A 72,089-nucleotide genomic window follows, 5' to 3' on the forward strand; every position below is an offset into this window, starting at 1 on the left:
AAATGGTTTGACCAGATACAGTGCTATTTTACAGTAAACAAATTGACAAGACTTTCAGCAGGCTTATATGGAAGGATATTCAACAAGCACAACACTTACACAAATGACTGATGATTGGCTGAGAGAAATTGATGATAAAAATATTGTTGGTGCTGTTTTGTTAGACTTCAGTGCAGCTTTTGACATTATCAATCAGTCTGCTGCTGGAAAAAATGTGTTATGGCTTTACACCCCCTTCTATACTGTGGATAAAGAGTTACCCGTCTAAAATAATACAGAGGGTGTTATTTAATGGAAGTCTCTCCAACATAATCCAGGTAGAATCAGGACTCTTTACTAACGACATGCCACTGCCTTTGGGGAAAGCCAGTGTGTCTATGTATGCTGATGACTCAACACTATACACGTCAGCTACTACAGCGACTGAAATGACTACAACACTTAAAGAGCTGCAGTTCATTTTGGAATGGGTGGCAAGGAATACGTTTGTCCAAATTTTTCAAATCTAAAAGCATTGCATTTGGGACAAATCGTTCACTAAACCCTAAACCTCAACTAAATCTTAGCAGCAGTTAATGGGGATCCATAATAAATACAAATACAAATTGTGGTTAACTGAACAATTGACATAATTTTGCCAAAACTTGAAGGACCATCAGCACCAAGAGCCAAACGCTGAGCCAACAGGGTGCACTTTGTGTCATCAAATAACTTTGTGAAAAGTTAGCGCTTCTTCTTCAAAGTTGAATTGGCGGAATACATCCAAAAAAGGTGTTTCGCTGCCACCTACTAAAAATAAATCATTATTTGCAGAATAAAATAACTAAAGTCAATATACTCCTTCAGTCAAATGTACTCAGATCCCTACACAGGTTCTGGGGCCTGAGAGGAGAAAGCATTGTCAAACAGTATTCCCTGCCGTGTGTCAGCAGTGAAATCCTGGATATCCAAGAACGTTTTACCTGCTTTCACAATGATTTCCAGTTTCTTCAAAAAAAATGTGTTAGCTTGTCCTGTACAATTAATCACTTTTGCAATAAACGCAACAAAATCAACCTTCACAATGAAGTGTTTCAGGATCTCTCAACTGACTGACATCCACATACTGTTGGGCATCACCCACTGCCATAGCTTCATCATCTCTACTCGCTGCTTCAACCATTTTCACTGCCTCTGCATAGGAGAGCTTCTCAACAGCCCTGATCCTTCCTACTTTGACCTCCTTCACCCTAACAGAACACTCAAGGAACTCTGCAACAATATTGAGTTTGCAAACACTTGAGAAGTGGGCAAATGGTTTACATTTATGACATTGAAGTGGCTTTTGTACATAAGTTTGCACTGCATATCTAATATAGTCCTGCTATACATGGGTCGGGAGAAATTCATCATCAAACATAAATAACACAGAAAGGCTGTCCTCCTTTCCATTCACAGTGCAGGTTAAGCGATGTGAATAAACTATTCCTGGCATGTTCATCTTAAACCATGAAGCCTCAATATCCATCGAGACACCAGATATGACACCTTTTATCGGTGCCCTACTCCGATAATCATAGCATTCCACTTCACGCGTCGATCATTTGTGCATCCAGTGCTTTCTCTTTTTCTCCTTTTGACACACATGAAATCAACACCATACCACTCCTGGTCACTTTGACTCTACTTCTCCCAATGCATCCTTCACATTCTTTGTGACTACAAACGGGTTTCCCACCAAAAACATCCTTGCTCCTGAATCGCACTCCAACAAGGAATGAGGCACTATTATACCGAAGCTTATCTTGATCTTGATCTTGTTACAGTATTCCACTAATTTCCTTGATCTATACTCGCGCCAACAGAATCAAGCATCGCTTCTGCTTCCTCCATTGCTCTCAAACCAAAGTTACAGCTTCTTCTTTAGGTTTTATGGCAAAAAAGTCAGTGCTTCAGCAATAAAACCTTCCATAGAGATAGCAATTAGTTCTGATTATTAATCAACTAATCAGAATTTTTGGAGATAATGATTTGACCAATCAGGTGTAGTCTTCCGGCAGGTGCATATGGGACCGATTAGAACGGGGATGATGTCACTTTCCATAAGGCAAAAATATTTTTTACCACATGGAAAATATTTTTCCTAAATTTGTGAAATAAAAATGATCAATGATGTAGCACAAAAGTAGTCAACTTTGTCAAAGGCCAATAAACAATTGTGCAGGTAAAGTTATGTGATCACAATTTGCCCTAGTTGAACTACTCGAATGTTTGCTGTAAAAAAAATATATATATATATATATATATATATATATTTTTTTTTCCTCTTTCATTTGAACACTGTGACTAAGTTGTTGAGAATGGAATTGTTGATTCTGGGTTGAGAAGTTACAGAGAGCCAGGTTCCAACCTTATGAAGATTACTCTTTATTTGAATTCCGGCAACACCGCCTTAGTGTTGTTTCTTAATATGCTTGGCTGTATCTGCTGGGTTCACATACTTTTGGTTGATTTGCAGTACATCCTCAGGGCCAAATGCCTGTATAAACACAGGGACAGAAACAACAAGAGAATACACTATTTCAATTTAGTTGATTTTCTTCAAAAAGAAAAACGCATATGTTAAATCGTAAATGTTTTCATCATCGAAGACACCTAAACAGAGCTGAATGTTGGATATTTGTGCCGCATAATATTATGGCAGTAAGACTCTTGTAATAGCACACCTTCCACAAAAAAACTAAACACTTGTTGCTCTGGTCTAGGCCAGGGACCCTCTGACAGAGCAATGCTGTTCTAGAGACAATTTCAAAGACATACCACAAGATGGCAGCACATTACAAGTTCTCACATCTCCAGCCAGGTAGCTACACTGATTTTCATTGGATATGCATTTGTACCATTTTCTTATAATCCAATATTCTTGCTCCCTATACAGTAGAAGGCCTGTGAGACGCTAAATTATTCAGACAAATTTCAAGATTCACATGTGCACAATGTGATAAGTTTATTCAAATTTAAAAACAGTATATTTTGGAAACATACCATACACGAATACAAAACATGGGCACACATCGAGAGGGTAAAAAGGCTTCCCCATCTTAGATAATGCAGTTGGTTTTCAATTGACTTTCATATAGTAGTGTTCTGTTGCATTCTCAGTTTCAATTTACCTACTGAAAAGGGACAGGTGTGTGTAAATTGATGATAATGATTTGATGTAAACAATGATGACACATCTATGACTATTCAAAATGTTGGACACAACTAGATTGCCTCTTGCTCCATAGATACACTACATGAACCAAAAGTATGTGGAGACCTGCTCGTCGAACATCTCATTCCAAAATCATGTTCATTAATATCGAGTTGGTCCCCCCTTTTCTGCTACAACAGCCTCCACTCTTCTGGGAAGGCTTTCCACTAGATGTTGGAACATTGCTGCAGGGACTTGCTTCCATTCAGCCACAAGAGCATTAGTGAGGTCGGGCACTGATGTTGGGCGATTAGGCCTGGCTCGCACTCGGCATTCCAAGTCATCCCAAAGCTGATCAATGGGGTTGAGGTCAGGGCTCTGCGAAGGCCAGTCAAGTTCTTCCACACCGATCTCAACAAACCATTTCTGTATGGACCTTGCTTTGTGCACAGGCGCATTGTCATGCTGAAACAGGAAAGGGCCTTCCCCAAACTGCAGCCACAAAGTTGGAAGCACAGAATCTTCTACAATGTCATTGTATGCTGTAGCGTTAAGATTTCCCTTCACTGGATCTAAAGGGCCTAGCCCGAACCAAGAAAAACAGCCCCAGACCATTATTCCTCCTCCACCAAACTTTATAGTTGACACTATGCATTCGGGCAGGTAGCGTTATTCTGGCATCCGCCAAACCCAGATTCGACTGTCGGACTGCCAGATGATAAAGCGTGAATCATCACTCCAGAGAACGCGTTTCCATTGCTCCAGAATTGAATAGCGGCGAGCGTTACACCACCCCAGCCAACGCTTGGCATTGCACATGGTGATCTTAGGCTTGTGTGAGGCTGCTCGGCCATGGAAACCCATTTCATGAAGCTCCCAACAAACAGTTATTTGACTGATGTTGCTTCCAGAGGTAGTTTGGAACTCGGTAGTGTGTTGAAACAGAGGACAGGCAATTTTTACTTCAGCACTTTGCGTTCCCGTTCTGTGAGCTTGTGTGGCCTAACACGTCGTGGCTGAGCCGTTGTTGCTCCTAGAAATTTGACGAACTGACTTGTTAGAAAGGTGGTAGCCTATGACGATGCCATGTTGAAAGTCACTGAGCTCTTCAGTAAGGCCATTCTACTGCCAATGTTTGTCTATGGCGATTGCACGACTGTGTGCCCGATTTTATTCACCTGTCAACAACGGGTGTGGCTGAAATTGCCGAATACACTAATTTGAAGGGATGTCCACATACTTTTGTATATATAGTGTATGATAATAGAGTGGTGAAGAACTAAGGTTTGGGAGACTTGACTTAGGACACTTTTGGCTTTCAGAGGAGCAAGACAGGAGGCTGATAGTCGATGCAGAGATAGGAAATGTAATGTTCAGTTGGTTGGTCTGCTACATACAGTATTATTGATGTTGCATGTAACTTTGTAACTATGCTCCATGCATTCTAACTACGTTCCACTCCAAATATCTTAGGAACATTTGGGAAGGAGGGAGGGGTAGTTCTGTTAAGGAGACTCTCACTCCGCCATTTTGGATGATTTCACAGTTCTCCTGCGTCGTGAGTCTTCCCTCCTCCCTCTCCTTCGCTTGCTACCTCCACTTTGGATCCCTTCTTTCCCATGTCACCCTTCCAAACCTCCTGTAGACATTCTGAGGGAGAGAGAGAGAGGGGGAAACCCAGGTAAGTGTTTACCTCTATGTGAACACGTGTATGTAGTGTTTGCCACTATTCAAGTGTCTTGAGTGAGTGTGTGCTTTAGGTATACGTTTGCAAGTGTGTATGCTACAGTGTGCGTGTCCTACCTTGCTCGGAGGTCTTGAGGATGTGTGTCTCACACAGGAAGCGTTCCAGTCTCTCCTCCTGATGGTGGAAGTACCAGTCCTCCACAACCTCCTCATACTGCTCTAGCATCGTCTCACACTGAAACAACCCGACACCCACTTATTGTCATGAACACGCACGACACTCTGCCTGTAAAGCTGCATGTTGATGTGTAAACACACACGGGTATGTACCTGTTTCTTCATGTCGGACACCTCCACTGAGGGTTCGTCCCAGAGTTCATAGGGCAGCCCCAACTCCACCTTCACCCCCTTATGGACCAGGTTCTTCAGAGTGGCCATGGTCTGACTGGTACCCTAAAACACACAAAGGTGATTAGTTGACTCAGGTGTGTTAGTACTGGGCTGGAACAAAATCCTGCATGCCACGTGGGTCCACAGGACCAGGATTGAAGGAACACTGTTCTAAAGCATGACCATTGGTTAAACTGCGAAGATGGAGAGGTGTGAGGACCTTGGCGTATCGGAGGCTGCCAGGTCTCTCAGCATGGACGCTGTACTGTAGGATCCCCTCACAGATGTTATCCACTGCCTCCGTCAGACGGGTCTCACTGAAAACAGTTATTTCAAAAAAATCACAACTACAAAATGAGTGGTCAAATCACTTCAGTCTATGACAAGAGAGCAGACAGAGCTCAATGAGAGGCTTGCCTCTCCTTCTCCATAACACAAAGTGGCTTCCTCTCCATTTATCCTTCCCTTCGTCGATCTTAAAAAGGCCGGTTGACCCATCCTGTTTATCACATCAACACGGTTGAAGGAGAGGAGGGACACTTTAAAGTACTCGTCCTGGGGTTACTTACGAGGTATTGTATTTGATCTTGCGTCTGCGTTTACCCGTGTCCAGCACTGCTCCTAGCTCCAGAACCTCCTTGGACCGACCAGTCTTCTCCAAGGCTGCTTGGAGCTCCACCGTCAGGAACTTACACACTGTAGGGTTTAGACAGACGGATGTTGTTCAAATGCATGTTGATTTAGATTTATAAACACGTCCCATGTAAGTAAGAAAATGCATTCACAGACACTGAATCTCCCTAGTTAGTTATCTAGCTAGCTAAGTATACAAAACAAAGCTAACGCTGTGCAAGACATCGTAACAATCCATTTGTAACTACTGTAGCTAACCTTCGCATCGATTGGGCAGTCTTTCGTCCTCGGCTGATATAGCGAAGCTGCACACCCAAAAAAAGCACAAGAGAAAAAGTTCCATTGCAACTTTTCGCCAACTTGTTTCCCTAAATCCGTTTACAGAAGCCACATCGGCATTTTTCCGAGACTCACAGCACGTCAATGGCAAGGCGCATGCGCAGTGTAGTAGTTGAAGCTACCCAAAAAGGTATTCACTTAACACAGCCAGAAAGTAATACATATGGATAAACCCCGCTATTTCTACAGTTTATTTTCATACAATCTTATTTTAGCCCTAACTTTAACAACACTGATAACCGTATGACTAAACTTAAATTAAGGCCAAAAAGCGATTATTTGTTTTCATACAATTTTACGATGCAGCTCATTGTGACTTTGTGGCTGTGTTATCTAGTGGAAAACACACAAAAAGGGAAAGGCGGATCGTGCGAATCCGATTAAGGAAATCTAGTCGAGCGTTGAAACATTCAAACTCAAGGTGGGGAAAGATATTTAGAGTGGACATTTGTAAAATGTAAACAATACAAAAAAAGATGACCGTGCATGTATTTTATCTCATAGGGATTGTATTAAGTGAGTTCAGAGCTTTGGCGTCTCAAGCCCCCACTCCCCAGTTAGCAATGAGCATTCTGGCCAGAGGATAGAGTGCTGTGCCTTTTCAGCCGATTTATCACGCCGCTGCAGTGCTCCTGAAGTTCATGTGCCGTTTTCCTCGCACAGCCTTTGCTTGTCAGTGCTATAATTCAGAGCTAGGGCCTACTATTTATTGACCCCCATGATGAAATCTGGAGGGGCCTGTGGATCTGTCTTCATCAGTTCGTTTGCACATTAGTCACACAGGATATCTCAGACAGCAATGGCTTGATTTTGACGAAAGGTGGGTAAATAATGCATCTTGCCATTAAGATCTGGCATTTACTAAATTACACTGATTGGCCAGATGGTGGCGCTGTAACAAGAGATTGAAAATGCGAACTTTGAAATGCCACGCCCCACATCCCGTTTGACCTAAAGTCATGAAATTCGGTACATAGGTCCCTCTCCTCACAAGGAATACATTTGCCTAGGGACCCATTAGGCCTGTCATGGTGGATCTGCCATTTAGAATTTTGTGAAAAACATTACTCTGTCACCGAATGACTGATCTGCACAAAACTTGATATGTGGCATCGATGGACAAAGGTCTCTCAACAATATTTTCCAGACAAGTACCGAAAACAACATTGACCAATAAACATTCATGTGGGCGTGGTCTGGCACATATTTGTATTGTACCGAAATTTGGTACACATTTTGCAAACACTGTCAAGACTCAACAGATGCAAGAACATTTTGACCTCACAGTGGCACTATAACGGGCACATGTTTATATCTCTTGATCTGTTTGACTCACAGCGATGAAATTTGGCACACATGCTCAGGGACACGAGTCTAGCTAATCCATGCGATATCTCAGACACCACTGGCCCGATTTTGACAAAACTTGGGTGAATGATGCATCTTGCCATAGAGATTCCAGCATTTACATAATACACTGATTGGCCCAGGGGGGGCTCTATAGTACTCAACTGTACGTACTTTAGTCACACGCAACATCTCAGACACCACTGGCCCCATTCTGATGAAACGTAGGTGAATGATACATCTTGCCATAGAGATCTGTAATTTACAAAATTACACTGACTGGCCCAAGGGGGGCGCTGCATCATTTGTGGTGGACAACATGTTTACTGTTGCCGTGTTTATAAATAGTATTTATAAATAGGCAGTGTTTATATGATCAATTTTGACACAGCAGGATTTGTAGGGTTCATATCATTGCGGTGGTATTCTTGTTGACAGTGTTGGGTACGAGAGAGGAATATACTTCGGCTAGGTAGAGAGGGAGAAGAAGTTCATGTATGAAGAAGTGAATAGATTAATAATCAAAGGTGGGGTTTATAAATAGATGACTGATGTAATGTGATTCCGAGGAGCAGATACAGTAATATTTCATCCAATGCTTCAATGCCATCCAACTCTAAATCTCTCCTAAATGGTGCCCTTGTCACAAAATGACCTGGATGTTCAGGAAACAACAAACATATACAGTATCTCAAATATTTGATAGACAAGTGGTAGATATAAGTTATGTTCATTGGCATCACATCCATAGTCATATCTACAACTTGCTCTTATGAGCATACGTTTCCAGTCTGCAGTAGTATCTAGACAAAAGTGATGGCGCCAGAGGGTAGGGCTGCCGTCTTATCGGCTCTCAACCAATCATGCTATTTTGTTTGTTTTTTCGCGTTCTTCGCAACTTGTTTTGTACATAATGTTGCTGCTACCGTCTCTTATGTCCGAAAGAGCTTCTGGACATCAGCACTGGAATTGCTCACCTCAAATTGGACGAGGAGTTCTTCAATGAGTCGGCCGCGGGGATATACTGCAGACACCCGACAAGGCCCCGATCCCCGTGATTTGCTGGAGAAGGAAACAAAGATTTCGAGGCTGTAACGGCTGTCTACGGAAGAAGTGGACCAAAATGCGGCGGAGTTAGGGTTCGTCATTTTTAATGTTACGAACACCATACAATTCACAAAACAACAAAACTGACAGCCAACACAGTCCTGTCAGGTGCAACAACAGTGACAAGAACAATTACCCACACCACACAACGGAAACGTAGGCAACTTATGTGTGACTCCCAATCAACCACAACCCTCTACAGCTGTGCTTGATTGGAAGTCACACGGCCAAATTAAATGAAACAATAAAACACTCACTCCCTTCTGCCACGTCCTGACCAGTAGAGGGTGTAGTTGGGTCAGGACGTGGCAGAAGGGAGTGAGTGTTTTATTGTTTCATTTAATTTGGCCGTGTGACTTCCAATCAAGCACAGCTGTAGAGGGTTGTGGTGACAGTACCCCCCCCTCAAGGTGCAGACCCCGGGATGCACCTAAAAAAAGGAAAACACAAAAAAAATCCCCAACAAAAAGGAACACCTAAACAATAAGGGAGGGAAGGGAGGGTGGCTGCCGTCACCGACGGCACTGTGCTACACCCTCCCTCCCCAACCCACCTATCCTGGAGGTGGCTCAGGTGCAGGACGTGGACCTCGCTCCACCTTCGGCGTCGCCCACTCTGTTGGCGCCGATCGCTGCGCCGGGCAGACGGGCCACTCGGGCTGACCCTGGCAGACGGACCACTCGGGCTGGGCCGGAAGGCATGCGGGCCACTCGGGCTGGGCCGGAAGGCATGCGGGCCACTCGGGCTGGGCCGGAGGGCATGCGGGCCACTCGGGCTGGGCCGGAGGGCATGCGGGCCACTCGGGCTGGGCCGGAGGGCATGCGGGCCACTCGGGCTGGGCCGGAGGGCAGGAGGGCCACTCGGGCTGGGCCGGAGGGCAGGAGGGCCACTCGGGCTGATCCTGACAGGCCGGGCACCCTGGCAGATCAGGGCAGGCGGGCACCTCTGGCAGAACAGGGCAGTCCGGCCACTCTGGCAGAACAGGGCAGGCGGGCACCTCTGGCAGAACAGGGCAGTCCGGCCACTCTGGCAGAACAGGGCAGTCCGGCCACTCTGGCAGAACAGGGCAGTCCGGCCACTCTGGCAGAACAGGGCAGTCCGGCCACTCTGGCAGAACAGGGCAGTCCGGCCACTCTGGCAGAACAGGGCAGTCCGGCCACTCTGGCAGAACAGGGCAGTCCGGCCACTCTGGCAGAACAGGGCAGTCCGGCCACTCTGGCAGAACAGGGCAGTCCGGCCACTCTGGCAGAACAGGGCAGTCCGGCCACTCTGGCAGAACAGGGCAGTCCGGCCACTCTGGCAGAACAGGGCAGCCCGGCCACTCTGGCAGAACAGGGCAGCCCGGCCACTCTGGCAGAACAGGGCAGCCCGGCCACTCTGGCAGAACAGGGCAGCCCGGCCACTCTGGCAGAACAGGGCAGCCCGGCCACTCTGGCAGAACAGGGCAGCCCGGCCACTCTGGCAGAACAGGGCAGCCCGGCCACTCTGGCAGAACAGGGCAGCCCGGCCACTCTGGCAGAACAGGGCAGCCCGGCCACTCTGGCAGAACAGGGCAGCCCGGCCACTCTGGCAGAACAGGGCAGCCCGGCCACTCTGGCAGAACAGGGCAGTCCGGCCACTCTGGATTCACCAGGCTGGGGAGACATAACGGAGGCCTGGCTCTGGGCGCAGGCCCTGGACTCACCAGTCTGGGAAGGCCCGCTGGAGGCCTGGTTTGAGGAGGTGGCACAGGAGAGACCAGGGTGGAGAGACCCAATGGAGGACCGGTCCGTGGAGGAGACACGGGCTTGACCAGGATAGGGGGACCCACTGGAGGACTGGTCTGTGGAGGAGACACGGGTTTGACCAGGATAGGGAGACCCACTGGAGGACTGGTCCGTGGAGGAGACACGGGCTTGACCAGGATAGGGAGACCCACTGGAGTACTGGTCCGTGGAGGAGGCACGGGCTTGACCAGGATGGGAAGACATGCAGGAGGCTTGGTTCTGGGCGTAGGTACAGGATGTGCAGGGCTGGGAAGACATGCAGGAGGCCTGTTTCTGGGCGCAGGCACAGTCTTTACCAGACAACCAGCACGCACCTCAGGACGAGTATGGAGAGCTGCCTCAGGTGACATCATACCCACGACACGCTCATTAGGGCGAATGCCGTACTTTATGCACCACACTAGCAGCTCTCTCATCTCTCTCCTAATTTTCCCATTAACCCCGTCACAGTCTCTGTCTCATATCCCTCGCTCACCTCCAATGTCATCCCGACTGGCTCTGGTTCCGACCTCAGCTCCACCGACTGTCCCATGTGCCCCCCCCCAAAAAAAATATTGGGGCTGCCTCTCGCGCTCGTTGCGCTCTCTCTCCTCGTAGTATCGCCTCTCCGCTCTCGCCGCTTCAATCTCCCACTGCGGGAGGCGATAATCCCCAGCCTGAGTCCATGGTCCCTCTCCGTCCAGGATCTGTTCCCACGTCCATTTGTCCATAACGCAGTAGTCCTGCTGCTCCTTCCTCTTCCGCCGCTTGGTCCTGGTTTGGTGGGTAATTCTGTAACGGCTGTCTATGGAAGAAGTGGACCAAAATGCGGCGGAGTTAGGGTTCGTCATTTTTAATGTTACGAACACCATACAATTCACAAAACAACAAAACTGACAGCCAACACAGTCCTGTCAGGTGCAACAACAGTGACAAGAACAATTACCCACACCACACAACGGAAATGTAGGCAACTTATGTGTGACTCCCAATCAACCACAACCCTCTACAGCTGTGCTTGATTGGAAGTCACACGGCCAAATTAAATGAAACAATAAAACACTCACTCCCTTCTGCCACGTCCTGACCCAACTACACCCTCTACTGTTCAGGACGTGACAGAGGCAAAACAATCTGGGTGCCTTGCAACGTTCAGGTGAAGAGTGGCTAATCTTCCCTTGCCTTCCATTCTGTTAGCTAACGTTCAATCACTGGAAAATAAATGGGATGAACTGAAAGCACGTATATCCTACCAACGGGACATTAAAAACTGTAATATCTCATGATAAACTGTAGACCACACTATCTACCTAGAGAGTTTTCATCTGTATTTTTGGTAGTTGTCTACATACCATCACAGAGCGAAGTTGGCACTAAAACCGCACTCAAAGAGCTGTATTCCGCCATTAGCTAACAGAAAAATGGTCACCCAGAGGAGGCGCTCCTGGTGGCCGGTGACTTTAATGCAGGGGAAAAAAATCAACATTTCTATCAGCATGTTAAATGTGTAACCAAAGGGAAAAACATTCTAGACCACCTTTACTCCACACACAGAGACGTGTACAAAGCTCTCCCTCGCCCTAGATTTGGCAAATCTGACCATAACTCTATCCTCCTGATTCCTGCTTACAAGCAAAAATTTTAGCAGGAAGCACCAATGACACGGGCTATAAAAAAGTGGTCAGATGAAGCAGATGCTAAACTACAGGACTGTTTTGCAAGCACAGACGGGAATATGCTCCGGGATTAGTCACTGGCTTTATCAATAAGTGCATCGAGGATGTCGTCCCCACAGTGACTGTACGTACATACCCCAACCAGAAGTCATGGATTACAGGTAACATTCGCACCGAGCTAAAGGGCAGAGCTGCCACTTTCAAGGAGCGGGATTCTAACCCAGAAGCTTATAAGAAATCTGGCTATGCCCTCCAACGAACCATCAAACAGGCAAAGCATCAATACAGGACTAAGATCAAATCGTACTACACGGGCTCCGACGCTCTTTCGGATGTGGCAGGGCTTGCAAACTATTACAGACTACAAAGGGAAGCACAACCGAGAGCTGCCCAGTGACACGAGCCTACCAGACGAGCTAAATAACTTCTATGCTCACTTCGAGGCTGTCACGACTTCCTCCGAAGTCGGTCCCTCTCCTTGTTCGGGCGACGTTCGGCGGTCGACATCACCGGTCTTCTAGCCATCGCCGATCCACCTTTCATTTTCCATTTGTTTTGTCTTGTCTTCCCACACACCTGGTTTCAATTCCATCATTACATGTTGTGTATTTAACCCTCTGTTCCCCCCATGTCCTTGTCCGGAATTGTTTGTTGTAAGTGCTTGTGCACGTTATGCTGGTGGTTGACGGGTTTTGTACCCATTGATTTATTGTTCTGTTAAAGGTTGTTTTTATTATTAAACTGCGCTGTTGTAAATCAGTTTTTGCTCTCCTGCGCCTGACTTCTCTACCGCCAGTACGCACCCTTTACCCTGAAACATGCATTAGAGCATCAGCTGTTCCGGATGACTGTGTGATCATGCTCTCCGCAGCCGATGTGAGTAAGACCTTTAAACAGGTCAACATTCACAAGGCCGCTGGGCCAGACGGAATACCAGGATGTGTACTCCAAGCATGCGCTGACCAACTGGCAAGTGTCGTTACTGACATTTTCAAACTCTCCCTGTCAGTGTCCTTAATACTAACATGTTTTAAGCAGAGCACCATAGTCCCTGTGCCCAAGAACACTAAAGTAACCTGCCTAAATGACTACCGACCCATAGCACTCACATCTGTAGCCATGAAATGCTTTGAAAGGCTGGTCATGGCTCACATCAACACCATTATCCCAGAAACCCTAGACCCACTCCAATTTGCATACCACACCAACAGATCCACAGATGATGCAATCTCTATTGCACTCCACACTTCCCTTTCCCACCTGGACAAAAGAAACACCTATATGAGAATGCCATTCATTGACTACAGCTCAGCGTTCAACACCATAGTGCCCTCAAATCTCATCACTAAGCTAAGGACCCCTGGGACTAACACCTCCCTCTGCAACTGGATCCTGAACTTCCTGACAGGCCGCCCCCAGGTGGTAAGGGTAGGTAACAACACATCCGCCACGCTGATCCTCAACATGGGGGCCCCTCAGGGGTGAGTGCTCAGTCCCCTCCTGTACTCCCTGTTCACTCATGACTGCACGGCCAGGCACAACTCCAACAGCATCATTAAGTTTGCTGATGACACAACAGTGGTAGGCCTGATCACCGACAACGATGAGACAGCCTATAGGGAGGAGGTCAGAGACCTGACCGTGTGGTGCCAGGACAACAACCTCTCACTCAACGTGATCAAGACAAAGGAGATGATTGTGGACTACAGGAAAAGGAGGACCTAGCACGCCCCCATTCTCATCGACGGGGCTGTAGTGGAGCAGGTTGAGAGCTTCAAGTTCCTTGGCGTCCACATCACCACAAAACGAACATGTTCCAAGCACATCAAGACAGTCATAAAGAGGGCACGACAAAACCTATTCCCCCTCAGGAGACTGAAAAGATTTGGCATGGGTCCTCAGATCCTCAAAAGGCTTTATTGCTGCACCATCGAGAGCATCCTGACGGGTTGCATCACTGCCTGGTATGGCAACTGCTTGGCCTCCGACCGCAAGGCACTACAGAGGGTAGTGCGAACGGCCTAGTACATCACTGGGGCCAAGCTTCCTGCCATCCAGGACCTCAATACCAGGTGGTGTCAGAGGAAGGCCCTAAAAATTGTCAAAGACTCCAGCCACCCTAGTCATAGACTGCTCTCTCTGCTACCGCACGGCAAGCGGTACCGGAGCACCAAGTCTAGGTCCAAGAGGCTTCTAAAAAGCTTCTACCCCCAAGCCAAAAGACTCATGAACAGCTAATCAAATGGCTTCCCAGACTATTTGCGCCCCCCCTACGCTGCTGCTACTCTCTGTTATCATCTATGCATAGCCACTTTAATAACCCTACCTGCATGTACATAATTACCTCGACACCATATTGCCCGCACATTGACACATTGACTCTGAACCGGTACCGCCTGTATATAGCCCCACTGTTGTTATTTACTGCTGCTCCTTAGTTATTTGTTTTTCTTATCTCTTTCTTTTTTAAGGTGTTTTCTTAAAACTGCATTGTTGGTTAAGGGCTTGTACGTAAGCATTTATCTCTAAGGTCTACACCTGTTGTATTCGGCGCATGTGACAAATAAAATTTGATTTGATAATGTTGTCCTGTCCCACTCTTGTCTATGTATACCGCAATCCAGCTTTAAGCTGCAAATGTATACAACATGTTTATACATTGATACATAGCTATTTTTAATTTAAATTAAACCATCAGTTTTGAGTCTGGTGATGGAGGGGTTAAGTGAGGGGGATGGGGAAGAAGGGGGGGTGCCCCCTAAGGACTCAGGAGACACGGGACACACGCTTAATGACAACCTGAGAGAGAGGGGGAGCAGAAAGAGAGAGATGACGGAAGGAAAGACCAAAAATAGGAGAGAACGAGAGGTAAAGTGTGAATGAAGATTTATGTGAATGTGTAAATGACAAGTATAAAGTGTGAGAGAGAGACGGACAGAGAAAAGGCGAGGGGGAGGAGAAAGAGAGAGCGAGCAAGGGAGAGGAGGGAGAGTGAGAGGAACGAGAGGGGTCTTGCATAGATAAAGTTGCTGGGGGAGTATGGAGTTCAGGGAGAGGACAGAACACTATCCAGAGGAGCTGAAGAGAGGAGCAGAACCAGAAGTAAGAGAGACGTCCTCTCACACACACACACACACACACACACACACACACACACACACACACACACACACGAGAAACAGAGTGAGAGAAGTCAGTAAGTTGCTCAATAAAGAGATAACCAAACAGCACCTTAACGTGTGCACTGTCTGTCTTTGCATGGAATGGCCTTCACAATAACAGTAATAGCCTTGGATGGCCTCAGATCTCAAGTACTTTTGATTGGTTTGTTTGTGTGGGCTCCCCGTGTCCTATGGTCCTTGGACAGCTTGCTAACACACTTGGTCCAGAGGACGAAGTGTTCTTGATGTAATGCACTGAAACAGCATGTCTGAAGTAACCGTGTGGTTTTCCCATACCTCTATGGGTTATCCCCAGTGTGTGAGGCACTGTTGCTAATTGTGTGTTATCGCAAAGAGCGATGGAAGGAGTATCCATTGTCTGTCAAGGGATACGGTTACAGCAGCACACAGCTACACAGGTCTACTGATGTTACCGATGCCCTGTCAATCAAGCCCACTTTAGCTGGACTTAATTGAATAGACACAAAAGAGCAATCCCCGCCCATCTGGCACTCCACGCAGGCTTAAGCAAACACTGAAAGTATTTAACAGATTTTAAATAGTATTTTAACCCAGGTGTGACACACACACGCATCAGATTAAGTCGTAGGGAAGGCACACATTTTGACACACCCCATCAAGGGTCGTCATAGGTAGAAAATGGACATTATACATACAGAGTGACTCAACTACACTCTGTCACGCATGAACAAACACACTTATATGCTATAAAAAGTCACAAGCGACGTCGCTCGTGTCAAGACTACATACACAAAGCGGTCAGACAGAGGCGGTCACACACAGATACACTCACAGATACACACACACACGGAGAATTAAACTAAATCAAATGAGAACAGCCAGATATTACTAGTCGTCAATCCATGCTGTAATAACAATATGCTGACTAACTGAAATAATCTTTTAATTCACCGATTTCTTTTAATTTAACTTTTATTTCTCTCCTTCCGGAAACAAATTGGATTATCTGACAAGCCATCTAGAACAGGTATGCCTTATAGTTACAGTGCCGTTGGAAAGTATTCAGACCCCATGACTTGTTCGAAATTTTGTTACGTTACAGCCTTATTCTAAAATTTAGTAAATATTTTTTTTCCTCAATCTACACACAATACCCCATAATGATGAAGCAAAAACAGGTGTTGGGAATTTTTTGCTAATTTATTACAAATCAAATTTGCATAAATAGTCAAACACTTTTACTCAGTACTTTGTTGAAGCACCTTTTGCAGCGATTACAGCCTCGAGTCTCATTGGGTATGACGCTACAAGCTTGGCACACCTGCATTTGGGGAGTTTCTCCCATTGTTCTCCGCAGATCCTCTCAAGCTCTGTCAGGTTGGATGGGGAGCGTCGCTGCACAGCTATTTTCCGGTCTCTCCAGAGATGTTTCGATCGGGTTCAAGTACAGGCTCTGGCTGGGCCACTCAAGGACATTCAGAGACTTGTCTCGAAGCCACTCCTGCGTTGTCTTGTGCTGTGTGCTTAGGGTCATTGTCCTGTTGGAAGGTGAATCTTTTCCCCAGTCTGAGGTCCTGAGTGCTCTGGAGCAGGTTTTCATCAAGGATCTTTCTGTACTTTGCTCCGTTCATTTTCCTCTCGGTCCTGCATAGTCTTCCAGTCCCTGCCGCTGAAAAACATCCCCACAGCATGATGCTGCCACCACCATGCTTCACCATAGGTGTAGGTTCTCCCATCTCCACAGAGGAACTCTGGAGCTCTGTCACCATCGGTTTCTTGTTCACCTCCCTGACCAAGGCCCTTCTCCCCCGATTGCTCTTGGTGGTTCCAAACTTCTACCATTTAAAAATGATGGAGGCCGCTGTGTTCTTGAGGACCTTCAATGCTACAGAAATGTTTTGGTACCCTTCCCCAGATCTGTGCCTCGACACAATCCTGTCTCGGAGCTTTACAGACAATTCCTTCAAACTCATGGCTTGGTTTTTGCTCTGACATGCACTGTCAACTGTGTGACCTTAGGTAGACAGGAGTGTGTCTTTCCAAATCATGTCCAATCAATTGAATTTACCACAGGTGAACTCCAATCAAGTTGTAGGAACATCTCAAGGATGATCAATGGAAACAGGATGCACCTGAGCTTAATTTCAAGTCTCATAGCAAAGGGTCTGAATACTTATGTAAATAAAGTATTTCTGTTTCTATTTTTAATACATTTACAAAAATGTCTATAAACCTGTTTTTGCGTTGTCATTATGGGGTATTATGTGTAGATTGATGAGGAAAAACATTTATTTAATCAATTTTACAATAAGGCTGTAATGTAACATAATGTGAAAAAAGTCAAGGGGTCTGAATAATTTCCAAATGCACTGTAGTTAGAATACTTTATTATCTGGAAATGATGCTGAATCGTTACAGGTATCATAGAAACATAGTACACATTATATTGCAAAGAAATACTGTCAAAAGGCTTATCTCACTCTTACCTTTGTCATGCACAGAGAATATTTTCAGTTCACAGTCATACTCTCACAGACAGAACCCATGTTAGATCATTTTAGAGCTGTTAATGTGAAGGAGCGCATAGTTCCCCTTAAGATAGGCGTCCCGCTAGCGGGACACCAGTCGACAACATCCGGTGAAATTGGAGGGCGTGCAATTCAAATAAATAATCGTAATATTAAACATTCATGAACATACAAGTATCTTATATCATTTAAAAGCTTAAATTCTTGTTAATCTAACTGCGTTGTCCGATTCACAATAGGCTTTACAGCGAAAGCATACAATTGTCTGAGGACGGAGCCCCACATCAACATATTTTTCAACCAGCACAGGTTTCATAAAATCACAAATAGCAATTAAAGAAATCACTTACTTTCGAAGATCTTCCTCTGTTTGCAATCCCAAGGGTCCCAGCTACAACATGAATGGTTGTTTTGTTAGATAAAATCCTTTTTTATATCCCAAAAAGTCTGTTTAGTTGGCGCCATCGATTTCAGTAATCCACTCGTTCAACATGCAGACAAAGGAGTCCAAAAAGCTACCGCTAAACTTCATCCAAACAAGTCAAACGAAGTTTCTATTTAATCCTCAAGTACTCTAAAATGTAACTAAACTATAATATTTCATACGGAAAATAATATGTTCAATAGTAAAGTAAAATTAGTAAGCACGCGCCCTCTTCCTCGCGCTCTGAAAGACTTGTTCCGGTGCTCTCTTCACCAAAACTCCAAATTCTTGCTAGTTTTTCAAGAAAAAAGCCTGAAACCTTGAATAAAGACTGTTGACATCTAGTGGAAGCCATAGGAATTGCAACCTGGGAGCTGGAATTACATAGGACCCATAGCTTTCCATTGTAAGAGCATGGGACCTCAAAAGAAAATCCATTCCGGTTGGTTTTTCTTCAGATTTTCGCCTGCCATATCAATTCTGTTATAGTCTCAGACATTATTTTAACAGTTTTAGAAACTTCAAAGTGTTTTCTATCCAATGCTACCAATTATATGCATATATCTGGGCCTGAGTAACAGGCAGTTTACTTTGGGCACGCTAGTCAGGTGGAAATTCAGGAAACTAGACCCTATCTTAACATGGTGGCCAGAAACGGCAAGCAAGAGGTTTAATTTACTAACGCTGGCGTGTGTGTGTATGTGTGTGTGTGTGTGTGTGTGTCGGTACACAGCACCACTAGATCCCACAGCCACCTACACCACACACACACACACACACACACACATTGGCTTCTGGCGTAAACGCTGACACAGAATCGCACCTGGCTAACACACACTGATGCACACACACACACACACACACACACACACACACACACTGCTGGCTGGTGTCAGGGCCTCCTTGGCAGTAGCTAGGTCTAATGACCTAAACTGTGTCCCCTGACCCCTATGACCATAACGTTAACCCTTCTAGCTCCACACTTCATGGATACTATGTACAGTGCCTTCAGAAAGTATTCACACCACTTAACTTTTTCCATATTTTTTGTCTTACAAAGTGGGATTAACATGGATCAATTGTTATGCGCAAAAAAAATCTAACATTTAAAAATGTTTAAAATACTAATATAATCCCCTGAGTCAATACATGTTAGAATCACCTTTGGCAACGATAACAGCTATGAGTCTTTCTGTGTAAGTTTCTAAGAACTTTGCACACCTGAATTGCACAATATTTGCACCTTATTCTTAAAACAATTCATCAAGCTCTGTCAAGTTGGTTGTTGTTCATTGCTAGACAGCCATTTTCAAATCTTGCCATAGATTAAGTGAAAACTGTAACCAGGCCAATCAGGAACATTCAATGTTGTCTTCGTAAGCAACTCCAGTGTATATTTAGGCTTGTGTTTTAGGCAATTGTCCAGCTGAAAGATACATTTGTCTCCCAACGTCTGTTGGAAAGCAAACTGAACCAAGTTTTCCTCTAGGATTTTGCCTGTTCTTAGCTCTATTGTGTTTATTTTTATCCTAAAGAAACACTCCCTAGTCCTTGCCGAAGACAAGGATACCCATAACAGTATGCAGCCACCACCATGCTTGAAACTATGAAGAGTGGTACTCAGTGATGTGTTGTGTTGGATTTGCCTCAAACACAACACTTTGCATTCATTTTTTTTTTCTTCTCAGTATTACTTTAGTGACTTATTGCGAACAGGATGCATGTTATGGAATATTTTTTATTGTGTACAGGCTTCCTTCTTTTCACTCTGTCATTTATGGCAGTATTGTGGAGTAACTAATGTGTGTTGATCCATATTCAGTTATCTCCTATCACTGCCATTCAACTCTGTAGCTGTTTTAAAATCAACTTTGGCCTATGGTGAAATCCCTGAATGGTTTCCTTCCTCTCCGGCAACTGAGTTAGGATGAGCGCCTGTGTCTTTGTAGTGACTGGGTGTATTGATATACCATCCAAAGTGTAATTATTAACGGAACCATGCTTTCTCTATAGACACCAATAGGATGAGAGGACTTTGTAACATCATGTTCTAACTACTGAAATGAGCAGACATTCTCTTCGCTGTTCCCCCTCTCCTCTCTCAATCCCCATCTTTTTCTCTCTCTATCCCGCTCTCCTCTTCTTCTCTCTCACCTTCAGTATGCCAGAGAGAGTGTGTTGGTTCCAGGGGCAGAGTTACCACAAGCTGAAGAGGGCATGTCTGCAGCGGGGCAAGCTCTTCAAGGACCCCCTCTTTCCCCCATCCGCACTGTCACTCTTCTACAAACGAGCCCCACCCCCTGGACTCACATGGAAGAGACCACGGGTGAGCGGATCGGGGATGGGACGGAGGGGGAAGGTGGAGGAGAGAGAGATGGGGTGAGGCAGTGAATGAGGGTGAGAGATAGGAGAAGTGGAAAACAGAGGTAAAAGAGACAAGCACACTTAGACAAAGGGAGAGAGAGAAGCGGCACCAGAACAGAATTTTCCATCAAAATCAATCATTCGCTTTCTCTCTTCCTCTACAACCACACACACACTTTTGAACCTCTGGACTCCCCTTTATGCCCTTTCCCAGGAGGCACCAGTTTAAGTCCCCAGTCTAATTCTAGTCGTCCACTCAGCAGGTTTTATTCCAGATATAGTTAACTAAAGCCTTTCTAACAGACCAGAGGCGTCAGGACAGTGTAACCCGACACCAACGGGAGTGTGTGTGGTGTGTGTTGCAGATTTGGACCTGAATATGACCAGGGTTTCAGCGTGTGTTAATAAAAGCATGTGTTTGTGATGACGAGTGGAGAAGGGCTGTGTAGTGGTGTAGCTTCAAGGGTTGCTATTTATTGGACATTAGGTTGTGGTTGTAGTCTTTCTTAAGTATACATAGAAGATATACAAAAAACTAAAACAATATGAGGAACGAAATGTTCCTATAGGAGGTCAGATTTTTGTTGTTGATTGCATTGATCGATAGAATACGGGACTGTACAGGTATTCTCTTTGCTCACTGGAGTGTGGGGGGGCTAACCACAAAGGGTTAATGGGATTGTGTTTCTAATGCTCTGCACAGGTCATTTAAGCCTGCATCCAACAGGAGTCGAATGATAGGATGACATCTGTCACCTCACTCTGCAGTGAGACATACGCACTCGGACTCTTGTATACACACAAACACACACACATGCACAGGACGCTCGTATACACACACACACACACACACACACACACACCGCACACACACACGCACAGGACGCTTGGACACTCTGAACTTCCTTCCTCAGCTATCATAACTGTTATAAAATCCGGTCAGCATCATATTTCATACAGTACTTAGCTTGAACATGATGTCATCTAAGGGGAAATTGAGTTCATAACTTTTCTAGAGTTACTTGTGTACAGGTTATGACCTGTGTGTGTGTGTAGCAGTGTGTATGTGTTTAACTATTCTAAGATTAGGAAACTGGGGACATTTTGTTAGTCACCACAAGGTCAAATGCTATTTCTAGGAGGTTTAGGGTTAAGGTTAGGATTAGTGTTAGCGTTAGAATTACGTTAAGGGTTAGGAGCTAGGGTTAGTGTTATGGTTAGGGTTAGGAGCTAGGGTTAGGTTTCGAGTTAGGTTTAGGGTTAAGATTAGGTTTTTAGTTTAAGGTTAGGGTTAATGTTAGGGTTAGGGTAAGAGTACGGGTTAGGTTTAGGATTAGGGGTTAGGGAAAATAGGATTTTAAATGGGACTGAATTGTGTGTGTGTGTGTGTGTGTGAGTAGCAGTGTGCTTTAATGTAGTAAGGTGCGTGAATGTGTGTATTAGTGTATGAGTGTATGAGCGTGTGTATCCTTATAACTCTATTGTGACCTGATACTGTCAAAACTAACATCAACAGCTCTATGTGGACAGGATCTCTCTCTTCTACACTGCTCTGACATCACAGTTTAATGAGCATAGGCTGGATTGACACTTGTCCTGACAAAAACACTGGCACCATGTCAAGATAAACTAGATTGAATAGGCTTACTGTACTGTACTGTACTGTATGTTGCACCCAATTTACTGCTGATCTTAGCATATGTTAACAGGTTATATATTTATTTATCTTTCTCTCTCTCAGGAGCTGTGTAAGGACCCTCGTCTCTTTGTGGATAGGATCAGCACATGGGACCTGCACCAAGGCAGCTTAGGTAACTGCTGGATGGTGGCGGCCACTTCCTGTCTGGCCTCGGAGCCATCGCTGTGGAAGAAGGTGAGGGGTCAAAGGGCAGAGGCCAAATCCCTATAGGTCACCCTCAGTGATTTACTTCCTGGTCACTGATTTCATTTTCATTTCACTGAAGAGGTCTTAATGATATGTTTCTTATAGCTGAATCAGACATGTTAGTGCTGGGCTGGAATAAAAGCCTGCACACTCTGTAGCTCTGAACGACCAGGAAGCTGGCCGCTTCTGTACTAACACATTCAAAGACCCCAAAACCCTTGTTCAATTTGATTGGTCTAAACCACCAGGTGATTCCTGACCATGTGGAACAGGAGTGGAAGCCCAAGCATCCGGACCTGTACGCCGGAATCTTCCACTTCCGCTTCTGGCGGCTTGGCCGCTGGACAGACGTGGTGGTGGACGACCTCCTGCCTGTCAGCGAGGACGGAACGCTGCTCTTCTGCCGCTCAGCCACGCCACGGGAGTTCTGGAGCACCCTGCTGGAGAAGGCCTATGCCAAGTGAGACTTTACACTGTACTAAAGCCAAGACACAGCTGAGAGATTAGATTTCAGGTTGGCTAGGAGGAGGCTTGTTAATCACTCAATCAGTATTAATTTATTGTCCCAATTGCACAGAGGGATTTTAGATATAATGAATACAGTATACACCACACAGTATCCACCACACAGTATCCACCATCACAGTATCCACCACACATTGTACACCACACATTGTACACCACACAGTACACACCACACAGTACACACCACACAGTATACATTACACAGTATACACCACACAGTATACACCACACAGTATACACCACACAGTATACACCACATAGTATACACCGCACAGTATACACCACACAGTATCCACCACACAGTATCCACCACACAGTATCCACCATCACAGTATACACTACACATTGTACACCACACAGTACACACCACACAGTATACACCACACAGTATACATTACACAGTGTACACCGCACAGTATCCCACACGCACCGCACAGTATACACCGCACAGTATACACCGCACAGTATACACCGCCGCCCACAGTCCCGCCAGATACACTACACAGTATACACCACACAGTATACACCACACAGTATACACCACACAATAGACACCACACAGTATACACCACAGAGTATACACTACACAGTATCCACCACACAGTATACTGTACACCACACAGTATACAACGCACAGTATACACCGCACAGTATACACCACACAGTATACACCACACAATAGACACCACACAATAGACACCACACAGTATACACCACACAGTATACACCACACAGTATACACCGCACAGTATACACCGCACAATAGACACCACACAGTATACACCGCACAATAGACACCACACAGTATACACCACACAGTATACACCACACAGTAGACACCACACAGTATCCACCACACAGTATCCACCACACAGTATACTGTACACCGCACAGTATACTGTACACCGCACAGTATACACCGCACAGTATACACCGCACAACATACACCGCACAATAGACACCGCACAGTATACACCGCACAGTGTACACCGCACAGTATACACCACACAGTATACACCACACAGAATACACCACACAATAGACACCACACAATAGACACCACACAATAGACACCACACAGTATACACCACACAGTATACACCACACAGTATTCACTACACAGTATACACCACACAGTATCCACAACACAGTATACACAACACAGTATACACCACACAATATCCACCAAACAGTATCCACCACACAGTGTACACCACACAGTATACACCACACAGTATACACCACATATTATACACCACACAGTGTACATCACACAGTATACACCACAGTATACACCACACAGTATACACCACGGTATACACCACACAGTATACACCACACAGTATACACCACAGTATACACCACAGTATACACCACAGTATACACCACAGTATACACCACATAGTATACACCACATAGTATACACCACATAGTATACACCACATAGTATACACCACACAGTATACACCACACAGTATACACCACATAGTATACACCACACATTATACACCACATATTATACACCACACAGTATACACCACACAGTATACACCACAGTATACACCACACAGTATACACCACACAGTATACACCACACAGTATACACCACACAGTATACACCACACAGTGACCACACTTGACAAAATAAACCAGTAGCTAGTCAACATTCTTTCCTTATCCTCACCCATTTAACATTTCCCCAGTCTTCCAACCCTTTCCTCCCCTCTTCCTCTCCCCCAGGTTGAATGGCTGCTATGAGGCACTAGAAGGCGGTAACACGGCAGAGGCCCTCATAGACTTCACAGGGGGGGTATCGGAGCCCCTATGCCTGGACAGGGAGGCCCTCACCCTGCACCCCGATCAGAGGAGGGCGCTGTTCCAGACCCTGGCCAAGGCCCACGGACGCAAAGCCCTCATCACCTGTTCTATACGGGTCAGTGACCAATACACTTTTCCCTGCATAACCACAGATCTAGGATCAGCTTACCCTTCTCTCCACAGCGTAACAGTAACCATGTGTGCGGAAGATTTTCAATTGACCTTAGATCAGTGAATTAGTACTGAAAGATCAGCTTGACAGTTGATCTTCAATCCATGACAATACCAGAGACCATTACTAGAGGCCTCAAAATCTAGGCTTGTGCCCACCTGCCCTAGATGTGATATGACCATGTGCATTCAGGGTGGTAATGAATGGTTTGGAATTGGGCCAGAGAGCTTCTATGAATGTCGTCCTACCAGAGAGGTCACCTCTACCTACTGTACAGTAGGGGGTTATAGAGAGACAGGTGGCTATATAGTGGCTGTGTTGGGCACAGTCCAGCATTAACAATGCTAACGCTTACATTTACTGTATTACAGAATGCCACTGAATGCTATCTATCCTGTCACGCCTCTTTCTGTCCTTTCAATTTCCTGTCCTGTCCTCATAAACACTCCAGCCACATGCCTCTATTGATTAATGATCTGTATTGTTCATTGTGTAGTTATAGTATTGTGCAAGATTCCAATTATACACATCAGGGTGTCTTCATAGAGTGCCTGTGGTGTGTATTGGTATTAGCGTATCTATATTGTGTATCTGTATTGAGTCTCTCTCGCTCCCCCTCCTCCCTCCCTCACTCTCTCTCTCTACAGCCAGCGGAGGGAGAGAGAGTAGAGTCGGTGCTAGACTGTGGTCTGGTGCGGGGCCATGCCTACGGTATCACCGCGGTGAGGAAGGTGCGTCTGGGGGAGTGGTCACTGCTGCCTGGCCGTTGTAGCGGGACGTCCCGTCTCGGCATGGTGCGCATGAGGAACCCCTGGGGTACAGCCGACTGGACCGGGCCCTGGAGTCAGGGGTGAGGGGGGACAGTTACTGCTGTTCTAGTCTATCAGGATACGGTATATTCAACAAAGAACTATAGGCCAAGGGTTGTCCCTTTTGGGTAATGGCAAAAACCAGGAACGGGCTAGAAACAAGGTTGTGTCTATTTGGTCCCTTGACATAGAGCTCCTTTGCGCCCCCTTCAGGTCTCAGCAGTGGCAGCAGGTTGGTCGTGGTGAGAGGGAGAAGATGGGCCTCATTGTCAGAGATGTGGGAGAGTTCTGGTAAAGATATAGTAAAATAAGCATCACTCTTTTGACAGAAAATAATGCTCAATGCACAAGTCACTACAAATACACTGCAATTCCTGTTGAAAAACTGAAAAGATACTTTTTCACCTCCCCTTCCCTCAGGATGGAGTTTGAGGATTTCTGCCGCTACTTCACAGATGTGGTGGTGTGTCGTCCGGTAGAACGAGCCCTGCTGTGGCCCAGCACCCACTGGAGAGAGGTTCGCTGCCATGGGGAGTGGGTCCCAGCCCCCAACACTCCCGGGGCAACCCCTGCCACCCTCCTCCCCGGCCGCCAGGCATCCAACCTCGGGAAGAACACAGCCAAGCGTGGGGAGGTGAACCAGACTCTGAGAGGGGACCGGAAGGAGGCAAGATTGGGGAAGAGACGGAGAGGTCAAGGAGGAGGAGGCGGAGGAGGGAGGGACAAGGTGGCTGTAGCGAAGAAGGAGGGGGCGAAGAAGACAAAGAGGAAGGAGGAGAGTGTGAAGAAGGAAGGAGAGGTGGATGGACGGTGGGATAAACACATGGATAAGAGGAGTAGGTGTGGAGGATGCATCAACCACAAAGACACCTTTCTACACAACCCCCAGGTGAGCTTACCCTATATATTTCTACACAACCCCCAGGTGAGTTTACCCTATATATTTCTACACAACCCCCAGGTGAGCCTACACTATATATTTCTACACAACATCCAGGTGAGCTTACCCTATATATTTCTACACAACCCCCAGGTGAGCTTACCCTATATATTTCTACACAACCCCCAGGTGAGCTTACCCTATATATTTCTACACAACAACCAGGTGAGCTTACCCTATATATTTCTACACAACATCCAGGTGAGCTTACCCTATATATTTCTACACAACATCCAGGTGAGCTTACCCTATATATTTCTACACAACAACCAGGTGAGCTTACCCTATATATTTCTACACAACAACCAGGTGAGTTTACCCTATATATATTTCTACACAACAACCAGGTGAGTTTACCATATATATTTCCACACAACCCCCAGGTGAGCTTACCCTATATATTTCTACACAACAACCAGGTGAGCTTACCCTATATATTTCTACACAACAACCAGGTGAGCTTACCCTATATATTTCTACACAACCCCCAGGTGAGCTTACCCTATATATTTCTACACAACCCCCAGGTGAGCTTACCCTATATATTTCTACACAACCCCCAGGTGAGCTTACCCTATATATTTCTACACAACAACCAGGTGAGTTTACATATATATTTCTACACAACAACCAGGTGAGCTTACCCTATATATTTCTACACAACAACCAGGTGAGCTTACCCTATATATTTCTACACAACCCCCAGGTGAGCTTACCCTATATATTTCTACACAACAACCAGGTGAGCTTACCCTATATATTTCTACACAACAACCAGGTGAGCCTACACTATATATTTTTACACAACATCCAGGTGAGCCTACACTATATATTTCTACACAACATCCAGGTGAGCCTACACTATATATTTCTACACAACAACCAGGTGAGCTTACCCTATATATTTCTACACAACCCCCAGGTGAGCTTACCCTATATATTTCTACACAACAACCATGTGAGCTTACCCTATATATTTCTACACAACAACCAGGTGAGCTTACCCTATATATTTCTACACAACAACCAGGTGAGCTTACCCTATATATTTCTACACAACCCCCAGGTGAGCTTACCCTATATATTTCTACACAACATCCAGGTGAGCCTACACTATATATTTCTACACAACAACCAGGTGAGCTTACCCTATATATTTCTACACAACAACCAGGTGAGCCTACACTATATATTTCTACACAACATCCAGGTGAGCCTACACTATATATTTCTACACAACATCCAGGTGAGCCTACACTATAGCTATGTTTATGCCCATAGCAACAGGTTAAATGGTTCCAGGACAAGGTTCAGTCCACTCAGAGTGTGTTTTGTAATGACTCGTAGTTACATTCTGACGGTAGTGATAAACACGTTCTTTATGTTCTAAGGACTACACTCAGTATGCTAGTATAGTATCTCATTATATAGTATGCTTATACCACAAGCATGTAAATCATTTGTGTTGCTATAACTGTAACGACTCAACATGTACTATTTTGGCAACTGCTGCAATCTTAATGGTGTAGAAATAGACCTGTGAAAGCCTATTCAGAGTGGTGCAGTTGTAAAACAACATTGCTAAGCTAAAAACAACATGGCTGACACTAAGCTATATTAGTGTTACTGCTATTCTAGGGACGCTCTGCCTCCCTTCTGTCCCTTCTCCCGCTTCTTTCTCTTCTCCAACCTCTCCCACTACAGTTCATGTTTGAGGTGCAGGGAAAGGAGGATGAGGTGTTGATCTGTCTGCAGCAGGAGGACAGGAGGATAAAGAGGAAGGACGGAGGAGGAGCAAATCTGCCCATTGGCTTTGAGGTGCTGAGGGTGAGTCACAGGCAATGTTCCCTCTAAGCTGCAGAAGAAATATTAGCCCGCGCAGAGAAGCACGAGATTGAACTTCCCTGTTAGTTAACACTATCAACATTTCCCTTTACTTTGGGAATTGTGATCGAATCAATGCAACATTAGCCACTTTCAATGCAACATATCAAAACAAAGCAAACTGTGCAAGATTTAATATGCAAAAATAATTATGGAAGAGATTTTGTTGTAGGCACAACGCATCAGAGTAGGATTCTATTGCATTGACAGGCACGACTCAGGCTCGTACTCTACACAGACCGGTGCACCATAACCAAAGAGCTGCAGTAGGCCTATATGCAAATAGACCACTGCCATATATGGATCTGTACCATTCACATTGAACTGGACTGTTTTTACAGCATGAGCGGTCCTGAGTAGATGCGCTTGTTTTGAGATCAAAGCGAGAGCTACATGTAGCAACGTGTGCACATTTGTACATTTGTTCATATCCTTTGCTAGTTACTGAGTTATTAGCCCAGTTATAGATCCTTTGTAATCAGCAATGGGGCCTGATTGCTTCCTACAAGAGCACAAAACCTCTGTATTTCTAGACATCTTTGAAAAGCAAGTCAGGTAAAGAGCTTTTTTTTTGTCTTAATGGGGCAGTGTCATATTTTGAGATAGTTTTGAATAAGCTAAGTAGCCAATAGGCAGAGGGTAGCATAATTTGTCTAATTCTCTGTAATAATGGTATGGGGATAATGATGCATTTTATTTCATGAAGTGGTTTCTTGCATCAAACAACACAACATTTTCAGTCACCTCCTTGTCTGAAGGACAAGTGGATAAACAGATTAATGTCAAGCCCTGCATGTTTTCTTTAAAAGTCTCATGAAATGTAGCCCTGCATGGAACACCACACATTGGCTTCCACTGTATGCTTAACAAAATGAACAGCTATTTCCATTTTTGTTTTGGATGGTAGGCCACTCTGGTAGGCCTACATTACAATCAAATAGCCACAGCAGCCTACTTGACCACTGTTAAAATTAACTTAAAGTGGGTACAGCCTCAGTGTTCACAGTAAACATGCGGTGGAAGTTTGCGCTCAGCAGACCTGAAATTTGCTCCAAATAATTGAAGGAACATTGGTCACAGGGTTTAAAAGGGCCACCATAGAATGCTGTAGTACACCCAAGGGTGTGTGTGTGTGTGTGTGTGTGTGTGGACGTGTTTAACTATTCTTGTGGGGACCATATGGATTCTTTAGACATTCAGAATAGTGAAAAAAATGCATGCTGAGGGAAAATAGAACCATTCTACAAAGTATTACTAACCCAAACACAGTGGGGAACAATGAGCCTTCAGAGAAGGGCTAAGGATTTATAAAATAATGATTATATTAGTAATGATAATGATATTATTATTTTCAGTGAAGTTCTGATTTAATCTCTTCAGTTTTTGTTGGAAAAGAAAGGGTTAACACTGAAGGGGGAAAAAAATCCAATCAGGTCTCTAGCTAGCTAAGTCAGGCTTTGGCTAGGTAATCAGAAGCTAGATAAAGGCACCTGCCATTCAACTGTATTAGGGAAAACATTTTGAGTGACAGTGGAATCAACCAATCACATTTTGACTTAATGGGTGGGACCGTTTTTACAAAAACATATGGAAACTTCTGCCTTCTTGAAGGCCAACAGGTCACTGCGCAATAGCGAGCAGAAGTTTTCCCACGGTCTAGCTAGCTAGCTAGCTTTTGTTGTCTGCTAGTTTGCAGCGGCTGCAGCAAGTGTTATCAAAGAGGATGTTGTTGCTAATTTGTTAGCTTCTCCCTTTTCAAGAATACGTTTCAACAAGAAGTTTAAAAAAAATCTGACAAGCAGCCAATTAAATATGGCCATTTTCAATTTTTCATAAATTCTTAGAAATTTTGGAAATTACGTACAGTATACTAAGACATTTGTGAAAATTATATAGTAATATAGAGTGGGAAAGTGGCCTTGCGTTTGAACAATTAATAGACAATGGAGTTAATAAAACCGAATAAAAACATCTGTCTTGTCCAGGACCAGAGTCTACACAGACCGGTGTGCTATAGCCAATTATAGCTACAGTAGGCCTTAATAACAATCCATTTGCCACACGGGCCTGCCATCATTCACTTTGAACTGGACTGTGTGTTTACAGGCAGTTGCACAGCACAAAAGCCACAAAATACACCTGAATGGATTTCTGCAAATATGTAAACACCACGGGAGTCCTCTTACATTTGGGAACTTTACAGTCCTATTGATCAAACAACCATGAAAGGTAGGCTCTCTCTCCATCAGTTATGCACATCAACAACAACAAGATCAACAACTAATGCTAGCCTGAGCAAGATGAGCTAAAATCTAATGAAGGAACTTTAGATAAACCCTCTCAATCTTTTTCAGCTAGTTGGCCGTCAAAATTGCACTGATAAACGATGGGGAATTGTAGCCACCTCGTCCTTCTGCAGCTTGCCTGTCAATGCATGCTTGTCCCAACCAAGCACCCAATCTAACTGGCTAAAGTTAGCTAGCTTGCTAGCTAGCTACTTCTAGACATAAATGAGAAAGAACCTCATTCTGACCATTTTACTCGCCGTAGCAGAGCTGGATGGGCTGTTTACATGTTAACTAGAGCGTTCTTGACTAACTATTACTTTTTTTTGCCTACGTTTACTGACGCCGGTCATATTCAGTTTGTGTTGCTCATTTGTAAATTCATCAGTTGTTCTGCGCTCTGGCACACTCAGACGAGAGTGCTCTGAAATTGGAGTAGATAGCCAGAGTGAATTTGCGAACGCAAGAGATATGTTAACTGGATAACAGTTGTTCAAGTTCTTGCTGGCTAACCAAATGGCACCTGCATCTCTAGCTGTGTATAGCCACTGAAAAATGATATGAGGGAAAAAGTCAGTCACTCACCTACTCCTCCAATGGCATGACATGACATCTTCCTAGCACCTAGCTAGCTAGCTAGGCTCCGTGTTTTTAGCATTCCCAGCCTTGGTTACATTCGTCTGTTTTTGTCCAGAAAATGTTGTCATTGCAACTGAAACAGTGCATCCCGAATGGAGGCAGCAAACAATGTACCAGGCCAGCTGTGGTTTACAACCTGATAGCAATATTTTTTAGACTATCAAGAAATGTATTGGTGAATTTGTATTAATCATTCATTGAACTGCATCCATCTTTTCTGCCAACAATGCCTTAGTGTACGTCATGGAATGTTGAGTCAAATATAACCTATTTTTAAAACCTCTTATGAAGTTGGTTTTGTAAACTGGGAATTTGATATTTTTTACTGATGTTATGATTGTCCGTTTGTTTAATATCTGCAAAGTAGTTAAAATGCTGTCAGTTACACTTTAAACTTTAGGTCACTGGTTACTTTGTGTGCTAAACATGAAATTTATTTTGCAATGTGAAGTAATAGTTGTACATTTCGATTGGGAAATGCTTAATGATTGTGTTTTTGGATTCTTATAATTGGGATTTACTGGCTTATTATGTCCGAGTTTATGGACTGCTTATCTTTTAACATCATGCTGTGTGTGACTGCTGTCTTTCCATCGGCCCTATGCAGTGGTGTAGTGGTGCCTGGAGAAGTGGGTATACTCTAATTTTGACAAAAAGTTCCCAAAGGCCCGCCCAGCGTAGGAAAGGCACCATGTGTGAAAAAAATCGATGTTTTCCTACGTTTTTTCAATGAGTTGTCCTGTATCTTTTTCAGATTTTCACTCTCAAAATTACATTTTTTTTGTATAGAACAAAGACAACATTTTGATGGTCTAAGTCCACAACAATGGTTAAACCACATCAATCTAATTGGATGGGCCTGTCAGGGTCTGGCTCCCCAGTGGTTGGGCCTCTGTCCACCCAGGCCCATCCATGTCTATGCCCCTGATGCTAACAGCACATCATGACAATTGCGCATCACAAATAGCCAACTAACCAAGACTTCGGATGAAACTTTTTCAATACCTGGTTTGTATACCCATTGTTGCCTTAGTTAGCATTTACTGGTAGATATCATAAGTTGAAATGTCTTTCCTACCCTACCAGCTATCGATGTCATTCTTTGTGAGCTGCTCCATGCCAAAACCAGTTGGGAACTGCACACTCTTTCTGCTTGCAGATGATATTCCACTGGATCTAGGCTATGTGTGCGGCGGGCATGTGAATATATTTCACGTGCTTTGCGATTGTGTTGACTACTTTGTGCATGATTTCTCCATTGTACTGCATAATTGATAAGTCGTATCCCAGGTAGAAAAAAATGGTTTTATAATAGGGTTTTTTAGGTGTTGGATTGGTTGTCTAAACATTCTGAATGCATTCAGATAAACGTTCAGTTTTGGTTAAAGTGTAGGGGGACAGATTACGTTTTGTAAACATTTGTCATAGGTGTCATCAGCGTTTGGTAAACATTGGCATTAGTGTCATTTACAACGTTGGCTATTAGTTCTCTTTTAAACGTTAATGAACAGCTGTTTAACAAACGTTGGTATTAGGTGTATTTTACTACTTTTAGTAAAGTACTACTTTTACTATTTCCCTAGTATTTCACTAGGGAAATGTCCTCTTTAGTCAAAAAGCATTCAGGTCAACTCCGTGCTTGTGCTCCTTCTCTCTCTTGGGCTTCTGTCTCTTGGGCTTCCGTCTCTCTCCATTATTTCAGGTGCTGTCGTCTGAAACAAAGTAACTTGAGTGTTAAAACTCATCATTGGACTAATAACATTTATTTGAGGGGCACAGTTAACTCGTGCTCTCTCACACCATTTGGGCACACAGATCTCTTTCTGTTTATTGGCGACTCTCTTCTTTGGAGACAGATGTGTCAATTTTGACAAGTAATGTTATAGAAGAAGAAAGTTACTGTCACAAAAGGTGACGTGTTGAAGGGAAGACCAAAATGCAGTGGGTATGTGGATACTCATTCTTTTAATGGAAAAAACGAAAAGCATCCACAGGAAAAACAAAACAATAAACAGTACTCACGACTAGACAGTGTAGCAGGCTCTATAAACGCAGTGCTCACAAACAATTACCCACAAACACACCCTACTAATATAGGACTCCCAATCAAAGGCAACTCAACACACCTGCCTTCAATTGGGAGTCCAATCCCAATTAACTCTACATAGAAAACAAACCTAGAACCTATACCCACAACTAACTAACTAAACCTAGAAATACATAAACACAGAGCAGTGCCCAAAACCCCCGGAATACATAAATAAAACAACCTACTACCTACACCACCACCCCGAACCATATAAAACAAATACCCTCTGCGTCATCCTGACCAAACTACAACAACACATAACCCTTAACTGGTCAGGACGTGACAGTTACCTAGCATTATGGGATAGTGGTGAAGTAAACAAACATGGCTGTACCCATGAAGTGCGTACGTGGCAAACGTTGGAATAAGTTTCAAATATATTTATTTATAAATGTTTATTTTGAAACCTACTGAAAATGTTCATAAACGTTGGCCAAGAGTTACTTCTTGTACGTGTCAAAAAGTATCAAATCCCAACCTATTAGCTACGTTGGAATAGGTTTCAAATACATGTATTTTTAAACATTCATTTTGAAACCTCCTGACAATGTTCAGAAACGTTGGCCAAGAGTTCCCTTTCATACGTGTCAAACAGTACCAAATCGAGGAGCACGTGATGCCGCGGAGCTGAGCAGATGTTGACAAACCAAGCTCTTCAAAGTTATTCCATTATTACCTAAATAACAACGTTGAAACAATATTCTAACATCGGCTGATAAATTGTCAAGTACTTACCTTCCCAAAGAGCCATGGACCTCCGGCCGAGAGGCAAGAAGGACGACCTAAACGTAGTTGATTCCCAAGATAACTCTGTAGTAGCACCAACAGAAACCCCTAAACACCTCCCTGAGCACTCTCGCGACCGCCCCGTGAGAGCCCTCTGTTGCCATGAAATGGTGGGGTCATGAAGAGCTAACCAGGGAAGGCGTAGTACCACAGGAAACGCAGGAGAGTCAATGAGGAAGAGACTGATTCTCTCCTCGTGACCCCCCTGCGTCACCATGCCCAGGGGGATGGTAGCTTCCCTAATTACCCCGGACCCTAATGGTTGACTATCCAGAGCGTGAACTGGGAAAGGCCTAACCACTGGAACAGTAGGGATCCCTAACCTATGGGCGAATGCTCTGTTGATAAAATTCCCAGCTGCGCCTGAATCGACGACCGCCTTATGCTGGGAATGTGGGTAAAACTCAGGAAAGTAAACATGCACATGCACAAACAGGTATACAACAGAGGGCTCTGGATGAGAGTGGTGCATGCTCACCTGGGGCGACGCCAGAGTGCCCTGCCTGCTGCCTCGATCCCTAGAGGAACCAACCCAGCACCGACCAGCAGTGTGACCTCTGCGGCCACAGATGGTACACGTGAAAGCCCCTCCTCCGGCCTCCATGAGCGCAGCACCTCCCAGCTCCATAGGCACCGGAGCAGTGGTGCTGGGAGAAGGAATCGACAGAGCCCTCTCTGGACGTCCGCGGGTGACCAGCAGGTCGAAGGTGAGGGTGGTATCCTTGCAGGCAAACTCCCGACGGACATCCTTGCGCAGGCTGCAACGGTAGTGGTCGATAAGGGCCCTGTCGTTCCATCCCGCTCCTGCGGCCAGGGTCCGAAATTCCAGGGCAAACTCCTGGGCGCTCCTCATCCCCTGCCACAGGTGGAAAAGACATTCACCCGCCGCTCTACCCTCGGGTGGGTGGTCGAAGACTGCCCGGAAGTGGCGGGTGAACTCCGTGAAGTCGTCCAACACCGCATCTCCTTCTCCCCACAGGGCGTTAGCCCACTCCAGAGCTCTCCCTGAGATGCACGAGACGAGGGCGGACACCCTCTCCCTTCCCAAGGGAGCCGGGTAAACGGTGCACAGGTATAGGTCCAGCTATAGCAGGAACCCCTGGCACCGTGCCGCCGTCCCATCATACTCCCCGGGAAGGGCGAGACGCATCCCACTGGGACCGGGTACAGGAGGGACGAGTAGTGGGAACCCTTGTTGTGCTGTTGGAGGCGCTGGAGGGACTCCCTGTCTCTCCCAGCGGTCCATGGTCTGGACGACGCGGTCCATCGCGACGCTGAGATGTTGTAGCATCGCCGCGTGTTCTCTGACACGCTCCTCAACTCCTAGAACCGGGGTACCTGCTCCTGCTGACTCCATGGTGAGGTGTGGAATTCTGTAAAGGGGTGCGTAACTGGTGGCAGTGAAGTCAGACGCAGGAGAGCAGAACTAGGTAATAGCCGGAGTAGTTTAATTTCAAAACCAACGGCATAAAGCAATAACCAACATGGGTACAAAACCCGACGCGCACCAGTAAACATGTGCACAAGCACTTACAACAAACAATTCCACACAAAGACATGGGGGGAACAGAGGGTTAAATACACAACACTTAATGAGAGAAATGAGAACCAGGTGTGTAGGAAGACAAGACAAAACAAATGGAAAATGAAAAGTGGATCGACGATGGCTAGAAGACCGGTGACGCCGACCGCCAACCGTCGCCCGAACAAGGAGAGGAACCAACTTCAGTGGAAGTCGTGACAAACAGGGACTTCTATAGCTACCTACAACTACGAAATTCTCTCAAGGGACAATGGAACCTACCTAAGATGTCACCTATTGAACAACTGCCACGCAGACCAACCACTGTTCAAGACCATTTCCCATGTTTACGATGCTCTTATGTCAGGACTAACACTGCCTGAGCTAGATAAACCCCGACTTAGATGGGAAAAAGATCTGGGTATTAATCTTGATGAGGGTCTATGGAGTGACCTATGCAGGGATGGTGTTACTTCCACATTGAACTCCAGATACAGACTGATCCAGTTTAATTTCCTCCATCAGCTCTATATCACCTAGGGCTGGGCGATATGGACCAAAAGTCATATCCCGATATATTTAGGCTGAATATCGATATAAGATATATATCCCGATATTTTTTCCGCAAAGTGAGAGCAAATGTTCAGTCAAAGTCAAAGCCAGATATGACATGTCTCAAGTAGTTTTATTGAAACCGGCTATTTCAGCGAACAGTTGAAAAATCAAATGAATAAATAAGAAACAGGGCTCTTCACCTGGTTCAGATTAAATGCTCAGCTGTTCAAATAACAATAACATGTAAACATAAACACTGTATAACAACAGGAGTACCTTTTTTGAAATCAAAGCTCCATAAGGTGCCTGACTTCAGTGTACATTTGTGGCAGTGCTTCTCGTGCAAAGTAGTTGCGACTGGGAAGCTCATATCTCGGGTCCATAGTTTTCAGTAGCTTTTTGAATCCGACTTGTTCCACAGTTGCAACAGGGACCATATCTTTAGCAATGTGATAGGACACCGCTTTAGTTATAGTACACCACTTGCCAATTTTCTTTTCATAAGGCACACTGCGGGAAAATGAAGTTTGCAGTGAGCTTTGTTTCGGGGCTGGAGCTTTTTCGGGTTGTCGACGGCTTGCGGCTGGGGCTTCTGCAGCGCGCAGTTTCACACTCTTCGTATTGCAGTTTGTGCCACTGTTTTAGGTGGTGAAAAAGATTTGTAGTGCTTCCACCCCTGGCTGTAACTTTTTTATGGCACTGCCTACATATAACGTGATTTTGTTGCTCATCTGATACTTTGAATCCGAACCATCTCCAAATTACTGAGCCAATGCTTTTTTTTTTACTAACCAATTCCTCCTCAAAACGCTCCGCAGACGCTGTTGCTTCCTCCATGTTTGTTGAAGTGTCTGTTCCTGCCCCTCCCCCCTCTGTGCATGAAAGAGGAGGTGCGGGGCGCGGGGAGCAGCGCAGAGAGCTCCGGGTCTGCAGCTTGCTTGGAGCAAGGATCAAAGCGCAAATTTGAACTATATCGATATATGCGAAAAGGTCTAATTTCATATCACATTTAAAATATATCGATATATTTTTTATATCGATATATCGCCCAGCCCTAATATCACCCCATCTAAACTGCACAAGTTCAACCCTGATATCTCCTCCCTATGTTTTAGATGTGGCTCAGATGAAGGAACATTCCTCCATTCCACTTGGCAGTGTTCAAAACTACATGGTTTCAGGGAGTATGCGATACCATATCCTCAATTCACAGGGTTGCATTCCCTTTAGACCCGGAGGTCTGTCTACTAGGTAACTTTACTAACTCCAATTTTAGGCAAAGCCATACTATAAAGCTAACAGAAATATTGCTAGCGATTGCCAAGAAATGTATTGCCTTGAAATGGAAATCGGATTCCCCCCTGCCAGTTGCAATGTGGCTATCGGAAGTTAATAGTTGTATCCCACTGGAGAAAATCACTTACTGCTTGAGGAATAAGTTAGAGCCATTTTACAGAATTTGGCAACCTTTTATTGACAGTATGGAGAATCTCCCCTCACATCACATTGATTGAATCTCTATATAATCCTCACATAATGTTTCACACGTAATGTATAATATGTAGCCTACGGCAGGTGACCATATAATCCAATGTCTCATTATTATTATTATTATTTTTATTTTACTTTTTACTATGACTTATTTATTGTATGTTTGTTTATATAATTATTATAATAAAAACATTTTTTACTGTCACTTTGTCATTGTTGTCTAATATCTTTTAACTTTTGTTTTGAATGTTCTTAATTGGAAATTACAAAAATAAAATATTTTTAAAAAACAGTAGCAAATCTCAACCTATTGGCCACGTTGGAATATGTTTCAAATACATTTATTTTTAAACGTTTATTTAGGAATGTTGAGAGAACGTTGTTACAATGGTTGTTTTTTCAACACCAATATACAACCTTTCCCAACCTAAGTCCAATGTTGGTTTAGGTTCCAGGAACGTTTTATGCTACCTGGGATTTAGAGGTCGACCGATTAATCAGCATGGCCGATTAGTTAGGGCCGATTTCAAGTTTTCATAACAATCGGTAATCGGCATTTTTGGAGACCGATTACATAGCAATCCACGAGGAGACTGTGTGGCAGGCTGACCACCTGTTACGCGAGTGCAGCAAGGAGCCAAGGTAAGTTGCTAGCTAGCATTAAACTTATCTTATAATAAACAATCAATCTTAACATAATCACTAGTTAACTACACATGGTTGATGATAGTCCAACGCTCTAACCACTAGGCTACCTGCCACCCCAATTGAAGAAATGATGGATGGTGCTAAATACAGGGAAATTCTTGAGGGAAACTTGTTTCAGTCTTCCAGAGATTTGAGGTCTGGGACAGAGGTTCCCCTTCCAGCAGGACAATGACCCTAGGCATACTGCTAAAGCAACACTTAAGTGGTTTAAGGGTAAACATTTAAATGTCTTGGAATGGCCTAGTCAAAGCCCAGACCTCAATCCAATTGAGCATCTGTGGTATGACTTAAAGATTGCTGTACACCAGCGGATCCCATCCAACTTGAAGGAACTGGAGCAGTTTTGCCTTGAAGAATGGGCAAAATCCCAGTGGCTAGATGTGCCAAGCTTATAGAGACATACCCCAAGAGACTTGCAGCTGTAATTGCTGCAAAAGGTAGCTCTACAAAGTATTGACTTTGAGGGGGTGAATAGTTATGCATGCTCATGTTTTCTGTTTTTTGTCTGATTTCTTGTTTGTTTCACAAGAAAAAATATTTGGCATCTTCAAAGTGGTAGGCATGCTGTGTAAATCAAATGATACAAACCCCCCAAAAATCCATTTTAATTCCAGGTTGTAAGGCAACAAAATAGGAAAAATTCCAAGCGGGGTGAATACTTTCTCAAGCCACTGTAAGCAGGCAATGAAAGCTCTTACAATATTCGATGATTACATTTCTCTAAAACAGGCTATAGGCTACATGTGCACCACCAAGTCAGAACAGTAGGCTAAACTATGAAAAAACCAGATTTCACTAAATCATTAGGAGTGTAGTATATCCTATAGGACACCAAATTTGGTCAGAGAGCAACGCCTTCATGGCGCGCCGATGATGCGGGTGGTCTTCACTTGATTGACTGTAACTTTGTCAAATAAGCACCAATCGAGGTCAAACAAAGCTTGCTAGATAGCCAATTTGCTAGGCTTTACAAGAAACCCCGTATATGTCACAAAATGTTGCTGCTTACCTTGTGCGACAGCAAACATTTTCCTATTGGACAAACATTATAAGAATATGGAGAGTTATGAAGTTATGAAAACTGGGTGTTTTGCAAATGTTGAACATACAATATGGCTACTAATACTGGAAAAGCATTAAGCATTTCCCAATCGAAATGTACAACTATTACTTCCCATTGCAAAATACATTTCATAATAGGCACACAAAGTAACCAGTGACCTAAAGTTTAAAGTGTAACTGACAGCGTTTTAACTACTTTGCAGACATTAAACAAACTGACAATCATAACATCAGTAAACAATATCAAATTCCCAGCTCATTAAGCTACAAAACCAACTTCATAAGAGGTTTTAAAAATAGGTTATATTTGACTCAACATTCCATGACGTACACTAAGGCATTGTTGGCAGAAAAGATGGATGCAGTTCAATGAATGATTATTACAATTCACCAATACATTTCTTGATAGTCCAACATTTTTTGCTATCAGGTTGTAAATCACAGCTGGCCTGGTACATTGTTTGCTGCCTCCATTCGGGAAGCAGGTACAGGGAGTGAATTTAATAAATAACGGAACATTGAACGAAACAAGAAACACAAATAGCGTACAGACAGGAAACACAGAAACAGAGTCAACAACGCCTGGGGAAAAATCCAAAGGGAGTGACAGATATAGGGGAAGTAATCAGGAAGGTGATGCGCCGAGAGCGGGAGCAGGAGTAGATGTGACAGTAGACATCATGAAAAACTACAAATCCCTGCAAGCTCCTGCACGTCATCTCTAGCTGACACCTTTGCTAACAGATATTGTAAACTTGCACAAGACAGTTCACAGAAATGTCAATTTAAATACATTTTGCCAATTTATTTTTTACTAAGGCATCAGTCAAAAGTTTGGACACACCTACTCATTCAAGGGTTTTTCATTATTTTACTATTTCCTACATTGTAGAATAATAGTGAAATAACTATGAAATAACACATGGAAATATGTAGTAACCAAAAAGTGCTAAACAAATCAAAATATATTTTATATTTAAGATTCTTCAATGTACCCACCCTTTGCCTTGATGACAGATTTGCACATTCTTGCATTCTCTCAACCAGTTTCATGAGGTAGTCACCTGGAATGCATTTCAATTAACAGGTGTGCTTGTTAAAAGTTCATTTGTGAAATGTCTTTCCTTCTTAATGCGTTTGAGCCAATCAGTTGTGTTGTGACAAGGTAGGGTTAGTATATAGAAGATTGCCCTATTTGGTAAAATACCAAGTCCATATTATGGCAAGAACAGCTTGAAATAAGCAAAGATAAACAACAGTCCATCATTACTTTAAGACATGAAGGTCAGTCAATGCGGAAAATTTCCATAACTTTGAAAGTTTCTTCAAGTGCAGTCGCAAAAACCATCAAGCGCTATGATGAAACTGGCTCTCATGAGGACCGCCACAGGAAAGGAAGACCCAGAGTTACCTCTGCTGCAGAGGAAAAGTTCATTAGAGTTACCAGTTTCATAAATCGGCAATTAACTGAGTTGAAGTAACAGAAACATCTCAACATCATCTGTTCAGAGGAAACTGCGTGAATCAGGCCTTCATGGTCGAATTTCTGAAAAGAAACCACTACTAAAGGACACCAACAAGAAAGAGAGACTTGCTTCGGCCAAGAAACACGAGCAATGGACATTAGACCAGTGGAAATCTGTCCTTTGGTCTGATGAGTCCAAATTTGAGATTTTTGGTTCCAACCGCCGTGTCTTTGTGAGACGCAGAGTAGGTGGATGGATTATCTCCGCATGTGTGGTTCCCATCATGAAGCATGGAGGAGGAGGTGTGATGGTGTGGGGGTGATTTTCTGGTGACACTGTCAGTGACTTATTTAGAATTCAAGTCACACTTAACCAGCATGGTTACCACAGTATTCTGCAGCGATACACCATCCCATCTGGTTTGCGCATAGTGGGACTATCGTTTGTTTTTCAACGGGACATTGACCCAAAACACACCTCCAGGCTGTGTAAGGGCTATTTGACCAAGAAGGAGAGTTATGGAGTGCTGCATCAGATGACCTGGCCGCCACAATCACCCGACCTCAACTCAATTGAGATGGTTTGGGATGAGTTGGACCGCAGAGTGAATAAAAAGCAGCCAACAAGTGCTCAGCATATGTGGGAACTCCTTCAAGACTGTTGGAAAAGCATTCCAGGTGACTACCTCAGAAAGCTGGTTGAGAGAATGCCAAGAGTGTGCAAAGCTGTCATCAAGGCAAATGGTGGCTGCTTTGAAGAATCTCAAATATAAAACATATTTTGATTGAACACTTTTTTTTGGTTACTACATGATTCCATATGTGTTATTTTATAGTTTTGATGTCTTCTCTATTATTCTACAATGTAGAAAATAGTAAAAAATAAAGAAAAACCCTTGAATGAGTAGGTGTGTCCAAACTTTTGACTGGTACTGTACATTTAGCTAGCATTAGATAGTTAATCCAGAGATTCTTACTTTTGCCTCGATTCGGCAGTCTCGTCCAGATCATCATGGCATTTGTAATTCTTTATGATAGCCACATTATCAGCTAATTAGCATTTCATTTTGGGGGGGTAAATACAGGTGAATATATTGATAGAAGTCACCTTGTCCTAGAGTGATTTACATGGTTATCCAAACGTCACGCCATAGTAAGCCTACACGAAACACAGCCATTATTTTAAGTGTTTCTAAAATCCCCTATAGGAAAAATGAATGGTGAAAAAACGATTGTAATCATTTCCCTGTTTGACCGCTAGGTTTTATAGGCATTATGACTCATACTGTTGTACTCTATAGCTGGTGATGCCTCATCATGACTGTTTATTCCCCATCTTTTGCATCAATGTCAATGAGGATCATCACTATCTTTACTTTGCAGTACATCAACCTGTCCCAGCTCAGATCAACTTTTTTCTGGATACGGGCCCTGGGTTCAAATGCATGGGAGTATTTATTTGTATTTGAAAATACTCTATTTGAGTATTTCTTTTATACATGCCAATACTTTCCAAGTGTATTATCAAATGCATTACAATATTCAACTACTTGTCCTTTCAAGTAAAAGATATGCGAAAGTCAAACAAAAGAAGGAAGGGAAGCACTGCTAAGGTACACAATAGTAGATTTTGGTAGACAGAAGGTGCTCTTTGGTAAAAGGGGTAAATTGTTCATCAAAAAGAAAGGAGGACCAAGGCACTCTTCATGTAATTAATTAAAATGCCCTTATTTGTATGGCATGTTCAATGGATACAAAGTTTAAAAACGACATATGTGTTTCCGTATGTCATATTTACTGTGCGTTTACCCGCATATTCATTCACCCTCCCCCATTGTTAACAGGTGGAGGTGAACCGTCTAAGCCGTGTGCAGTGTGTGGTAGAGCAGGCTGCAAGCTCTGTGTACATGGACTCCCGTAGCGTTGCCCTGCGAGTGACCCTGGTCCCAGGCCGCTACGCCCTCCTCCCCACCACCTTCCAACCTAGGGCCACCGGACGCTTTCTGCTACGCCTCTTCTCACATTCACACCTCAGACTCAGGTGAGGGGGAATGGTGTGAATGTTAAGAATGAAGGAATGGAACGTATGTTAGGAAAGAAGGTGTAATGTCAAGTGTGTGTGTGAGATTCCCTGTGCATTTAGCATGTCAGCACCGTATAATGACTGATAATATTACTATCATTCTTCCTCTTTTCCACTTTTATTCTCTCATATATTAATATATATATAGTGAGTTGAGAGAGGAGTTGCCTGCTCTCTCAGTGTGGCAGTGTTGTCTCCCCCAGTCCAGTGTAGTGACCACCGTCCACCTGCGCCGAGCCTGCGGACTCAGCCAGCCCAAACAGACAGGTAGTGTTACCTCACTGGGGCATTATTAACGTTATCACAACATAAATTATCATAACATACATTATTATGACATACATTATCATAACATATACTACATTCAACATAAATGATCATAAAATACATTATTGTGACATATTATTATAAACATACATTATCATAACACAGATTATTGTTACATATATTATCGAAACAGATTATTATGACATGTATTATCATAACATACATTATCATGCTATACATTATCATAACATACATTATCACAGCAAACGTTGTTGACAAATTATTATAACAAACATTTCTTTTTTATGATATACATTATCTCAACAACAAAAAATTGTAGCATACATTGTCGCTACAAACATTAGCATGACATACATTACCATAACATACATTACCATCCCACTGAATTGTGGCTCATACCAGTAACTGACCACATCAAGTCTCATTGTATACAAACCTCGATATCCATCTTTCCAAAGAATATGAGACGAAGTCTGACAACACAAGAGTAATTGTCTATGCATTGTGTCTGTATCTGTGTTGTGTAGCACCAGATGTGTATGCTGTGATCTGTTGTGAGGACGACACCATAAGAACACGAGTGTTCAAGGAGGATGGAAATCCAGAGTTCAACATGAGGGCCATTTTCTACAGGAGATACCCAGACACACACATCAGCATTAAGGTTAGAAACACCACACACACACACACACACACACACACACACACACACACACACACACACACACACACACACACACACACACACACACACACACACACACACACACACACACACACACACACACACACACACACACACACACACACACACCTCACAAAGATGATACAGTACTGAGGGCTAGTAGTACTGAGGGCAAATCGTTTTGAGAGAAAATAGTATTGAGGGCGAATACCACTGAGGGAAAATACCACTGAGGGTGAATACCACTGAGGGTGAATACCACTGAGGGTGAATACCACTGAGGGCGAATACCACTGAGGGCGAATACCACTGAGGGCGAATACCACTGAGGGCGCATTCCACTGAGGGTGAATAGTATTGAGGGCGAATAGTACTAAAGGGCAATTAGTAAAATGTCAAGTTTAATGATTCAAGTTATAATCACTGGCCTAATATTTGTTTGTCGTTGTTTGTGTGTGTGTGTGTGTGTGTGTGTGTGTGTGAGTGTGTTTAGTTGTGGAGCCGTGGTCTACTTTGGGACACGCTATTAGGAGGGGCTCGACTCCAGACCGGCGACAGCGAGAGAGGGCGGAGCCAGGGGATTGACCTGCAGGGCGGCCAATCACGTTCAGGATACCGGGGATGCATCTATGTGGAAACCTCATCCAGCAAATGCCTGACAGACTTGTGACAGACAGCTGTGGCTTGTCCCACCCACTATACAACCATGGCAATCACTGCTTTTCTGGATGAAGCAGCAGATTTTAATGAGGATGGATCCAATTCAATAGCTTTGAAGGAAAATGGACATTGGTCTTCGGCGTCCATGAATTACAAAGACAAATACCTCTTTGAATTAAATATTATGAGAACTCGGTACTACTGCGTTAAGGAACAGAGAAGCACAGTGATCTATCTGTTTGTTGTTCATTACTAGCGCAGAGGAGATCATAAAATCATAAAAATATCTCCTAACTTTACATCTCTGCTGGTCAGACCATGTAAGAGTACAACATTATCCAAAAAACATCAACATTTCAACTGTAAAAAGACATTGATTACCAGCTGCCAAGGTTATCTAAGGTTTATACATAATATATCTAGGCCTACTCTTTTTTTATGTGTCATGAAATTTTAGGAAAAACATTTTGATCAATTAAAATGTCATTTTCCTCAATAACCTCACCATTATATCGATGTTTTATCTCACCTTAATATGGTATGCTAATATGGTAAGCCACTGTAAGCAGGCAATGAAAGCTCTTACAATATTCAATGATTACATTTCTCTAAAACAAGCTATAGGCTACATGTGCACCACCAAGTCAGAACAGTAGGCTAAGCTATGAAAAAAGGGAAAGGGACCAAATTATTAGGGTGAGGGACATGGGCTACTAACAGCTTACTACACAACATACACCTAATATTCCTTTATAGCTACAGTATACATATCTCCCTGGCATATTACATAATTTATGCAGCAGCATACAATACATTTTTGGACTCACCTTGTTGTGCTGTCCTCACATGAACAGGAAGGTGGCGCAGCAGTCATCAAACTTTGTCATCAAAGCCTGGCCATCTCTGGATTTATGCTGCTTTCAAGACAACTGGGAACTCAGAAAAAACCAATGTTGAATCATGACGTCAGTGATCTTCAGGTCGAAGCTCTAGAAAGAGGCTAGAGCTCCCGATTTGGAATTCCGAGTTGGATGACCGTTCCCAGTTATCTTGAACTCACTGAAGTCTGAGATTTCCCAGTTCCGAGTTTCCAGTTGTTTTGAATATGGCAGAAGTCATGCTCGATTGACAGCATGGCCAATATATTCCACTTTTTCTGGCCTATGGTGTTGAATGTTTATCCTTTTAAGCTTGGAAAAGAGACCGTTAAACCCAGACTTGGACCACACACCCACTCCACTGAATAGCAGGCTAGTGATTGCTTTGCAACACTTGCAGTTAGCCACTAATTCCTTCCAAACAACTCATTGTTGAATTTGCGATTTCCAACTTGTTGTGTAATGTTTATGTCCAATGGCCGATGAGCACCGATACATTTTATCCATCATTTCGCTTCATATGACAAGAATAGAAAGGATTTGCCAGTCGATTGTCGACGTGATTCATGATAATGACTGCATGTCTAGCTTGCTTGCTAAGATTTTGAAAGTAAGATGTTGACATGATCAGTCCAATCAAAGCTACGGTAGATATAGCATGATTTGACATAATTTTATCTGTGGCCAATGACCTTGAGCCTTCTTGGATTGGCATTTCTAATGTAACTCTATGGCAGCATCCAAGGCTCTTGAATTTTCCAGCTCTCCCCGTAGATTTTCCCGTGACGTACAGTAGTGTCCCCATGAGTGACAGAACACTGAGCCAATCACGTCACAACTAGAGAACATTACCAACCTGGCTTCCCCACCACCACAGAAAGCACTGAGCTAAACTGAAACGCCTGCATTTTGGAGCTGCCTTACTCAAGAAAGCAAAAAAGAGACCATGCAGCTTTATTAACTGAATAATTCAAAATATATATATTTATATGTGACACGTATTAATGCCACTGCTAAATACAACTGCAACTTTAAATCAATATAGTGTTTGTGCTTGAATTAAGATGAAGGATTAACTTGTTATGGATAGGGGGCAGTATTTTCACGGCCGGATAAAAAACGTACCCGATTTAATCTGGTTATTACTCCTGCCCAGAAACTAGAATATGCATATAATTATTGGCTTTGGATAGAAAACACTCCAAAGTTTCTAAAACTGTTTGAATGGTGTCTGTGAGTATAACAAAACTCAAATGGCAGGCCAAAACCTGAGAAGATTCTGTACAGGAAGTACCCTGTCTGACCATTTCCTGGCCTTCTTTGTCATCTCTATCCAAAACAGAGGATCTCTGCTGTAACGTGACACTTTCTAAGGCTCCCATAGGCTCTCAGAAGGCGCCAGAACGTTGAATGATGACTCTGCAGTCTTTGGCTGAAAAACAGTAGCGCATTTGGATAGTGGTCGATCTGAGAACAATGAGACGGGCGCACGCGTGCACGTGAAGAGGCCATTTTACATTTTCAGTCTTTGAACGAAAACAACGACTCCCGGTCGGAATATTATCGCTATTTTACGAGAAAAATCGCATAAAAATGGATTTTAAACAGCGTTTGACATGCTTCGAAGTACGGTAATGGAATATTTTGAATTTTTTTGTCACGAAACGCGCCGGCGCGTCACCCTTCGGATAGTGTCTTGAACGCACGAACAAAACGCCGCTATTTGGATATAACTATGGATTATTTGGAACCAAACCAACATTTGTTGTTGAAGTAGAAGTCCTGGGAGTGCATTCTGACGAAGAACAGCAAAGGTAATCCAATTTTTCTTATAGTAAATCTGAGTTTGGTGAGTACCAAACTTGGTGGGTGTCAAAATAGCTAGCCTGTGATGGCCGGGCTATCTACTCAGAATATTGCAAAATGTGCTTTCACCGAAAAGCTATTTTAAAATCTGACACCGCGATTGCATAAAGGAGTTCTGTATCTATAATTCTTAAAATAATTGTTATGTTTTTTGTGAACATTTATCGTGAGTAATTTAGTAAATTCACCGGAAGTGTTCGGTGGGAATGCTAGTTCTGAACGTCACATGCTAATGTAAAAAGCTGTTTTTTGATATAAATATAAACTTGATTGAACAAAACATGCATGTATTGTATAACATAATGACCTAGGAGTGTCATCTGATGAAGATCATCAAAGGTTAGTGCTGCATTTAGCTGTGGTTTTGGTTTTTGTGACATTATATGCTAGCTTGAAAAATGGGTGTCTGATTATTTCTGGCTGGGTTCTCTCCTGACATAATATAATGTTTTGCTTTTGTTGTAAAGCGTTTTTGAAATCGGACAGTGTGGTTAGATAAAGGAGAGTCTTGTCTTTAAAATGGTGTAAAATAGTGATATGTTTGAAAAATTGAAGTTTTCGGATTTTCGAGGGGTTTGTATTTCGCGCCACGCCCTATCATTGGATATTGGAGCGGTGTTCCGCTAGCGGAAAGTCTAGATGTAAGAGGTAGTTAAGACGTGAAATCTGCTGCCACCCACAAGATGCAGTAGTGATAAAGTCCAGAGAATGTGGAGTTCCTTATCATTCATCAAACTGAAGGTACTACCTTTAAATTCATACTGTTACAGTAAGGTCACCGTAGTTCTGTTTTAGCGACGTTCCAATTCACTTTCACTTCTGCATTTTCAGTTGATTTGGTGTTCAGCAGCATAAGTGTCTGACCACTGAAGAGAACGCAAGTTCTACAGCTACAGCAGGTAGGAAATGTATTAACTCACAGGATTTCTGCACTTCTATTCTCTCTCTCATAGAGGATAACTCTGATCTATATGAGTTAGCAAACCAGCAGTGAACAATTAAGTAATTATGGTTCAACTGTAGCATTGTGTCAACAATTGATATACATATTTAGTTAGCCACTGTGGGGAGTGTGACTGTGGGGAGTGTGGCTGTGGGGAGCCTAGAAACTGACGGGAGCGGGAGTAAAGATAAGATAATGCCATAGTTCAGAAGGGATACACAACGACTACAGTGCTATCACTTCTTGTCTTCATGAAAAAGTAAATTTTACATTTGTCTCATCCACCATTCAGGTCAATCCACCAATATATGTCATGCACCATGGGCAGATGTATCGAAGGTGCGTACCTGAGCTATTTTTTTGAAAGTATTAGCCACGTTACAATTTGATGACATTACAGAAGCCTCACAATAGGTGTTTAACGTACCAGCAAATCTGACGCCCGACTGTGCAGTCGATGACGTGGCACGCAACCATTGGTTGATGAAATGTAGTCAGTCTGGAATGTGACTCTTGTAATGTGACATCATAACTCTTAATATACATTTACACCCCTTTAGAGAACAGTTAGTCATGATATGGCTGTGCTGTTGATGATAACTGAAGGGTGGGGAAACAATGACTGACACATGTCTGTTTATAAATGTGCAGGATTATAAATGTATACATTTATAAAGGTTTATAAAATGTAAAGATGTTATATCATCATGCTATGCAACCATAGATAGGACATGAAACAAAAAAATATATATTTTGTGTTGTCTAATTCTGCAGTTTGCAAGCTGGTCTTATGGGTTGCAGTTTGTGTGACCTTCATCGTCTTGGGTAAGTAGCTAGTAAGAAAAACATATCGTTATCATACCGCATCACCCTTCGTCAACTAAACTCCTCTACTTCTGCACATAGGTGCCGTGTACATTGATGACTGCCCAGTGAAACGTATCATACCTATCCACATGATCATTTCTGGATCTTTCGGTCTCCTCTATGTATTCTTCTCCTGCTACAAGGACCGTGTTGTGTGCCAACATTTGTCTAAACTATTTTGGTTCATGATCATCATCTGGCTCATTATTGGTAAGAGACATCAAATTACAAAACATGTTGCCCTGTTTGAGTACTTTTAAAATGCTTCCTTCCTCACACCTTTCCTCCCGCCTTTCTTCCCTCCTTCCTTTGAGGTAATCACCGATCTGTTTCTGTAAAGTATTGCTTCCACCAATCCAACATTATCTGCTCAGTGATTACTTCACGGAAGGAAGGAAGGATTGAATGTACTGAAACTGTCTTTTCAGCAAGCACCATGTCAGATTGTTCTGAAATCATTTCTGTAGTTAGAACCAGATAAGATTAGGATTTCTGCAACATTACTATGTTGAAAAATTATGTGATCTCTGAGAAGCTAATTGATTGCCAAATTGGCCATTTTAATTTATAGTATTCATATAATATTCTATAAATAAAGTCTGATTTGGACCAAACTTTTTTCTAACTTAGCCTTAACTCGACACTGAACAAAGCTACATAAGATCTCTCAAACTGTGTATATTGATTACATTTCCTACTGCTTTGTCTACAGGCCATTTTTGGACCTTCTCTGTATTCCAACCCAACTACGAACGGAAAGAGATCATCGGCAACACGGTATACTGCAACAAATCTCTATACCTCTTTGTGGCCTCTACCACCATCATATTGGACATTATTATATGTGTGTGGCTGCTTGTGTTGTTCGATGTATGTAAATGCTTCATACTTTGTCTGTTCTGCTGTGTCTCTTTATGCATGTCTGACGATGTCAAACCTGTGGAGGTTGTTGAGCCTTTGAGGGTTGTGGAGACTGAGGACTGTGTTGAACCTAAGGAGTGTGTGGGGACTGACGGAAGTGTGGGGACTGAAGTGTGTGTGGGGACTGAAGTGTGTGCGGGGACTGAAGTGTGTGCGGGGACTGAAGTGTGTGTGGGGACTGAGGTGTGTGTGGGGACTGAGGTATGTGTGGAGACTCAGGAGAGAGTGGGGCATGACGAGAGTGTGGGACATGAAGAGAGTGTGAGTCCAACACTGCTCAATATTAATGCAATTCACTATTCACAATACCAATAGTAATTTACATGAATTTGTCTCTTTTGGGGGGTGAGATAATGTAAAAAATGTAGATGTCATCATAAAAAATAAGCAATCAATGGGTAAATTTGTGCCATTATGTTGCCAAAGATCAGAAGATTCAAATAAAAATATTAATTCCCACTTTGATTTTCAAGATTTAAAATATACCTATTTTATCGTTACCATTTTTGAACAGAATGATAATCATTTGGCTAATAGGCTTAACACACCCGCCCTGAAATAGTTTAGTGGAACGGCCCATCAACGAAAACGCATACCCAAAGAAAATGGACAGGTGTGTTAAAATGCCTGGGCCGACTTTTGGTCCGATTTTGCCCCTGCTGTGGTTCGTAAATCATTACAATTATAATAACTAACTGGATCAAATTGTGTGACCATCATCTTAGTGCTTGACAAATACTAGGCCTAAGCACAATGCCTCTCCCCTATTTGACCTAGATAGTTTGTGTACGTATTAATATGTAGGCTAAGTGTGCCTTTAATAAAAAAATATATAATTTACGTAGTTCTGTCCTTAAGCTGTTGTCTATTAATGTTCTGTATTATGTCATGTTTTGTGTGGACCCCAGGAAGAGTAGCTGCTGCTTCACTAGCACAGAGAGGCTGCTGCCTATTTACACAGACTTCAAATCACTGGCCACTTTAATAAATGGAACAATAAATGTTTACATATGTTGCATTACTCTTCTCATATGTATATACTGTATTCTATGCTGTTCTACTGTATCTTAGTCAATGCCGCTCTGACATTGCTTGTCCATATGTTTATGTATTCTTACAGTTTTTCACAATTGCTAAAACACAATTTCTGAAACCTTGCTCCATTTCCTGAAAACATTAAACACAAAACCTCATCTTCAAGCACTATTTACATAACCTCTGACTCCTCTCGCAAAATGAAACATTCGCCTCAAAACAGTTTTACCTGTGTTCAAAATCAAACACTGCTCTCAAATCATAAACAAAGTGATCAAAATGATATACACTCTCAAGCAGTCAGTAAACAATATACCGAAAAATAGAAAACACATTGTTCAAAACATACAATTCTCAGGGAGAAGTACATTTTTAATCTAAAAAAATATTCATATTTTTCTGTCATTGTCTTTTGATGAACGAAAACATGTTCTATCATAGTAGCTCAAAATTAATCAGAAATTACTACTCTGCTTTGCTCTTTGCAATTTTGTTTTTTGTTCTTCCTCCTCCTTGTACCCCTATTTTTACAGTACTGTACCCTGCATCTCACAAACTTGTCCTTTGTCTCTGTGATACTGTAATTCTTGTTCTTTGTTGATATGAACCTGCAACCAGTCAAAATCTATTGAGCAGTCAGTACTGTTAATAAATGGAAAGCACAATGTTCAGGGCCATACAATTTGTCCATTGTACAGTATACAGCCTACAATGCACTCACTGTACTACAGTATACAATACTAAAAGGGACAAAAATCAAAGGAGTAAATATGTGATCAATGTGCTTCTTCTTGTCTTTCGGCTGGGTCAGGCCAGAGCATTTCGTCGACATCACAAGCAATATTGTCCCTCCTGAGGCAACGGGGGAAGAAGTCTCTTGTGTGCCGTATCCAGCCCTGACCTGATTCCTCACCTATATCACCACAGGCTAAATCCATGGCTTGCAGCAGATTTACTCTGGTGTAGGGTTGTCTATCATACACTTTCCATCTCCAAGAGGAGAAAAACTCCTCAATCGGATTCAGGAAAGGTGAGTATGGAGGGAGGTACAAGTTCATAAACTGCCCATTGATGTTAAACTATTCCCTTACCTGAGCAGCTCGGTGGAAACTGACATTGTCCCACACTATCACATAGGTGGGAATGGGATTCTCATTTAGCTCTTGACCCTGCTGCTCTTGAACCTGCTGCTCAAATAAAATATCTCTTAGATTGGCAATAAATCTTAGAAGGTGCTGGGTGTTATATGGCCCGAGTGTAACATGGTGATGTAGAACACCATGGTTGCTGATAGCAGCACAGATTGTGACATTGCCACCTCGTTGACCAGGGACTTCAACAATGGCCCGCTGTCCAATCATGTTTCGGCCTCTCCTTCTCCTCTTTGTTAGATTGAAGCCTGCTTCATCGACAAAGATGAACTCATGGGGTCTGTCCAAGGATTCCAAGTCAAATATTGTCTGTGTAGAAATACAATATACTGTATGTAGGATTTTGTAAGACATACAGAGACAGTGCTATACTGTAGAGTACAATTAGGCCTACTGTATGCACTTCTGATTCACATACATTGTATGTACTGAAGAGTAATGTCATTCACATAGTATGTGTTAGTACTGTAGACAATCTGGATTACAGTAAATGTTTCTGAATGTACACTTACTTGCACATACTGAGCTCGCAGTTCTTTCACCCTTGGTGAGTTGCGCTCAAAAGGTACTCTGTATACTTGTTTCATTTGCATCCTGTTATGATGGAGAACACGGCCAATTGTGGAAATGCTCACACTGTCGATTCCCTGGAAGTGTGTGTTGTCTTGTATCACTCGTTCCTGGATATCTCTGAGTCGTATTGCATTATCTTGAAGGACCATGCCAACTATAACGGTCTCTTGCTCCCGAGTGAATATAGCTGTCCTTCCACCTGCATGTGGCAGCCTTGCAATTCTACAAAAAGTAGTTGTGCAGTTACAAAACATATTCATGCAGTACAATACATACAGTGATTAACTTTACAAATGTCTATTGAAACAGCTGCATATAGTGTAGTACAGTAAATTTGCAATTACAAAAATACAGTAGCATACTGTACCTGTTCTCTTCCCTGAATGTCCTTACTATGGTGGACACAGAAAATCGGCTCAAATTGGGTTGCACTCTAAGTCCTGCTTCCCTCATTGTCAGTCCATGGACAAGAACATGGTCTATAACTGTTGCTCGAATTTCATCAGATATTTCCACTCTTTGTCTTCCTCTTCGTCCTCCTCTTCCTCTTTCTTGCCCTCCTCTTCCTCCTCGTCGCCCACCTCGCATACGCACTCGTCCTCTCACATTGTTTCTTCTATCCATTCTCAGACTTTCTCCTTCCCACCTTCAACAACCTGTTTGCTCTCTGAACTGGCTTATATTGGTTGTGTCGCATCATTTGAAACAGGTTAAATCAATTTTGAGTGGTTGTGTTCAATCAATGACATGTGTTCTCTATTTGTATTTGATTGTTGCCACTTGTGTTTACCAGTATGGATGACATGTGCATTAGAGTGCAGAATGTGTTTTGAGAATGAGAACGTGTTTAGAGTTTTGCTGAAAAGTCTAAGTGAGATCTGCAAATTGTGTTTTACCATGTGAATAATTAGCTAAATGAGTCCAGGCAACTGAGAACTTTGTTCAGCCAATGGGTTTTAGTGTTTTAGCAATTGAGAAAAACTGTAATTCCATTCCTTAACTTGGACTGTGTGTATTGGGTATATGTTGTGAACTTGTTAGATGTCACCTGTTAGATAGTACTGCACTGTCAGAGCGAGAAACACATGCATTTCGCTACACGCGCCATAACATCTACTAAACACATAGATATGACCAATAAAATGTGATTTGATTTGCTTTTGCAATAGCTAATGGGGATCCTAATAAAATACCCCAAATACCAAGCTTATGGGTCTACTGTCTGTTACCAATATCAGCAATATTATATGCAGCAGCTTGTTTACTTGGAATAAACAGAGCAAATAATGCAAATGAATACAAGTCAGACAGAGACTAAATCGAAGTTTGAACGTATTATGGCTCAATTTAATTGATCAAATGTGTGTTGTGTTCTTCCATAATAAAAAGGCCAGGGCTTCTAGGCTGGTGTGTTTCATTTTACCTACTCTATATTTGAGTTGGCATAATTCAAATGGTTGCCAATCTATTCAAATGAAGTTGTGCTGCCTAACTGTAACATTGTAAATTGTCAGTCATCCTTACCGTTTCGATAAGTTAGCTAACAGTAGCTTGTGATCTTGGCTGCTTTCAGTCGCCCGCAACACCAGAAGAGGGACTGCAAGAGCATGCGCTGTCGAGAGCGGTGGCTCTGTCAGTTAGCGAGAAATAGTGAAATGGAATTATTTTCTGACTCTCCCCAAGCGCAGATCTCTCAGTAGTAGTGTTAACGTCACTGACACGCACAACCAAGGTAAGTTGACCATATCGCAATTAAATACATTTGACATGTTTTGCCTAATTCCGTAAAGGTTTTTAATTTATATGTATATATTTTTATCATAGCCTACATTCTATTGCCTACAATCCATGGAGTTAAATTCATTCATTGGACATAGAGTAGCCTAAAAGGAAGAAGAGGCTGATCATTACTGACTATCAATTGTGTGCATAGGGTCTGGGTTATAGGTATTAACTTAATATTATTCAATGACATAGTATTAGCTAAATATTATTCATTGTATTGTAGAACTGTCCTACAGTGTTTTATTGAAAACATATAGTCTGTGATGGACTAACAAAATGCTAACGTGAACAAGTGTGACAGGTCAGGTTACTTCACTATTTAATGTAACTTCAACCAAACATAAAACTGTATGAAAAAAAAAACACAACGAGAGGTGACATTGCAAAGCTAAGAAAATAAAATATAGTTAAGGGGGAGCAAAGACAGCCAGGTGTGTGTGCGTGTATAGTTATGGGATTGTTGATTGTGTGATTGATGTTTGTGTCAACTTTCATGGTAGATATACGGCGCATTCAGAAAGTATTAAGACCCCTTGACTTTTTCTACATTTTGTTACTTTACAGCTTTATTCTAAAATTGATTAAATAGTTCCCCCCCCCCCCCCCCCCCCCCCCCTAATCTACAGACAATACCACATAATGACAAAGCAAAAACGGAAATAACTACATAAGTATTCAGACCTGTTACTCAGTACTTTGTTCAAGCACCTTTGGCAGCCTCGAGTCTTCTTGGGTATGACGCTAAAAGCTTGGGACACCTGTATTTGGGGAGTTTTTCCAATTCTTCTCTGCAGATCTTCTCAAGCTCTGTCAGGTTAGATGGGGAGCATCGCTGCATACCTATTTTCAGGTCTCTCAAGATGTTTCGATTGGGTTCAAGTCCAGGCTCTGGCTGGGCCACTCAAGGACATTCAGAGACCTGTCCCAAAGCCACTCCTGCGTTGTTTTGGCTGTGTTCTTAGGGTTGTTGTCCAGATGGAAGGTGAACCTTTGCCCCAGTCTGAGGTCCTGAGCGCTCATGAGGAGGTTTTCATCAAGGATCTCTCTGTACTTTGCTCCGTTCATCTTTCCCTCGATCCTGACTAGTCTCCCAGGCCCTGACGCTGAAAATCTTCCCCACAGCACAATGCTGCCACCACCATGCTTCACTGTAGGGAATGTGCGAGGTTTCCTCCCGACGTGACGCTTGCCAATCTTGTCTCGGAGCTCTACGGACAATTCCTTCGACCTCATGGCTTGGTTTTTGCTCTGACATGCACCGTCAACTGTGGGACCTTATATAGACAGGTGTGTGCCTTTCCAAATCATGTCCAATCAATTGGATTTACCACAGGTGGACTCCAATTAAGCAGCTTGGGTGTTAGAGAGGCACTGCGTGTCAAGAAAGGGAAGTACTATACAACCGTATTACAAATGGTGCTGTAAAGATAATCTCAAGGATGATCAATGGAAACAGGATGCACCTGAGCTCAATGTCGAGTCTCATAGCAAAGGGTCTGAATATGTATGTGAATATGTTATTTCTGTTTATTGTTTTTAAGAAATTTGCAAACATTTCTAAAAACCTGTTTTTGATTTGTCATTATGTGTGTAGATTGATGAGAAAAAGGTTTTATTTAATCCATTTTAGAATAAGGCTGTAATGTAACAAAATGTGGAAAAAGGGAAGGGGTCTAAATACGCTCCGAATGCACTTAAAGTTTGTGTATGATTGGTAGATAACATCATATCTCATCATCACAAACATGAGTTGTACAGGTGACATCATGTATGTTTATACATACAGTACAAGTCAAAAGTTTGGACACACCTACTCATTCAAGGATTTTCTTTATTTTTTATATTTTCGACATTGTAGAAAAGTTGTGAAGACATCAAAACTTTGAAATAGCACATATGGAATCATGTAGTAACCAAAAAGGTGTTAAACAAATCAAAACATATTTTATATTTCAGATTCTTCAAAGTAGCCACCCTTTGCCTTGATGACAGCTTTGCACACTCTTGGCATTCTCTCAACCAGCATTACCTGGAATGCTTTTCCAACAGTCTTGAATGAGTTCCCACATTTGCTGAACACTTGTTGGCTGCTTTTCCTTTCCTTTGCAGTCCAACTCATCCCAAACCATCTCAATTGGATTGAGGTCGGGTGATTGTGGAGGCCAGGTCATCTGATGCAGCACTCCATCACTCTCCTTCTTGGTCAAATAGCCCTTACAAAGCCTGGAGGTGTATTGGGTCATTGTCCTGTTGAAAAACAAATGATAGTCCCACTATGCGCAAACCAGATGGGATGGCGTATCGCTGCAGATTGCTGTGGTAGCCATACTGGTTAAATGTGCCTTGAATTCTAAATAAATCATAGACAGTGTCACCAGCAAAGCACCCCAACACCATCACACCTCCTCCTTCATGCTTCACGGTAGGAACCACACATGCAAAGATAATTTGTTCACCTACTCTGCATCTCCCAAAGGCACGGCAGTTGGAACCAAAAATGTCATTTTAGACTCATCAGACCAAAGGACAGATTTCCACCGGTCCATTGCTCGTGTTTCTTGGCCCAAGCAAGTCTCTTCTTCTTATTGGTGTCCTTTAGTAGTGGTTTCTTTGCAGCAATTCGTGTCACACCCTGACCTTAAAGATCCCTTTTATTCTCTATTTGGTTAGGTCAGGGTGTGACTAGGGTGGGCAATCTGTTTTCTATTTCTTTGTTGGCCGGGTATGGTTCACAATCAGAGGCAGCTGTCTATCGTTGTCTCTGATTGGGGGTCATATTTAGGCAGCCTTTTTCCACCTTTAGTTTGTGGAATCTTGTTTTTGGTACTGTGTTGTTTAGCCCTACTAACGTTACATTTGGTTTGTATTTTTTTTTTTCGGTGTTCATTTAATAAATTAAGATGTACACCTACCACGCTGCACCTTGGTTCAATACTTCCATCAACGATCGTAACAATTAGACCATGAAGGCCTGATTCACGCAGTCTCATCTGAACAGTTGATGTGATGTGTCTGTTACTTGAACTCTGTGAAGCATTTATTTGGGTGCAATTTCTGAGGCTGGTAACTCTAATGAGCTTATCCTCTGCAGCAGAGGTAACTCTGGGTCTTCCTTTCCTGTGGCGGTCGTCATAAGAGCCCGTTTCATCAAAGCGCTAGATGGTTTTTGCGACTGCACTTGAAGAAACTTTCAAAGTTCTTGAAATTTTACGGATTGATTGACCTTCATGTCTTAAAGTAATGATAGACTGACGTTTCTCTTTGCTTATTTGAGCTGTCTTTTACCAAATAGGTCTATCTTCTGTATACCACCCCTACCTTGTCACAACACAACTGATTGGGTCAAATGCATTAAGAAGGAAATAATTTCCACTATTCCACTAAGTCACACCTGTTAATTGAAATGCATTCCAGGTGATTACCTCATGAAGCTGGTTGAGAAAATGCCAAGAGTGTGCAAATCTGTCATCAAGGCAAAAAGGGTGGCTACTTTGAGGAATCTCAAACATAAAATATATTTTGATTTGTTTAACACTTTTTTGGGTTACTACATGATTACATAAGTGTTATTTCATAATTTTGATGTCTTCACTATTATTCTACAATGTAGAAAATATTAAAAATAAAGAAAACCCTTGAATGAGTAGGTGTGTCCAAACTTTTGACTGGTACTGCATGTATACTTTGGGTGCAAGAGTTCCTCTGTCCAGTGTCTGTGTTCTTTGGCCCATCTTAATCTTTTATTTTTCTTTGCCAGTCTGAGATATGGCTTTTTCTTTGCAACTCTGCCCAGAAGGTCAGCATTCTGGAGTCGCCTCTTCACTGTTGACGTTGATGCTGGTGTTTTGCGGGCACTATATTATTGAAGCTGCCAGTTGAGGACTTGTGAGGCATCTGTTTTTCAAACTAGACACTCTAATGTACTTGTCCTCTTGCTCAGTTGTGTACCGGGGCCTCCCACTCCTCTTTCTATTCTGGTTAGAGTCAGTTTGCACTGTTCTGTGAAGGGAGTAGTACACAGCATTGTACGAGATCTTCAGTTTCTTGGCAATTTCTCACATGGAATAGCCTTCATTTCTCAGAACAAGAATAGACCGCCGAGTTTCAGAAGAAAGGTCTTTGTTTCTGAACATTTTGAGAGGGCAATCGAACCCACAAATACTGATGCTCTAGATACTCAACTGGTCTAAAGGCCAGTTTTATTGCTTCTTTAATCAGCACAAAAGCTTTCAGCTGTGCTGACATAATTTCAAAAGGGTTTTCTAATGATCAATTAGCCTTTTAAAATGGTAAACTTGGATTAGCTAACACAACGTGCCATTGGAACACAGGAGTGATGGTTGCTGATAATGGGCCTCTGTGTGCCTATGTAGATATTCCATAGAAAATCACTTGTTTCCAGCTACAATAGTCATTTACAAGATTAACAATGTCTACACTGTATTTCTGATCAATTTGATGTTATTTTAATGGACAACATTGTACTTTTCTTTCAAAAACAAGGACATTTCTAAGTGACCCCAAACTTTTGAACGGTAGTGTATGTTTACAACTGAAATCATTACTATTCATTACCTATCATCTCTTATCTATTATCTCTGTTGTGGCTAATTGAGAATTGTGAGAGCTATACATTACATTTCTATCTCCAATCAAGCGTTGCACACCATTGAATTAATACAGCGTCCTATGTAATTTTTCTGTCATGGCTCTCTATCACCCTCTGTAGGCCTGACTGTGTCGCACAAGATGGAGAGGGGAAATCTGCTGCAACACATGCGTCACCCTTCCAAACCAACCATATTAGGTGGAATGAAATACGTCCGATTGCATCACTTAAGAGTTGCTCAGATCAATTGAATGGTGCATTTAGGGTCGAATCCTAACTTCCACTTAAAGCGCCCTTCAGCAGTTGAAACAATAACATAGCTATTGGTAAACAGCTGACGGATGGGGCTGCAGAAATGTAACCACTATCGAATAAATCCTAGACATTTCTATGGATGCAAGGACTGACCATCCATGCTATCGATTTACATTTACTTTATATACAAACATTGGAGTAAAATTCAAACAAGCTTATATTTTGGGTTCTGAGTACAACAGCTGAACTAAGCTCATGAGGCATTTTTAAGTTATATTATTTAATAATCAATGGGTACATATCATTAATTTATAGGTCCAAAAATGTATGTAGTAACTGCAGATTACCACTTTAAATCATAGGGAAAATGTAGCTAAAATATGTAGATTGGGTTTAGGGCAAAAATCGTAACCTCTATCTTCTCTCTCCCCCAGGTATCTCTAAACTACTTGCATGTGCCATTCCTATCGCTCAGATCACCATAGGTGAGTAGCTGAAGTAATACTCTTGCTGCAACTGACCATCCCAAACTCTCCTACCACTATGTATTACTTTATAGGTGCAATGTACCTGTATGACTGCCCCCGGCAGCACTACATCCCCATTTACCTGGTGGTAATGGGGGCCTCCGTCCTGGCCCTAGCCCTGCTCTCCTGCCTACCATGTGCCCAGGACTCAGAAGACATGCCCCCCAACCTCCTGAACCATCTCTGCACCACCTGGAGCACCCTGGCCTCCCTCTTCCTCTTATGCTGGTTCATCAGCGGTAAGTCTGAGAGACCGTGGGAGAGAGAAACACGGTGTGGTTGGATAGAGAAAGAACACTGTGTGTGTGTGTGTGTGTGTGTGTGTGTGTGTGTGTGTGTGTGTGTGTGTGTGTGTGTGTGTGTGTGTGTGTGTGTGTGTGTGTGTGTGTGTGTGTGTGTGTGTGTGTGTGTGTGTGTGAGAGAGAGAGAGAGAATAGGAAGAGAGAGAGAGAGAGCGAGAGAGGAGGAAGCGTTCCAGCACACTTTTAACCTCTTCCAAGAACTAACTGATTCCCACCAAAAATACAACGTTACGGTATCTCAAGCTGTGGAAGTGAAAGACTTGCGAAAATAACAGACTCATGAGTTTTAAACTCTGTTAGGAAACATTTACTTGATATAATGACAGTCTTTTCAACTTCTTACCAAAGGCCTCTCTCTCTCTCTCTTTCTCGTTCTCGCTCTCACTCGCTCTCTCTTGCGCTCTCGCTCTCACTCTCTCTCGCTCTCGCTCCCTCTTGCTCTCTCGCTCTCTCTCTCGCTCTCTCTCTCTCTCTCTCTCTCTAGGTAACGTGTGGATCTACTCCATCTATCAGCCCAATTTCAACCAGACACTGACTGAGGACCCCTACTGCAACAAGACCCTGTACCTGTTTGCCTTCTGGACCACCACGCTAGCCTACGTTGTGCCGGGCCTTCTGCTGCTGGGGGGATGCTGTATGCTTGTCTGTGCCTTTATACTGGGCAAGACGGACCCTGATGACAACAGAGCATGAGGGAGAGGATGAGAAGAGGGGAGGAGAGGAGACAACAGTACAAGACAGGAGGAGGAGGAGGGGAGAGTAGAGGGCAGTAGAGGAGAGGGGAGAAGGGAGGAGCGGAGGAAGATAGTATTGGAGAGGAGAAGAGGGGAGGAGAGGGTATAATGTTGACTTAACAAACTAGAGAAAACCAATGGAATCCAGTTATCAATTGAATAACGAATGATGTGTTTAAACTGTTATTATATATTACTGTTTCTGTATGAGAAACGTTGTTGCATTCATTCTCATTAGCTCGATTTTAAACTATTTATACATTATTAAATGTATTAAAAAAAACGTTCAAATTGTGAATAATGCGCCTGCGTTTCATGTCTTTATGATCCTAGTCTGGTGTGGGTGTATGATTGTATCAGTGATTCAGTTTAATCTGCAGGACAAAACTGTTTTTGTATCACAATTAGTCAGTGATACAGGTCTGTCAGAGCCACATTATTACCGGTTCTTTCCTTCTGGGTAACAGTTGCATTTCCATGCCTAAGGCATATCGTTCATACATTATATATCTCTATGGATAGCTCTACATAATCATTGACTAACAAACATATCAGGCTTACTGTTATGTGTTTGACTGGGAGCCCTACAACCCCTGAGATCAAAATGAAGCCGAACGATTCAGTTACTTGAGAATCCCAGATGAACCTTGTTCAGTTTTAATGTTACTCCATTTTGAATTACAAATGATTTTCAAATGTATTGTTCATACATGCTATCCAACTCATTATTACATAATCATTGACTAATCAAATGTATTCTCCATTTGATTCACCCTATGTGAGACTTCAGTTGTCTATCAGGTGTTCAAGAGCACAGTACAGGAGGTAGGAGATCATTTTTACTGATCAACTCTTTGTACATCTGTTTTCTTTCATTCAATGCTTTCAAAATGCCCTATTCACTGATAACATCACAGGATACTTGTCAATGGTGTGCGTACTGGGAGCGGAGTCAGGTGCAGGAGAGCAGAGAGTTGTGAACAGGCGCACACTTTATTTAGGCAGGAGAAACCAACAGACGGACGCACTGCGTCGAAAACCTCCAGCCAATATGCCAAAGTGCAAAACGCGCAAACAGTCCCAATAATAAGTACAAGCAATTAAACATACCTCGTGAAAAAAACAAGGAATAAACGCACGCCAGAAAATAGCGCGTCAAACATGACACGTAACATGAAACAATCTCACACAAAGACATCTGGGGGGAACAGAGGAATAAATACATGTAGTGTGATTGGGGAATGAAAACCAGGTGTGCAGGGAACAAGACAAAACAAATGGATAAATGAAAAATGGAGCGGCGATGGCTAGAAAGCCGGCGACGTCGACCGCCGAACGCCGCCCGAACAAGGAGAGGAGCCGACTTCGGCGGATGTCGTGACAATACTTCTTATCTGTATGATTTGCACAAGGCCTATATGAGTTGTCTTACTTGGCACATAATATTTTGGTGTCCCTGACCTGGCTTAAAATATGTAAACTCCTTTCAAATACTTGAGCTGCACTGATTGAGTTGGGAATCAATTGAATAATCCCAAAAGTGCAAAGTCCATGCTAAATCAAACGCCACTCAAATACTTGCCAAATTACCAAGACAGTTAGAAGCCTTTCAAAATCACTGGGTTTAAATATACAATCATTAAAGTCACATTTTGAGCAATATTGTCACAGCTGTCGTGGAAGATAGAATGGGACACACGGCGCAGCGGGTTGCGTGCTCAACATCTTTATTATAAAAATGAGAACACCATGAAAAAACAATAAACAAACTAACAACAGGAACAGAGTAGCATGCTCAACAAAAGCAGTGCTAACAAATAACTACCCACAAGTGACAAACAAAACACACACCTACTTATAGGACTCCCAATCAGAGGCAACTAGAAACACCTGCCTCCAATTGAGAGTCCAGCACCCAACCTACACATAGAAAAACTAACCTAGAACATACCCATAGAAATACAAACATAAACCAGTGACCAAAAAACCCCGTAATACATAAATCAACTACCCTCTGCCACGTCCTGACCAAACTACAATAACAAAATATCCTCTATACTGGTCAGGACGTGACAAATATGAGTGATCAAAATTACATTTAGTAATAATAGTAATAATAACATAATACAATGTTGAATCAGTTTTTATTACAGAATGCCAGTGTTGTATTGTGATTGGATCTCAAATTCACCATGCAGACTGATGAGAGAAAAATAAACTGCCTGGACATTGTTGGATTCGGGGTTAAACTTGGAACATTGTTATATTAAACTCAGAAGTATAGAAGTATATACGTACAGAAGTATAGGAACATATTCCCTCCGCAAGGCAATCAAACAAGCTAAGCATCAGTATAGAGACAAAGTAGAGTCGCAATTCAACGGCTCAGACACGAGAGGTATGTGGCAGGGTCTACAATCAATCATGGACAACAAAAAGAAAACCAGCCCCATCGAGGACCCCGATGTCTTGCTCCGAGACAAACTAAACAACTTCTTTGCTCGCTTTGAGGACAATACAGTGCCTCCGACACTGTACCAAAACCTGTGGCCTCTCCTTCACCGCAGCCAACGTGAGTAAAACATTTAAACATGTTAACCCTCGCAAGGCTGCTGGCCCAGACAGCATCCCTAGCCGTGTCCTCAGAGCATGCGCAGACCAGCTGGCTGGTGTGTTTACGGACATTTTCAATCAATCCCTATCCCAGTCTGCTGTTCCCACATGCTTCAAGAGGGCCACCATTGTTCCTGTTCCCAAGAAAGCTAAGGTAACTGAGCTAAACGACTATCGCCCCCTAGCACTCACTTCCGTCATCATGAAGTGCTTTGAGAGACTAGTCAAGGATCATATCACCTCCACCCTACCTGACACCCTAGACCCACTCCAATTTGCTTACCGCCCCAATAGGTCCACAGACGACGCAATCGCAATCACACCGCACACTGCACTAACCCATCTGGACAAGAGGAATACCTATGTAAGAATGCTGTTCCTCGACTACAGCTCAGCATTTTACACCATAGTACCCTCCAAACTCGTCATTAAGCTTGAGACCCTGGGTCTCGACCCAGCCCTGTGCAACTGGGTCCTGGACATTCTGACGGGACGCCCCCAGGTGGTAAGGGTAGGAAACAACATCTCCACCCCGCTGATCCTCAACACTGGGGCCCCACAAGGGTGCGTTCTCAGCCCTCTCCTGTACTCCCTGTTCACCCATGACTGCGTGGCCATGCACACCTCCAACTCAATCATCAAGTTTTCAGACGACAGCACAGTGGTAGGCTTGATTACCAACAATGATGAGACGGACTACAGGGAGGAGGTGAGGGCCCTCGGAGTGTGGTGTCAGGAATATAACCTCACACTCAATGTCAACAAAACAAAGGAGATGATCGTGGACTTCAGGAAACAGCAGAGGGAGCACCCCCTTATCCACATCGACGGGACAGTAGTGGAGAAGGTGGAAAGTTTTAAGTTCCTCGGCATACACATCACGGACAAACTGAAATGGTCTACCCACACAGACAGCGCCTCTTCAACCTCAGGAGGCTGAAGAAATGTGGCTTGTCACCAAAAACACTCACAAACTTTTACAGATGCACAATCGAGAGCATCCTGTCGGGCTGTATCACTGCCTGGTACAGTTAACTGCTCCGCCCACAACCGTAAGGCTCTCCAGAGGGTAGTGAGGTCTGCACAATGCATCAAAGCAAACTACCTTCCCTCCAGGACACCTACACCACCCGATGTCACAGGAAGGCCAAAAAGATCAAGGACAACAACCACCCGAGCCACTGCCTGTTCACCCCGTTATCATCCAGAGGTGCATCAGTACAGGTGCATCAAAGATGGGACCGAGAGACTGAAAAACAGCTTCTACCTCAAGGCCATCAGACTGTTAAACAGCCATCATTAACAATGAGTGGCTGCTGTCAACATACTGACTCAAATCTCTAGCCACTTTAATAATTAAAAATTGGATGTAATAAATGTATCACTAGTCACTTTTAACAATGCCACTTTATATAATGTTTACATACCCTACATTACTCATCTCATATGTATACACTGTACTCTATACCATCTACTGCATCTTGCCTATGCCGTTCGGCCATCGCTCATCCATATATTTATATGTACATATTGTTATTCATTCCTTTGTTGTTGTGAAATTGTTAGATTACTTGTTAGATATTACTGCATGTTCGGAACTAGAAGCACAAGCATTTCGCTACACTCATATTAACATATGCTAATCATGTGTATGGTCCCGTGTGGCTCAGTTGGTAGAGCATGGTGTTTGCAACGCCAGGGTTGTGGGTTCGATTCCCACAGGGGGGCCAGTACGGAGAAAAAAATGTATGAAATGTATTCACTACTGTAAGTCGCTCTGGATAAGAGCGTCTGCTAAATAACTGTAATGTAAAATGTATGTGAGCAATAAAATTTGATTTGATTAGTTACAAAAGAGGGATACCATAATGAAGCATGCGGGGGCAGAGTGTAGGGAAAACAATTGCATGTGACAGTACTGATAAGGGGAGAAACTGTTAAAGGCTCAAACCACTTAGTTCCCTGCTTAGCAAGAACAATGCAATGTTTAGTGATAAGGAGGAGACTCCACCTAAAGTGTGGTATAAATACCACCACGGGGGAAGTGATGTCTTTGACTGAATACAGCTGTGTTGACCCTTTGGGAAGAATTAAACGTGTCTGTGAGTTATTTACTCTGAAAATTAGAACCTAACAACATGGATCATAAAGGAGAATGATGCAATACACAAAGCTCACAGACCACAATACCCTGCTACGTGTGGAGAGTATGCTTCCCCTCAAGAATGGTCTAACATATAGCCAGTTATGCAGGGTGAAACTAATCTGTGGCCACCAGTCAAATTTTGACAGCAATGCTAAGAAAATTACAGATCGATTCAAAATGAGAGGCTACAAAGACAAAACTCTTGATGCTGCAATGATGAAAATATCTCAAAAACCAAGAGAGGTATTGCTAAAAACTAAACCAAAGAAGAAAAACAACGCAACAGTCTTTTGCACTAAGTACACCAAGTGTTCGGAGAAAATGAAAGCAATCCTGAAAAAGCACTGGCATATTCAGCAATCAGACAACAAAATTGCAAAATGGCTTCCTGAGTGGCGCAGAAGTCTAAGGCACCACATTGCAGTGCTTGAGGCGTCACTACAGCCCCGGGTTTGATCCCAGGCTGTGTCACAGCCGGCAGTGACTGGGAGACCCATGAGGTGGAGCACAATTGGCTCAGCGTCATCTGGGAGGGTTTGGCCTGCCGGGATGTCCTTGTCCCGGGCTGACTGTGCTTCCTCCGGCTGGCTTCTGGGTTAAGCGAGCAGGTGTTAAGGAGCGCGGTTTGGCGGGTCATGTTTCGGAAGAAGCATGACTCGACCTTCGCCTCTCCCGAGCCCGTTGGGGAGTTACAGCGATGAAACAAGATCGTAATTGCATCGCAATTTGATATCACAAAATTGGGGAGAAAAAGGGGGTAGACATTTTTTAAATAAAAAATACAATTCATACAAAAAGATATATATTAATTGCACATCTTTTCAAAGAACCCCCACTTGTAGTCTATAAGCGTGGTTGCAATATTGGGGATAGCTTAGTGAGATCTGACCTGCCCCTTCACACACTCTTGACACCCATTCCAAATGGGAACTGCAAATGTGGCACATGCGCACAATGCAATAGCACTACAAAAACATCCTTCCTCAGACACCCACAAAAATCCCTGTTAGGGATATCATCTCATGCAAAACAAAGGGAGTAATCTATCTCATCACCTGTTCATGTGGGAAAGCCTACGTAGGACAAACGAAAAGACAATTAAAACAACGCATAGCTGAACACCACAGCTCAATCAGGAGTAAGAACACTAACTCCACACACAGAGATGCATACAAAGCTCTCCCTCGCCCTCCATTTGGCAAATCTTACCAAAAGTCTATCTTCCTGATTCCTGCTTACAAGCAAAAACTAAAGCAGGAAGTACCAGTGACTAGATCAATACGGAAGTGGTCAGATGATGCGGATGCTACGCTACAAGACTGTTTTGCGAGCACAGACTGAAATATGTTCCAGGATTCATCCAATGGCATTGAGGAATACACCTCAGTCACCGGTTTCTTCAATAAGTGCATTGGCGACGTCGTCCCCACAGTGACCATACATGTACATTTTCAACCTCTCCCTGACCGAGTCTGTAATACCTACATGTTTCAAACAGACCACCATAGTCCCTGTGCCCAAGAAACCGAATATAACCTGCCTAAATGATGTCGGTAGCCATGAAGTGCTTTGAAAGGCTGGTCATGGATCACATCAACACCATCATCCCGGAGACCCTAGACCCACTCCAATTTGCATACCACCCAAACAGATCCACAGATCATGCAATCTCAACCACACTCCACACTGCCCTTTCCCACCTGGACAAAAGTAACACCTATGTGAGAATGCTGTTCATTGACTACCGCTCAGCGTTTAACACCATACTGCCCACAAAGCTCATCACTAAGCTAAGGACCCTGGGACTAAACACCTCCCTCTGCAACTGGATCCTGGACTTACTGACGGGCCGCCCCCAGGTCGTAAGGGTAGGCAACAATACAACTGCCACACTTATCCTCAACACTGGGGCCCCTCAGGGGTGCGTGCTTAGTCCCCTCCTGTACTCTTTGTTCACCCACGACTGCATGGCCAAGCACGACTCCAACACCATCATTAAGTTTGCTGACAACACAACAGTGGTAGGCCTGATCACCCGACAACAATGTGACAGCCTATAAGGAGGAGGTCAGAGACCTGGCAGTGTGGTACCTGGACACCAACCTCTCCCTCAACGTGAGCAAGACAAAGGAGATGACCTTGGACTACAGGAAAAGGAGGGCCGAGCACACCCCCATTCACATCGACGGGGCTGTAGTGGAGCGGGTCGAGAGTTTCAAGTTCCTTGGTGTCCACGTCACCAACAAACTATCATGGTCCAAACACACCAAGACAGTGATGAAGAGGGCACGACAGCATATTTTCCCCCTCAGGAGACTGAAAAGATTTGGCTTGGGTCCCCAGAGCCTCAAAATGTTCTACACCTGCACCATCGAGAGCATCCTGATCGGTTGAAGATATGTGTATATAATGAATATATTCTTTCTACAGCTTATCAGCATACACCCAATAAGCTTCCCTACAGGACTCGTGCATTTTTTCCTACCCAAACACTTCCTGTTTCCGGTCACAACTTGCAGACTTGTTTACGCTGCTGTGCGTTTTTGTTGCCGATCTTACTTTGATACCTGACGGTTTTTTACTTTTTCATTACCGTATATTTTTACTTTTTCCCTCACTCAACTTTTTTCCTCACTCAACTTTTTTCATTCATCCCCGGAGGTTTTATCTGGACATGGTTCGTCAGGACTTCAAACAGCCGAAGCTAAGTAACATTAACATGATGCCTTCTAATTGCAGTCGTTGTACTTATAATATACAGGAGAACGATCGCCTTACGGCAAGGATAGCTGTGCTGCAAGCCCAGCTTCAGACGCGATCGTTAGGCAAGGGTAATTTCAGTGTAGGAAAGGATGAAACAGCGTCTGTGCCACCAGTAAGTACAGATAGTAACGTTAGTATAAACCCCCTCGCACGGTCCCCGCAGCCGGACATCTTTCTCATGGCTTCTGGAGGGAAACGCTGTAGGAATGCTCAACCGGTGTCGCTTATTCAGCCGACAGAAACTTTCAACCGGTTCTCCCCATTAAGCGAGTCGGGGTCGGAGGCCGAGACTTCTCTGGTCTCTACTCCTCCCGTTGTGGGGTCTGAGACGCCGACGGCTCCCACCATTAGCTCTGACAAATTGAAAACCCTAGTCATTGGCGACTCCATTACCCGCAGTATTAGACTTAAAACTAATCATCCAGCGATCATACACTGTTTACCAGGGGGCAGGGCTACCGACGTTAAGGCTAATCTAAAGACGGTGCTGGCTAAAGCTAAAACTGGCGAGTGTAGAGAGTATAGAGATATTGTTATCCACGTCGGCACCAACGATGTTAGGATGAAACAGTCAGAGGTCACCAAGCGCAACATAGCTTCAGCGTGTAAATCAGCTAGAAAGATGTGTCGGCATCGATTAATTGTCTCTGGCCCCCTCCCAGTTAGGGGGAGTGATGAGCTCTACAGCAGAGTCTCACAACTCAATCGCTGGTTGAAAACTGTTTTCTGCCCCTCCCAAAAGATAGAATTTGTAGATAATTGGCCCTCTTTCTGGGACTCACCCACAAACAGGACCAAGCCTGGCCTGTTGAGGAGTGACGGACTCCATCCTAGCTGGAGGGGTGCTCTCATCTTATCTACGAACATAGACAGGGCTCTAACTCCTCTAGCTCCACAATGAAATAGGGTGCAGGCCAGGCAGCAGGCTGTTAGCCAGCCTGCCAGCTTAGTGGAGTCTGCCACTAGCACAGTCAGTGTAGTCAGCTCAGCTTCCCCCATTGAGACCGTGTCTGTGCCTCGATCTAGGTTGGGCAAAATTAAAAATGGCGGTGTTCGCTTTAGCAATCTCACTAGTATAAAGACCTCCTCCATTCCTGCCATTATTGAAAGAGATTGTGATACCTCACATCTCAAAATTGGGTTACTTAATGTTAGATCCCTCACTTCCAAGGCAGTTATAGTCAATGAACTAATCACTGATAATAATCTTGATGTGATTGGCCTGACTGAAACATGGCTTAAGCCTGATGAATTTACTGTGTTAAATGAGGCCTCACCCCCAGGTTACATTAGTGACCATACCCCCCGTGCATCCGGCAAAGGCGGAGGTGTTGCTAACATTTACGATAGCAAATTTCAATTTACAAAAAAAAAAACAACAATGACGTTTTCGTCTTTTGAGCTTCTAGTCATGAAATCTATGCAGCCTACTCACTCACTTTTTATAGCTACTGTTTATAGGCCTCCTGGGCCATATGCAGTGTTCCTCACTGAGTTCCCTGAATTCCTATCGGATCTTGTAGTCATAGCAGATAATATTCTAATTTTTGGTGACTTTAACATTCACATGGAAAAGTCCACAGACCCACTCCAAAAGGCTTTCGGAGCCATCATCGACTCAGTGGGTTTTGTCCAACATGTCTCTGGACCTACTCACTGCCACAGTCATACTCTGGACCTAGTTTTGTCCCATGGAATAAATGTTGTGGATCTAAATGTTTTTCCTCATAATCCTGGACTATCGGACCACCATTTTATTACGTTTGCAATTGCAACAAATAATCTGCTCAGACCCCAACCAAGGAGCATTAAAAGTCGTGCTATAAATTCTCAGACAACCCAAAGATTCCTTGATGCCCTTCCAGACTGCCTCTGCCTACCCAAGGACGTCAGAGGACAAAAATCAGTTAACCACCTAACCGAGGAACTCAATTTAACCTTGCGCAATACCCTAGATGCAGTTGCACCCCTAAAAACTAAAAACATCTGTCATAAGAAACTAGCTCCCTGGTATACAGAAAATACACGAGCTCTGAAGCAAGCTTCCAGAAAATTGGAACGGAAATGGCGCCACACCAAACTGGCAGTCTTCCGACTAGCTTGGAAAGACAGTACCGTGCAGTATCGAAGAGCCCTTACTGCTGCTCGATCATCCTATTTTTCCAACTTAATTGAGGAAAATAAGAACAATCTGAAATTTCTTTTTGATACTGTCGCAAAGCTAACTAAAAAGCAGCCTTCGCAAATGGAGGATGGCTTTCACTTCAGCAGTAATAAATTTATGAACTTCTTTGAGGAAAAGATCATGATCATTAGAAAGCAAATTACAGACTCCTCTTTAAATCTGGGTATTCCTCCAAAGCTCCATTGTCCTGAGTCTGCACAACTCTGCCAGGACCTAGGATCAAGGGAGATACTAAAGTGTTTTAGTACTATATCTCTTGACGCAATGATGAAAATAATCATGGCCTCCAAACCCTCAAGCTGCATACTGGACCCTATTCCAACTAAACTACTGAAAGAGCTGCTTCCTGTGCTTGGCCCTCCTATGTTGAACATAATAAACGGCTCTCTATCCACCGGATGTGTACCAAGCTCACTAAAAGTGGCAGTAATAAAGCCTCTCTTGAAAAAGCCGAATCTTGATCCAGAAATTATAAAAAACTATCGGCCTATATCGAATCTTCCATTCCTCTCCAAAATTTTAGAAAAAGCTGTTGCACAGCAACTGACTGCCTTCCTGAAGACAAACAATGTATACGAAACGCTTCAGTCTGGTTTTAGACCCCATCATAGCACTGAGACTGCACTTGTGAAGGTGGTAAATGACCTTTTAATGACGTCAGACCGAGGCTCTGCATCTGTCCTCGTGCTCCTAGATCTTAGTGCCGCTTTTGATACCATCGATCACCACATTCTTTTGGAGAGATTGGAAACCCAAATTGGTCTACATGGACAAGTTCTGGCCTGGTTTAGATCTTATCTGTCGGAAAGATATCAGTTTGTCTCTGTGAATGGTTTGTCCTCTGACAAATCAATTGTAAATTTCGGTGTTCCTCAAGGTTCCGTTTTAGGACCACTATTGTTTTCACTATATATTTTACCTCTTGGGGATGTCATTCGAAAACATAATGTTAAATTTCACTGCTATGCAGACGACACACAGCTGTACATTTCAATGAAACATGGTGAAATGTTCCCCTTGTTGATGAT

General features: G+C 43.3%; 2 protein-coding genes and 1 long non-coding RNA gene across 4 annotated transcripts; 2 read left to right on the forward strand and 1 right to left on the reverse strand.

Annotated features, from left to right (window-relative positions):
* Nucleotides 1-2,971: 2,971 nt before the first annotated feature.
* On the reverse strand, nt 2,972-6,291 carry cnpy4 (canopy FGF signaling regulator 4). The gene is given in 6 exon segments (NM_001173743.1): nt 2,972-4,825; nt 4,979-5,096; nt 5,192-5,314; nt 5,472-5,568; nt 5,821-5,947; nt 6,143-6,291. Coding segments are annotated over 6 exon segments (660 nt in total). The 5' UTR covers nt 6,228-6,291; the 3' UTR covers nt 2,972-4,715.
* Nucleotides 6,292-20,354: 14,063 nt separating this feature from the next.
* Nucleotides 20,355-45,232, forward strand: LOC106608715 (calpain-5). The gene is made up of 12 exons (XM_082977280.1): nt 20,355-20,519; nt 22,299-22,430; nt 22,691-22,902; nt 24,708-24,900; nt 25,837-26,057; nt 26,187-26,799; nt 28,411-28,533; nt 34,959-35,096; nt 43,037-43,233; nt 43,484-43,542; nt 44,091-44,227; nt 45,224-45,232. Exons 1-12 carry the CDS (start codon nt 20,355-20,357, stop codon nt 45,230-45,232), a joined length of 2,199 nt encoding a protein of 732 aa, XP_082833406.1.
* Nucleotides 45,233-48,247: 3,015 nt separating this feature from the next.
* LOC106608768 (uncharacterized) lies at nt 48,248-54,545 on the forward strand. Of its 2 annotated transcripts, XR_001329577.3 has the most exons (7): nt 48,248-48,393; nt 48,484-48,551; nt 48,888-48,934; nt 49,370-49,420; nt 49,502-49,672; nt 50,175-50,239; nt 52,230-54,545. It is a non-coding gene; the product is annotated as an uncharacterized LOC106608768 (long non-coding RNA). The 2 variants fall into 2 exon arrangements; XR_001329576.3 differs by lacking the exon at nt 52,230-54,545 and having other exon boundaries at nt 50,175-51,390.
* Nucleotides 54,546-72,089: the final 17,544 nt, after the last annotated feature.

This window comes from Salmo salar, chromosome 07 (assembly GCF_965601325.2).
Source record: "Salmo salar chromosome 07, fSalSal1, whole genome shotgun sequence".
In the NCBI taxonomy this organism is placed as follows: domain Eukaryota; kingdom Metazoa; phylum Chordata; class Actinopteri; order Salmoniformes; family Salmonidae; genus Salmo; species Salmo salar.

Coding starts and splice junctions, on each gene's coding strand:
- LOC106608715 (XM_082977280.1), top strand. CDS start 20,355: ATGCCAGAGAGAGTGTGTTGGTTCCAGGGGCAGAGTTACCACAAGCTG. Junction 20,520..22,298: donor TCACATGGAAGAGACCACGG/GTGAGCGGATCG, acceptor TCTCTCTCTCAG/GAGCTGTGTAAGGACCCTCG. Junction 43,234..43,483: donor CATTCACACCTCAGACTCAG/GTGAGGGGGAAT, acceptor CCCCCAGTCCAG/TGTAGTGACCACCGTCCACC.